The sequence below is a fragment of the Macaca nemestrina genome, chromosome 11 (genome assembly GCF_043159975.1).
Source record: "Macaca nemestrina isolate mMacNem1 chromosome 11, mMacNem.hap1, whole genome shotgun sequence".
In the NCBI taxonomy this organism is placed as follows: Eukaryota; Metazoa; Chordata; class Mammalia; order Primates; family Cercopithecidae; genus Macaca; species Macaca nemestrina.
Genome location: NC_092135.1, coordinates 109176727 through 109248815, shown reverse-complemented (window position 1 = coordinate 109248815; position 72089 = coordinate 109176727). Strand labels below are relative to the sequence as shown.

The following is a 72089-nucleotide window of genomic DNA, read 5'->3' as shown; positions in this document are numbered from 1 at the left end:
TGCCAGGCTCTTTCTAACACCCGGCTCCCATAAGAACTAATGGAGCAAGAATTCACTCATTACAGCAAGGATGGCACCAAACCATTCATGAGGGATTTTTTCCTCTGTCCCAAACACCTCCCATTAGGCCCCACCTTCAACACTGGGAATCAAATTTCAGCATGAGGTTTGAAAGGGTTAAATATCCAAACTATAGCACTGCCTGATTTATCACTATGATTTTGATCAAGGGTCCCTTGTCTAGATACTGCTTAGATCTCAAACAATTCTCCCCTGTAAAGTTTTCTCTGTTCTCTCTCCCTGTCCACATTGTGCTCTTTGGAAGGAAGTTGCTGTGCAGAGGCCACACTTGAGGAGTGAGGAGTTATGCTACCTTTCTCGAGGACAGAGTATCGACATATATTATTTGGAATTCTTCTGAATAGATTGTTTCTTTTCTTCCTTCCCTCCCCTACCATTTATTAGTATATTTAATCATTTCCTCATATAAGTAAATGTCCACACTGAGTGAAGATAATGGATATTTATTTTCTACTTTATAAAACTTTTTATTTTGTTACTGAAGTTATTTCAGCATTGGTCATTGGGAGATCTTTCAGTTGGCTTCTGTGGTCTATTGATACACAATCCTCTTCATTGTGTGTCTTTTTCTTAGCGTTTCTTTATTTTCTGGCACTACAAGATTCTTTAGGCTCATCCTCTATAGTTCCTGTCTCAGTTCTAGAATCAGCCATTTCTCTGAGGAGGCTTGGTTGTTTCTTGCAGAATGGTATTAGAAACCAAAATCTGGGTGCTAAAAATAAAACCCCCCCCCTTTTTTTTTTTAACATAGAGTATTCTGTGTGTATTTGAAGAATAGCTCTGCTTAAATCACTCCTAAGCTTTGTGTAATGGACTGAATTGTCTCCATAAAATTTATATGTTGATGAGCCATAACCTGCAGTGTGATTGTATTTGGAGATAGCACGCTTAGGGATGGAAGGTTAGATGAGGTCATTAGGGTGGGAATGTAAGCCTACAGGACTAGTGTATTTATGTATGTATGTATGTATGTATGTATGTATGTATGTATGTATGTATATATGTATGTATTTACTTACTTAGAGACGGAGTCTCGCTCTGTCACCCAGGCTGGAGTGCAATGGCATGATTTCATCTCACTGCAACCTCTGCCTCCCTGGTTCAAGCAGTTCTGTGCCTCAGCCTCCTGAGTAGTTGGGGTTACAGGTGCCCACCACCACGCCCAGCTGATTTTTTGTATTTTTAGTAGAGATGGAGTTTCACCATGTTGGCCAGGATGGTCTTGAACTCCTGACCTTGTGATCCACCTGCCTCAGCCTCCCAGAATTCTGGGATTACAGGAGTGAGCCACTGCGGACAGCTAAGACTGGTGTTTTTATAAGAAGAGGAAAAGACATCAGAGATCTCTCTGTCACCTACCAAGTGAAGACAAGGTGAGAAGAAAACTATCTACAAGCCACAAAGAGAGGCATTGCAAGAAACCAACCCTAATGGTACCTTGCTTGATCTTAGACTTTAGCCTCCAGAACTAGGAGAAAATACATTTTTGTTGTATTACAAAAACAGTCTGTAGTATTTTGTACGGCTGACTAATATATCTTGTGCTATGGCATCCAATGTCATGAAAACTGCAGTCTGACTTCCTTCCTGCCTTCAGCTGCCTCATTGTGTAGATGAGACACATTTACTATTTCCAAAGCCCCGATGCAGGAGAAATACAAATGAGGATAAGTAATAGTTGAGCAATTCCTCAGCCTTTGACAGAAAAGGGTATCTACTATTATGCAGTTTACAAAGAAGTTTACATGAATTTACTTCCTTCAGAGTGATATTTGTAAAGCTGGAATATTACTATAATAATCTAATGGTTTAATGAAAATATTGCCATTTCTAATCATTTAGCAGTGTATTAACACTAGATGCTTTAAAAGGCAATAACACCATCACCAACAATAACAACAATAAACCAAATGTGCTACAACTTAAAATACAGCAGTAAAAGAGAGTAAAATGGAGTATGTAAAAGTCATACATACTGCATTTCTCTGACTTTCATTTGAACTCAAGTTCATGAGAAGTATGGTGAAGCCCTATTGAGAGAGATAGAAGATACGTCTAAACTAAATTATACAAAATATCTGACTCTGGTTTAAGGCTTGGGGAGCTCAGTAAACCAGAGTTTTACACAGAGCACATAAAATTGTGAGAACTGAGGATGTCATATCTAGCTGGAGTCCCCAGACTGGAAAGCCAGTCTGGGGACAAAACCAACATAGAGAAGACTCGAGAAGTCAGGGCATTGCAGGTAAATGGCACTACAGCCCTGTGATAAAAATGCTTAAACCTCCTCTACCTTGAAATGTGTCAGTTACACAAAGCAATATATCCTCTTTATAGGTTATGGTTTAAGACAATTTGAGTTATTTTTTTCTGTTCCTTGCAACTAGATACAATCTTATACATGCCTAAGAGGTTCTGGAAAGCATATTATGTAGAAAGAAAACTATGATTACAATTTTATTTTTAATTATATCATAAAATTTTGAGGAACAAATAAGTATCATAGAAATTAAATTAAAATTCACATACAAAATTACTCTAGCAGAGTAATGAGTGATAATCAATAATCAAGTTCTACCACTATGTTTATTCAATTCATTAGCAATTTGCTAATTGGGAGGGACTGCTGTCTGTTAAGAATGGGTCTTAGGTCTTGATATTTGGGTCTTGTTATTCAGTTAGACCTAAGAATCTTCTCATTACAGGAAAAAAATTAGGTAATTAAGGCTCTGGGGCATATTGGGAAATAAAAGGCAGTGATTAAGTTGGTAATTTTATGCAAATAAAAATCAAAGCACCAGAAGAGAAAGAATAAGAAAAGGGTAAGACTTTCAGAAAGTGCCAAGCTGTCTCCTGTGATCTTTTTACATAACAAATACAACTTTTTTACTTAATCAACAATGTAGAGAGTAAGTACAAGGATGGCTATACATGAGCTGAACATCTTAGAAAATATTGTAGGGGGAAAAAGAGAGAACTTGCTGATAATACAATACTTGCAAAACAAGCTTTTGCTATTTCCCTCTTGACACCACGTCTGTTGTCTACCAGGGCAATCATATCCAACAGTAATTGTCTAACAATTGTTCTGCACTGAGAAAATTCTTCTGATTACAGACATTAACACGTTTAGGCATTAAACCTCCTCACTGTAATTACCCTTGAGCTTATTCTCACAAATGAATTAATATGCTGATCGCTTGGACTAATACAACCAGCAAAAGGGTGATGAATTGCTTCCAAATCAGATAAAATGAAGCATGACATCATTTAATTAATTTCATGGAAGTGGGGGGTTGAAACAGAAAGAAAACATTTCCACTGGGGCTATCTTCCCCGAATGGGACGTGAAGTAGGGGCAAGAAGTAGGGAAAGGAAGATGAAACCTAGTGTTACTGAAAACATCTGAGCTTTTGAGCAACAGGTTTGTACATTCCAAGACACCATTTGAAACCGTGATGCTTTTGTAGCTAAATGCATGGAGCACAGCTGATGTGCTAATGGACCCTGCTATGAGTGCCCCAGTGGAAGGTGTGAGAAGGCAAATATGCCTGTCTCTCCTTTCTGATGATGAGAATAATTTGCCTTGTTAAATGACTAGCTGGAATTAAAAGGGTGCAAATGTCAGAAACTTATTTAGTTCTGAAATTAAAAAAAAAAATCAAGCAAGCAAACAAAAAGCAAGGGCCCATGAATTAAAAGATGTGCTAACAGGGTATGATTAGAATACAAAATGAATTTTTCCACTCTCACACCTATCCAGATAAATAACAAAGTGACTGGGTATATAGAACATGAATGTTCCTGATTTGGATCAAAAAGTGACTTACTTGTGTAACCATAAGGATACTAATTCATCTTCCTGACTTGTGCCCATGTTTTTTAATCACCCAACTAAAAAAGCTTTCGCAGAGCTACTAGCAAATCAATAGTACTTTATTTAGATCATGGCTTGATTTCCTCCACTATCTCCTATCCATTTTTACCTTTTCAAGAATCACCTAGCTAGGAATTTGTAAGGGTGACACCTGGTAGATTTACCTGGCTTCCTTAATTACCTCTACGTAGAATTTTGAAGCTATCTTGGAGACACAGGACTGAAGTATACCTGTTAAAAGTCCCATGGATAATAGGAGGAAAGAAAAAGCTAAGGGCTTTGAGTTATAATTGTTGTCTCATTGGGGAAAACTATGCAGGCCATTACTGAATATAAAGAAAAATATCATCCAAAACTTGACCCCTCCTGGTCAGAAACAAGCCCTCTTGTTAACCCCGGGGGACTGGGTATATTTAAAAACTTTACCTCCAAACAGAAAACTCCTTCAGGCTTTCTGGACTAGACCCCTTCAAGTCCTCCCAACCTCTCCCACAGCTGTGAAATTATAGGGAATCTCTCCTGGGATCTATCTTTCTGCATAAAGTCTTCACCAACACCAGCCCACTCACACTTGTGAGCCCTCAGAAGATCTATGATTCTTGTTTCGCAAACAACCAGGTAAAACTAACCATTTTTTTCAGAAACCCTTTGCTGTCTTCATTATCTACTTTCCTTCACCTCCCTTTTCACTTACTTATGTGCTCCAGAAGAGCTTAATGGAAACCCTTGTCAAAAGTATTCAATTTAGCAATATCCTTCAATTTTATATTATCCTCAATTCACTTACTCTTTATCCAACTATCATTACTTAAAACTCACATACAATTGTTCAACTTGCCGTAGATTTTTATTTGCAAGGCAATTTTTCCCAATACCATTCATGTATGTGACTGTAATGATATAACCAATGTGGAAAATAATGATTGTGCCACTTATTTTATATTCTACTCATTGCTCATGCACCTCTCTAGTTTTAAACCTCTCCCACTGGGACATAAACATAACGTTTCCTCCTGTATGAGGCCTCTCAAAAATTGTCAAAAGACCCCCCTTCTCTTTTTCCCAATATTTAAATCAAACTAATCACATTGTATTACCTACCCCTTCTAGGTTTTTATGGCTTTGCAGTACTGCTGATAATTATTTAAACCCTTTTCAAGCTTTGGCCCTATCCTACCTTGATAATTGTCTTCATTATGGTGATTGTTTTTTGGGTACAATAGATTCTGCTCAATTCACTATCTTGAACATAGCTTCCAATATAAAATCCCATTCTAAAAGAAAAAGGGCCCCAGGACTTATTGTGACTGCAGTTGTGGGAACTGTCACAACTCTCAACTTTTGGGGAGGTTTTACTTACCATGAAATCACACTACAGGAACTTACTGCCTCCTTTGAAATAGCCTTAGCAAAAACTGGCTCAGGTCCATCAGTGCTAGAAAGTCTTTAAACTCACTAGCAGGAATGGTTTTAGATGATACACAAGCTCTAGATTACCTCCTAGCTAAATAAGTGGGAGTCTGTTCTGTCATCAACAAAACCTGTTTTGCCTACCTTAATGTTTCTGGAGAAGTGGAAACTAGTGTCTAAGATATTTTCAAACAAGCCAAATGGCTACACATACTTTCCCAAAGTAACCAAGACTGGACCCAAACCCTAACTGATTGGTTTCCAAAAATCACTTTGTTCCTCCCATTCCTTGGACATTTATTCCCTAATCATTCTTCTTTTAATATATGGTCCCTACCTTTTTAATGTGCTAATTACATTTATATCTTCGAGATAACAACAATTCCACCTACAGATGACTATACAATCCCAATACCAGCTAGCAACAGGAACTGCCACTTACACGGGGCCTATTGAAGGAATCTAGTCTTCCCACTTTGAACAAGTTTTTCATGACCCTTCATTCCCTTCATGACAGAGAACAAAAAAGGGGAATACAAAACATATCCCCTTCCACAGCCCCTTTAATCAGGAAGCAGCCAGACAGACCCAATGATCGTCTTCACTATGCTATTTTACCTTTCTTGAGACCCTGGTAGGCGGCAGGTAGACAAGAGCATAGGGGATTATAAAGGGTCAAAGATTAGACCAAGATACTTGTCAGGGGGAAAATGAGCAGAGCACAGTCCACCAGGTGGCTATCAAGCAGACCCTCCAGAGGCAAAACTCCTTATCTGAAGGATTTAGAAGTAATCGGACTTCCCTATTATCTACAGTGGGCATTTGATTTCACATTTTGTTTCCAAAAATTTATAAGTACGTAGAATTTCTATACATCTCTGGAATGCATGTATGTCAAAATTCATTGTGCAACTCTTGCTGACATTAAGACACCAAAATGTCCACAAATGTAACCATTTACCATGACCTATGTGACTAATGTGATCCACATTACCCTTAAGCCCCTGCTTTAAGGTTCATAAATACCTCTAAGGAAAATCCACTGCAGCACACTCAGTCCTCTTGCCTAAGTGCCCTGCTGCACTCTGCTGCAGCATTCTTTTTATCTAATAAAACTTTCCTTTTCAAACCTATACTATTGTTGATAAATTATTCTTACTACCCATGAGCCAACCACTCTCTGCTGACAGGACTCTGACACCTTGCCTGGAAATCGTTTTTTAATTCTTTTATTTTTACAGAAAAAAAAAAATCATGTTCATGTTTTTATCACATACCAGTAAACAAAAGCCTATTATAAGATTTTTTCCATTTTCATTTGTTTTCCTTGAGAAACAGTGTATGACTTTGCATGCAGTAGGTTCTCAACAATTCTTGTTAATAAATTAAATTTACATATATGACAGTACCAGTTTAGTAATCCTACAGTCTGGTTTGTATCTCAGCTAATTGCTGTGTGACTTTAGCCAAACTGTCTGAGTTAAATTTTTTTAACTGTAAAATGAGTTCATTCTACCTTTCTGGTGGTGATGACCTACCCATGAGAACATGCCTCTTGCAAAACATCTCTTTCATTCCTCTCCAGAAGAGGAGAAGAGGAAACCCAAGAAGAAATGCCTGGTGCAGAGCCCCAGTTCCTACTTCAGGGGTGTGAAATGCCCGGGATGCTATAAAATCACCATGGTCTTTTGCTATGCACAAACAGTAGTTTTGTATGTTGACTGCTCCACTGTCCTCTGCTTGCCTGCAGGAGGAAAGCAAGGTTTACAGAAGGATGTTCCTTCAGGAGGAAGCAGCGCTAAAAGCACTCTGAATCAAGATGAGTGGGAAATCATCTCAATAACCACATTTTGGATTAAAAAAATGAGCTCATTCTAACACACTTATAAGCTTGTGTAAATTTGATGGAGAAAACATAAGGCAGCTTGCACTCAATAAATATTGATTTTTTTTTGTCACCAATTGTTGAAATTGCCAACATTTATTGTTAGCATGGTTTTATCAATTTGACATGTTGATCTTGCATCAATTTAACAAACACCCACTCCAACACCCGGATACTTCCCTCCTCCCCTCTGGTCCTTGACCTGTCGCTCTTACCTATCTTCAAGCATTTTTTTGTTTATTCATTTGTTTGCATAGCAGTGAGAATAATCATTTTAAAATTTGAATAGGATTTATCATGCCCCCTACTTAATGTCCTTTGGTAATCTGACTTTATACTTGATGAATTCCAGACTTCTTTCCATGGCTATATTCTTTTACTCTGTGGAAGACCAGAATATACCACACCAAAATAAGATACACCTCTTTGGTATAAGGATTTTGTTGAGCTGGAGGCACTTAAGAAGCAGATGCAGAAAAGCTCTCTGCCCTTCCTCTCCTGCCTAAAAGCAGGACACAGATTTTCAAGGAAAAATGATATCTCCCTACCTGTTCCTTCTAGCAGGGATAACGCAGGTTAACTACTGAAGACTACTTTAGACCCATTTTGGGCCTGGAGATAGCACTAGGGGAGTTTACAGTTAGCAAGTTTTACTAACCAGCCTTTATCTGCCATTTGTTTGACTTCTCACAAGTGGCCACCCTTAGAGAATCAAAGTCCTTTTTTTCTGACTTGTCACTTTTCCAAAAATATACTGTTCTTTACTAAAGATGCTATGTAATTTAAAGTCATCTCTTCGAGAAATTACTCATAGTCTGGGTATCTCCCATGTATACATGAAGTATGCATGTTGATAAACTTCTATCTGCTTTTCTCTTGTTAATCAGTCTTTTGTTACAGGGACCATTCCAACTAAAAACTTCTGAGGGTTGAGAAAATAATGATTTTTTTCTTCCTCTACCTTCCCAATTCATCTATACTGCTTTTCACCTAACTCCTATTCAAAGATAAAAACAATGGATAAAAGCAAAAAGAATGAGCACAATGTGGAAAAATGTTCCTGTCCAGTAAGGAACACATGTTAGAATAGAGTCTCAGCTCTGGGTGAGAAGGTTGGACAAGAGAAGTGGGTCTTTTAAGGCCAAAAAATAAAAATTAAAAAAAGATCAGGGGCAGGGGCATCTCTAGTTGATTTGAGGAGAGCAAAGTCTCTGGTGCTGCAGGTTACATCTAAGCTGGTTGGTTTAGGTGCACGCTGGGATGGGCTGAGGTGGCTTATGCTGAGCATGTGAAGACCGCATTCAGGATGGCAGCATCCAGCTGCCTCTGCTAATGAGGGTGCCATGTCAGAATCAAAATGATGGTGCCCAAAATGATGATCAGGTCTGCACCATGGCTCACAGCCCAGATGGCCAGGTCAGGGTTTGTCGTAGTCACACTGGCCTCCTTTCAGTTAAACATACGTGCCTCAAGACTTCTGCATATGCTCTTCCCTCTGGATGTGGACCATTCTTTTGCTCTTCACATAACTATTTCTTCAGGTTTCACCTCAAATTTCAGACCTTCAAAATTTACCTAACCACTTTTTTTTTTTTTTTTTTTTTTTTTTTTTTTTTAAAGAGGTTTTCTTAAGAGGTCCAGCCAAGGCTGGAGTGCAGTAGCATGATCTTGGATCATTGCACTCTTGACTTCTGGGCCTCAAGCGATCCTCTCACTTCAGCCTCCCAAGTAGCTGGGACCACAAGGGATCTCACTATGTTGCCCTCCTGGGCTCAAGCAGTCCTCCTGCCTCAACCTCTCAAAGCGCTGAGATTACAAGCCTAAGCCACTGTATCCGATCCCCAACTACTTCTTAATCCCCTAGTATCATTCTCTATCTCTGCATGTTTTTCTTCATCACAATTTGAAGACTTTGTAATTATTCTACTTATATACTTTGCACGTATGTACATATGTACATATGTATGTATGTATCTATCAGTTCTGTATCCTATTAGACTGTAAGCCACATATACAGGCTTTAGTAAAAGACAGAGTTGCTTATTCACCTAATTTCCTTTAATCCAACAGGCAAAGGGAAATTTATGATGCTTGAATTGCTGTCAAGCAATCTAGTTATATTGGATTCATAAGTTTTAAAGATGTCACTCACATTTTTCAGGGAGTATTAACAGCAGATCAACATGAATGTTCCTTTAGGAAAAAAATGAAAACTTCATTTTTGTATGCATAGTGTTACTATTCATATATTTGTATGCAGTGCCTTTGGAGCAAGCAAATGTCCTCTAACTGCAATTTCAGCCTGGTCAAGGTAACAGACCTTTTTCATTAAGTACTTCCAAATTTCAAATCTATCCATGAACATGAAAAATCTGTGCTAATTAAAGCCTGTCATATAGGTCAATAGTGCAGGGAGGACTTGGGAGGTTCCCAGGACTTAAAGGAGCAGACTCTGCATTAAATATAACTAGGATTTTCTATACCACACAAGGCAAGATGTCACTTCATTCTGGTTTTGTTACATGAGTTAGGGACAGCTGTTCAATTGTTCAATGGGATTTTCACCTTGTAAATGTTGATCAATTTTTGTGACTAGAAAAACGGAAACTACCCAATGTAGAGAATATTTGTAGAACAAACTTAGTGGGTAAAAATCCCCATTTCTTTTACATCATCCTGTCATGTGCTTTAAAGATTTCAAACTCAAATGTCTTCAGTGGTCTGGCAGAGTGTTACTTTTTATTAACAGGGAGCGTTGTGCAAAATAGAGAGCTTAGGTCTAGCTACAGAGGGCAGCCACTGCCAGTTCAGGCAAATTCTTGCTATGCAAGAAAAAATGTAATTTTGTCAAATTTTCTAACGTTTCAAGAGGAGCCAGTTACCAACATTTTTCAAAAATTAAATATATATATTAAATACTTGTAACTAATTACAAATAATTAAAAATGTTATATGGATGACATATAGGCTAAATGATCTCTACCAGTTTGTGATTTCTGTAGTAAGCTTTGATTTTACCTTCTAGTGCTGCTGTTTATTAAAGATGTGGCCGGGCGCGGTGGCTCAAGCCTGTAATCCCAGCACTTTGGGAGGCCGAGGTGGGCGGATCACAAGGTCAGGAGATCGAGACCACAGTGAAACCCCGTCTCTACTAAAAATACAAAAAAAAAAAAAAAATTAGCCGGGCGCGGTGGCGGGCGCCTGTAGTCCCAGCTACTCAGGAGGCTGAGGCAGGAGAATGGCGTGAACCCAGGAGGCGGAGCTTGCAGTGAGCCGAGATCGCGCCACTGCCCTCCAGCCTGGGCAACAGCGTGAGACTCCGTCTCAAAAAAAAAAAAAAAAAAAAAAAAAAAGATGTAATGTGATTCACATGTGTATTTTAAAATTGTTTAGTAGATACATTTTTTAAAGTTTAAAAAGGTGAAATCAATATAAGTAATGGATATTAAGCCAATATATCCAAAAATATTATAATTTCAACATGTAATCAGTATAAAAATTGAGGACATATTTTACATTTTTTTGTTATACTACATCTTTGAAATTTGATGTGTATTTTACACTTATATCTCAATTTGGACACTGAGTTTTCATTGGAAATATTAGATCTATATTTAGATTTTATAAAATGTACAGTCAAAAAATAGATTTGTATGTCCAAGTTTTCCCAAACAGCCCTAAGAGTTTTCTAATAATTGAATTGAGTACTAGTTTTAAAAACTAAATTAAATTAAGTAAAACTAAAAATTTAGTTTCTCAGTCACATTAAGCCACATTTAAGGTGCTCAATATAGCTAAATGGTGCTATTGACTACCATAGGGAACAGTGTAGCTCTAAGGCTCTAATTGTGTGCTTCAGAATTTTCTAAAGAAGGGGAGAAATGTTAAATACTAAGGGAGAGGGAAGATACTAATAACTCCATTTAAATACAAGAAACCAACTCTCTAGGGCCTAAGTCAATTCCCTTTTGGTATTTCAGACTGGAAATTAAACATTGATGAGCAACTCTGAATGAGATTCTCTTTTGCCTCTGGAAACACAGCTTTGAAAGTCTGAATGATCCTATTTCAGTTTGTCTGAGATGTCACCAAATTCATTTTTGAATTATTCATATTCTAGCTTCTTAAAAATTACCAAATGCCTGTTTACTATTCAAACATATACTGATAAATGCAATGTTTCAAAAGTTGAGTACCACACCATCCAAATACCCAACTCAACTACAAGAGATAATTTATATATATATTTTGTGTGCATCCTCTCCTAGCTTACACACACAGTTATTTATGTGTTTCAGTGAATACCTATATCTAGCTCAATAGGAAGCATTCAAATTTGCCTTTAAAAGCTTACTGTGTTTTATGTTGGATACCCTCGGAGTTCAGCAGAATTTTCTCTTAGGGAGAGAATGGCTTTTTTGATTAGGCAAAACTTTGTTGGAATGCTTTTTAATTGCAAAATGTTAGTATTGTAGATATAGTCTGAAAGGAAAGAGTCATTACAAAAAAAGTTAAATTGATTTGCCCAATATAACAGATGAATATTAAAATTTTGAATCCTTTCCTGGAAAGCTGTGGTTTGGGATCAGGAACTGATACAATAGTGAGGTACAGAAAGCAATCCCTGAAGAGAGAAAGCCTAACCAGGCAACAGGACAGAAAAAAAAAACTGTCAGGAGAGAAATTGATCTACAGGTAGGTCTAGGTTACCTACATGTGGTAGAGATACCCTAGGGATTTAGAGCTAGAAAGTCTTATATTAAGTATTAATTTGTTGCCTCTCTGTGCCATGTTATAACCTTCTTTACATACTCAAAAGCAGTTGTCTTGGGAATACACAATAGCTGTGTATAATTTTTTTTCTGGACAATGAAGGAAGAGACTGTCTATTTTTTGCCTTCAGCAACATGGATTATAATAATGAGCCAACTCAGAATGTAAGACCAGAATAGGAATCAAGAAGCCTGTAGAAGGAGGGTAAAAAGAATCAACATCTTGATAATCCTTGGGGTATTGGGTAGAGAACTTGACTACCCACAGTATTTGAGATGGGGCTCCATAAGTTTATTTAAATTAAAAAATACCTTAGAGGACTGTGTAACATTAAAGTAGCAGATGTTTAGATGACATATTTATTTAAACATGTTTTGTTTGTAAATGTTTGAAGTATATGTGTCTTAAAAACAGTTTCAAGTTGTACAAAATGCTTAGTCATATTCTCCCTATTTTATTTTTAATGACTAAATATTTCACTGCATTAATAAACTATACTTTAATCAGGTTGTTGGATATTTAGGCTATTTCCATTTTTATTAAAATAAATTATATGTCATGACCATCCTTGTATAGAGTTTTTCTACGGATAAATTTCTAGACATTTAATTTCTGAATTAAAATGGCTAAATAAATTAATTTAAAAAGCAAATGTCATAGGTTATGCCAATTTATATTCTGACTCACATCTCATGAGAAAATCCCTTTTTATGTTATGACCATTATCTACCTTCATAACATGACTAATCTGAGAGAGGAAAATTAATGCCTCATGATTTTAATTTTTATTTCTTTTACTACAGAGAATTTGAATATTTTCATTTGAATATTTATTAACCAAATGAATTTCTTCTTGTCAAGATGGTATAATTAATCTCATTTTGATGCATATCCTCTAAAACTATAGCAATGCCAGATAAAACACAAATATAGAAACACAGGAAATAGTTGAGTTAAATACACATTTATCAAGATAAATATGATTGGAAAATTTTCCTTTGCTCATTTTTATCTTGTATTAATGTTTCCAATATTGATTTGTCAGAACCATTTACATGCTAAAGTATAATTTACTGTGTATTTTTAATTTACTGTGTATATTACAAATTATGAATTTCAATGTAATCTTTTGATCTTTTTTTGATCATATGCATGTTTTCTTTTTCATGTTATTAAATATTTTTTAGTCATTTCCACTAGGGTTTCTTTTTTTGTTTCATAGTTAGAAGTTCTTCAACATTATTTAAATTTTTTGTTTTGTTTTGTTTTGTTTGTTTTGAGCAGAGTCTTGCTCTGTCGCCCAGGCTGGAGTGCAGTGGCATTAGTTCACTGCAAGCTTCGTCTCCCTGGTTCACTCCATTCTCCTGCCTCAGTCTCCTGAGTAGCTGGGACTACACGTCCCGCCACCACGCCCAGCTAATTTTTTTGCATTTTCAGAAAAGATGGGGTTTCACCGTGTTAGCCAGGATGGTCTCCATCTCCTGACCTCGTGATCTGCCCGCCTCAGCCTCCCAAAGTACTGGGATTACAGGTATGAGCCACCATGCCTAGCCAAAAGTCCAATATTCTTAATTACTGTGCTTGTATCATAACTTCTCAATAACTTTTATATAAAGACTTAAGTCAGTGCTAATAATTAGGAATTGCAAAGTTTACTGCCATTTGCAATTCCCCCCCACTCATAGAGTATTTGACATTAGATCCAACAATCAGTATTATTTTTTAAAAAACCACAGCCCTGTTTTCTATATTAGCAAAATAAGTCAATATTCAAAAGTCAAACGCTATTATGAAAAATTTCCAACATTTTTTATGATAGTTCATAAAATCAACATTTCTTTTGCTTTTTTGCAAAATTAATCATAGGCAGCAAGGATATGTAAAAAATGGAAGCACAAATGTCATCTTGGCTGAAATTAAGAGAAAAAATATGTGTAAATTGTGTCCTAAGGAGTGAAGGTTGAGCAGGGATATGGGCAAAAGTAGAAAGAAGATAGCCTTGATTGCTGCCTTCAAAAAGAACCAGTAAAGTGCAATTCTCCAAAGTGAACTATATATTCTGAGGTGAAAAATAGAGAATTCTACTTGAAGAAGCAGGACCTAGATCTACTTGTGGAAGCAAGACTTAGATGCATTGAACTTCTCTATACCCACTGAGTTCTGAAAAGCAGGAATGTTGAGCAGAACAAAGAATTTTTTAAATGAACAAACAAAAACATGGGCAATGTTTCAGGTAGTAACTGTGCCTATTTTGAAGGTTAGGGAAATAGAGAGGAAATTTCTTTTAGAGTTTGACAGCTCTCAGCCTTTTTCTATGACTAAGGAGAAGTAAAGAATAAAATAACTCCTAAAAAAGTTTTGTTAGCCAAGACACAACTCCAAGCTATTCCCTACAATTGTCTGCAAATAGCTGGAAAATTTACTTTATTGAAAGACAGGTTATTATAGAGAAATTAACAGAAGATCAAGACAAACATACCACAAAACATGATGAAAACAAATGGAAAACAAATGACAGCTGAAGAATACTCAAAAGGAAAATGTTGTCATAAAGCAGATGAAAACATTACATTTCCTCATGCATTAAAAACGTAAGCAATCATATCTATGCAACAAGAATATAAAGCATATATTCAAATACTCAGGAATAGATGATGATAAAACAGAATGGAATATAGTAAGTCCCAAGTAAGTTCTCAAAGATAACACGAGCATGAAATAATAACAGGTTATAATACTTTGAATAAAATAAGAACCAGAGTCTATACTGATAGTAAATACTACCTAAATAAATATAAAGTTATTTGTTATAGTAAAATGCCTCACCCCTCTCAGTGCATGTGGGTAAAACATAAGTAACAATATATATTACCTAAATAATAAGGTGTATCTAGTAGATGTTCCTTAGTTACCAAGGTGTCTCTAATAGATGTATATCAAACTTTATTGTTGCGGGAAGTCAGGGACCCTGAACGGCAGGACTGGCTGAAGCCATGGCAGAAGAACATAAATTGTGAAGATTTCATGGACATTTATTAGTTCCCCAAAATTAATACTTTTATAATTTCTTACGCCTATCTTTACTGGAATCTCTGAATATAAATAGTGAAGATTTCATGGACACTTATCACTTCCCCAATCAATACCCTTGTGATTTCCTATACTTGTCTTTACTTTAATCTCTTAATCCCATCATCTTTGTAAGCTGAGGAGGATGAATGTCACCTCAGGACCCTGTGATGATTTCGTTAACTGCACAAATTGTAGAGCATGTGTGTTTGAACAATTTGAAATCTGGGCATCTTGAAAAAAGAACAGGATAACAGCAATCTTCAGAGAACAAGGGAGATAAGACTTGGAGCCTGACTGCACCGGTGAGCCAGGCGGAACAGAGCTACATTTCCCTTCTTTCAAAAGCAAATAGGAAAAATATCGCTGAATTCTTTTTCTCAGCAAGGAACATCCCTGAGAAAGAGAATGTGCCCTGACGTTAGGTCTATAGACAGCCCCCTTAAGGTGGCCGACTTTTATGCTGGAAGCCAAAGGGATGAAATAAGCCCCAGTCTCCTGCAGCACTCCTAGGCTTATTAGGATGAGGAAATACCCACCTAATAAATTTTGGTCAGACAGGTTGTCTGCTCTCAAACCCTGTTTCCTGATAAGATGTTATCAATGACAATGCGTGCCCGAAACTTCATTAGCAATTTTAATTTTGCCCTATCCGGTGGTCCTGTGATCTCACCCTTCCTCCATTTGCTTTGTGATATTTTATTACCTTGCGAAGTATGTGATCTCTGTGACCCACACCCTATTCGTGCACTCCCTCCCCTTTTGAAAATCACTAATAAAAACTTGCTGGTTTTACATCTACGGGAGCATCACAGAACCTACTGACGTGTGATGTCTCCCCCAGACACCCAGCTTTAAAATTTCTCTCTCTTGTACTCTTTCCCTTTATTTCTCAAACCAGTCGAGATGCTTAGGAAATAGAAAAGAACCCACGATAAATATCGGGGGTGGGGTTTTCCCCTGAGACTTTATGTTCTAAAATCAGAGGATACATCATCTTTTCATGGGCCCTGAAATTGACCTTATGTTATCACCTCAAAACTTCCATACATTGTTCAAAAGTAGAAATGTATATTAACTGATGTAAATGCTATGAAACTATATGTTTTTAAAAATTCAGATAAGAAGAAAACATAGCTTCAGGGGTGGGAAGAAGGGGACACTTTTAACTTGATTCAAAAGCAAAAAGTAAAAATGCTAGACTATTATGATAATGAAGACACCTAGGGACATAGTCAATGTAACACTCAGTGGGAAATTATTTATATTTAGAAATATTTTAATGCATTTACATTAACAAATGAGAATTAATATTAATGTGAGAATTAAATTTCACCAAATCAACAAGTTTGGAAAAGACTACAAAGCAATTAAAGAGAAGGATGAAATTAAAGATATGAAAAGATGCCCCGTCTCACTCATAGTTAAATACTGTATGTCAGAACACTGTTATCCTGTTTCAGTCAACCAAATTTATAAGAGTTGAAAAGTTGATAACCTTGTTGGCAAGGGTATACAGATACTGGCACTCTCTTGCTTGTGGGTGAAAATATAAATGGGTATACACTTTTAGGAGTGTATTTTGACTAATGCCTGGCACAAATAACTAACATATCCCTTCACATAGAGGAAATTCACCTCTAGGTATTTGTACTACAAGTACACTTGCATATGTGAGAAAGACTCACATGATATTGTTGTTTGTTGAAGTATTGTTTGTGGTATAACAGTTTAGCAACAACCTAAAAGTATATCAATAAAGAACTCATTAAATAAAGTATATGGTATATCAACCCAAGCAATGGAATACTACACAACCAAATGAATGAATAAGGAAGTACTTTTGGTAGTAACAGTATTAATACCCAATGTATATACCATCAAATATAAAAATAATATGTAGAAGAGATTATAAAATAAACTACCATATGCTTTAAAAAGCAAAAGAAAAACATGTATATTTTTATTTTATAGATGCATAGAATATTTCTAAAATTATTTCTTAAGAAATTGATTATGATCATTGTCTCCAGGAAAGGAATTTTAATAAGTATATTCTGTATATACTTTAATAATAATTTAATTTTATATTTAAATAGGATTAAGTTATTTTCAAAAAGGAATGTAAAACAACAACAAATAAAGAAGAAAATATATTGTTTTATTATATCTTATGTTCAAGCACTGGAGTGTTATCTCTAGCACCTGGGAAATGCACTAAAAATAATAGAGTTAATTAAAATGCCCTCTATATGCTAAAAAGTGAGTAAACAAGCCCAGTGGGTCCATTTTCTTTTTAAAACTCCATTATTATATACTTGAATAAATGGTAATTAATCCCTTAGAATCAGGTTTATCCCTGAAATGTCATCACCTGTTTCTTACTGTTTATACAGTATTTTAGTGATAAAAGAATATAATATGATGCATTAGTTTGGCCCATGGCTTATTTCTATTGCTGCTCTTTATAACTGGTAGACTTTTAATATTTAAGGACAGATCTCTCAATAACTAGAATTTTTCATTAAAAACTGAAATTTCTTTCTATCTAAATTCTAAATGACCATGATTTAATTTAAATTAGAAATAGCACTCTCTCATCATCCTAGAATGTTTGAAACTAATAAGAATCAATAATGAAGATTTTGTTTTAAATTCATATGTGTGCATTTATATGCATATTTATTTTAATGTGTATGTAATACTATGGAAACATATTACTTTCTATGATAGGTAAAGCTGGACTCTATGGAAAGTCCCCACTTTCTAGAAACTTTATCGCCTATTTGAAGCCTCAATATAAGCTTTGATACAAGACAGAATAGAAATAGTATTGAAAGTAAATATTGGAAATGTGAATACTGGACGTAAGAAACCTAGGTAAGAGAGAATTCACTTATGCTTATTGCTGAAAATCTCTCTGACCACATTCTGGAAGCTTCTTAGAAGATGTAGAATTTGAGTTGAATGGGATGGGAGAGTACAGGTTAAGAAACAAGAGAATATCTTCCTATTTTAACTAATTTAATGGCTGTACCATTTATTAATATGCCTTCAATTAAGAATTTTGTTCTTATAAGTAGTTTATGTGAATCCAGTATTATAATACAATTGTTAAGAGGTAAGTAGCCTGGAGTTCAAATAAGCTCAACCACTGATTAGCTGTGTAACTCTTGAGCAAATTTCTTGCTATTGGAAACCCAGTTTCCTCATCTATTAATTGTTTATAATAACACCTACTAATGAGGTTGAGAAGATTGAATGAGAAAAATTACATAAATGCTCAAAGTAATGCTAAAATGCTAGCTATTAACACATTGTGTTATAGAAATGATTAACCTATTTTGAATTAATCCATTCTAATTTATTTTAATCTTCAGATTTGTTCATGAGTGTTAGATTACTCATTAAGTCTGTGGTCACTTAGTTAGGTTCTTGATGGCATACCAATTAATATTAGATACATAAAACAGCTTTTTGTTTGCTTAAATGGTGAATCTTATTCTATGTTCTTAGGGAAATTCAGCTTTTTAATCTATTCCAAAGATAGGAAACCACTATTTGATTCTTCAGCTTGAACTTTAATATTCAGACATGATAGCTTCCAAATAAACTTCAGAAATGATACTCATGTGGGGGAAATAGAATGTCAGAATGCTTCAGATGGGCCATAGGACTGTAATTCTAATTATTTAGGGTGTTAAATTCGGATAAATAGCTGTCTTGACTGACTCAGTGTTTATAAGCACTTTTGATCCAATTTCCCTAAGGTGGTGCTCCAAAGGAAGAAAAAAACCCTCCAAATGTTAATATAAACATGTTTAATTATTGCTTGACAGTCAACCAGCAGCACTGTGCAAGGAAAAGTGAATTGGAAAAAAAAATAAATTCAGGAGTAAGTGCGATTAGGTGTATAGCACCAGATATATCAGCAATGGTGCTGCTTTTCCCCATTCATTCTCCTGAGAAGTGGAATTAACAAGTCCAAATATGGATTCCAAAAGGGTACAGGGTACAGTGAAATTAAGTGGCATCACATTAGTACTATTATCCAAAGCAATCCATGATGACAGGGATGGATAGGAACACAGTAATGTTTCTGAGTAGCATATAGTACATCACTACAAAAGTTGCCCAATTTTTTAAACCTGCACAATTTTCAATGTAGCTTTGTAGTTCCTCCCATGAAAAGGTAGCATCTATCTCCCTATTTTTGACCTGGGCTAGCATTTCGACTTGTTTTGCTACAAAGAATGTGGTAGAAGTGACGGTGTGTCAGTACCGAGTCCAGCCCTCAAAAGGCCTTGAAGTTTTCTCTCTCTTGAACTTCTGCTTTCTCCATTAGAACAAGCCCAGGTCAAACTGCTGAAGAAGAATTTAGGTACAGTCACCCAGGAAACTAAACGGCACTTGATTGCAGATGTGTGACCAGCTGAGAACTAAACATTTTCCCAGCTGAGCCCAGTTTAAATTGTTCAACTCCAGAATTGTGAAGTAAATAAAAGGGGTTGTATTAAGACACTATACTTATAAAATTGCCAAGAGTTACAGTTAGGTAAAGAGTTTCTTAACAGTCCTGGATAATCTATCTGGTTTGGACCTAGGTCTTAGCCAACACTGAAGAGCATAAAGTGGGATCTTGTTTCAACAGTAAAGGGAAAATTGGTAAAAGCTTGAAAATTTTCAGAACTCAATCTAGCAGACTAAGAGTAAAGGCCAGGGTTAGGTTTCAAGCTTAGCAGGGAACTGGAGTGAAATCAGTAACCTATACCTGAGATGTGGTCACCCAAACAGAAAAAAAAAAAAAAAAAATTCCCACTGAAATTCAGTGAAAAGTAGGGAGTTCAGAGCTCACAATAGTTGACAGTTTGATCAATTCTAGGTCCCTCCCACTGGCTGTCTTGAGGCTGACAGCAGCCTTACTAAGAACTGGACAAAGCTAAGCTTGCAGGTGGCAGTCTTCAGTCACCGAAGCTGATAGAGAAAGGTATGAATGAGCAGGGAGACAAGAAGACAATGAGAAAGTTTAGTGCTATGCAGAGGTGGTAAGAAGAAACTTAGATATCGTCTGTCTGCCTCTGCCTTCTCATTATCACTTCCCTCCTCCTTTACTTTCACCACGTTGAGTCTATTTTTCTATTTTTTTTAATCCTACTTCCTTAAATTTAAAAAAATAATTTCAACATTTATTTTAGAATCAGGTGCACGTGCAGATTTGTTACGGGCATATATTGCAACTTGTTGAGGTTTGGAATACGAATGATCCCATCAGCAATATAGTGAGTATAGTACCCAACAGTTAGTTTTTCAACCCTTTCCACCCTCCTACCTAGTCCCCAGTGTCTATTGTTGCCATCTTTATGTCCATGAGTACCCAATGTTTAGCTCCCATTTGTACGTGAGAATGTGTGGTTTTTAGTTTTCTGTTCCTGAGTTAATTCACTTGGGTAATATCTTCTAGCTGCACCCATGTTGCTGCAAAGGACATGATTTTGCTGTTTTTTATGGCTGCACATACTGAGTAAACTTTATCTTACGTTATTAAAAATGTATGGATATAAGGCAAGGTATTGTCATCAGGTAAGTCTATACATGGCTATTGTGTTATTATAACAGATAAAGAAGAGACATAAGTAATGGATAATACCAAAGAGTTAATACAATTATCTGACAACTTTGTCTTCGAGACTAAATACAGAATGGAATCTTTAGAATGTTCACAGAAACCAACAAGGAGGCCCAACAATTTGGGTGAATAGCATCAAGTTAACAGACACTGGAGAGGATGCTCTGGATACATCCTCATCTGGAGTAATTATCTTATATTCTGGACAAGTTTTTAAAAAGATCAATAGCACCTGGGACAAATGAATAAAAGGGTGTTCAGATTTTGAAAGGTCTGGCAATCCTGATTGTGGGAAAGAATTTGTGAGTATGTATAATTTTTAATATAAAAAATAGGAGGCACAAAGTGAAATGGCATGGTCTTTGAATATGTAAAGGTCAGGAGTGTGACTATAGGTTTATTCTGTGTGTCTCCATGGCAAAAATACAGACAGGACAGAGAAGCAGATATCAGACTGCAAAGGATACAAGCTGAAGAAGGGAGAGAAACTTAAACTTTAAAACAAAAATGCAGTTTATTGGAAAATTATTTACTAAGTGAGATGATGTTGTGTGACTTGAAGTTTTATTGCATAAAACGTGAAAAGTCAAAGGGCTTCTTGGAGTAGTCATCCAAAGTCAAGGGAAGCACCAACCAACGCAGTAAGCTTAAAGAGACAGGGAGAGAGAAAAATAAGGATGCTTCCTGACTATTGCATAAAATATTTTTCTCATGCAATGATTGTATAAGGTTTCATGTTTTGTAAAATAATGCTTTATTTTCTTACATTTATTATCTTTTGAATTCAGTTAATCAAAGCGAATGGCAAGGTAAGAGATATTGCTCATGTAGTGGACCCTAAACTTCCCCCCGTTCTGGGTTCTGATCTACCAACAGATGTGGACAGCATAAGTTCTAAACCAGTGAAACAGCCGTATCATTCAAATCACACACATTGTTTGTTTGTTTATTTATTTATTTTAGAGACGGAGTCTCGCTCTCGCGCCCAGGCTGGAGTGCAGTGGCACGATCTCGGCTCACTGCAAGCTCCGCCTCCTGGGTTCATGCCATTCTCCTGCCTCAGCCTTCCGAGTAGCTAGGACTACAGGCGCTTGCCACCATTCCTGGCTCATTTTTCTATTTTTAGTAGACATAGGGTTTCACCATGCTAGCCAGGATGGTCTCTATCTCCTGACCTCGAAATCACACACATTGTTAAAATCAATTGTCTTACCAAGACACCATAACTATTTGAAAAATAATCATTAAAGCTAATTTGTACATCATTTTGACTAAAATGCACTATAATTTTCTGATATTTTTCTTTAAACTCATTGGGCATTACTTAGGATATATCTATTTGAATTGAAATATAAGAGTTTATTATCACTAATAAGGTAAGGGCCCCAAATGCAAAAGAAACACAGGTCCAGATGAGCTATTACAGTCATTTGGTTACATTCTGGAAAATAAATGAAACTTGTATACGCTGTCATGTGTTGATGTCCATTGAAAGACGCTAGGTATTACTGAGGTTGAATTTTGATTGTGAAGAAATAGAATCTGTATAGCATGAAAGCATACCCAACTGGAATGCTGGCTCAAACAAAGAGAAAAAAGCAGCCCATTATGTAGTTTTAAAAATAATAATAACATTTCAAAAGGACTTCTTTTTTAGTTAGTTCTTAAGCACACTTGAGGTCACTTCTCTGGGCAGGGAAGCGACTGGTAGTATTAGCAACCCTTCTCTCTTTTTGTCAGGATGTTTTCATGAGTATTTTTCACAGTTGATGAGTACTTTGATTCATTTTCTTTGAGGAGCATTATCTTCACCAGAGAACAAAAACAGCCTATATTGGGAAATTAATTTACTTTTCTAAAAGTCCGTAAAAAGTTGGAAAGAATTACCATGAGTCCCTTGAGGAATAAACAGCCCTCAATCTTGAATATAATATACCCATTGCTCTTTCAGGATTTACCTATTTACAATGCCAATCGAGGTCATAGAACTTTATGTTTTAGTTGCTTAGAATATTCATGGAATAAAAATAAGCTGTATTTCTTTTATTCTACTTGAAGTTATTTATTCTGCCTCAGGAATCACTTCCTAAGACAGAAAAAATCTTATTTTCTCTATACTTTTTAAGTCTTTCTGAGGTGGAATACACCTTTGGGGTGGAAGAGCATTATTTCAGCTATAAGAGATGAAAGAAAAAAAAAAGACAATAATTATTAGCATCACCCTTTTCACTCCTTGGGCAGCTAGTTCATCACAAAGATCCATGCTGTATTTAAAGTTTTCAAATTACTGCCAAGGAATTTGCAAATCATACATGTTTTTCAGGGAAATTGTCTATATTCTTTTCTCTTAAAATTAGGAAAAATATTTTCAAAATTTCGTTCATACCATCCACAACTATTATGTAATGTTTGGATAAAACTGATTTTTCTTTACAAAATCTAATGCTATTTTCTTTACAGTTACCCTTTCTTTACAGATACACACACATACACACACATGCATGCATGCGTGCACACACACACACACACACACACACACAGACTGTTTTCATTTGAATTACACACAGATAAATAGCAAATTAATTTCATTCAATCAAACATCCAGAGTCTCGCTTGACTCACTGCTCCCCTAAAAATATAATTATTACATAAAAAAAGATTTTCAAGATCTAGAAGATTCATTTCTTTCTTGAGTAAATCAAAGTTTCCTTCAGTTTTATATTCAGTAATTACAATGCTGATATGGTCTGTAAAATACTTTATTTTTCTGATTATTGTTGTGATATTTAAAAATACTTTTGATTTGAGATCCCTCTGTCTCTCTTACTCCATCTCTCCTTCTCTCTCCTCTTTAATTTTTTGCTAAGAGCATGCATTACAGGTCTTACCTAGAAGAAAATGCAGGAGATACCTACTAATTGTCATCAGGCTAATTTGTGATTCAGAAATTGCTGGAATGCAAATGTCAATCTGACTTCCTGCTTAAAATAAGTCTTTTTAAAATGTCTAAATTACATTGAGACTAAGGAGCAATTTCTCTTATTGAGCCATTGTACTTGTACAAAATGATCAGTGATGCATTACATTTGTAGAAGGAAAATCAGAGGATGTGAGAGAGAACATAAAGTAATCATCTCAACAGTAAGGATCTTAAAAATGCCTAGTAAAGAATAATTCACAAGCAACATTTCCATTACGGTAAACGAAATTTTCATTAACTCTGCTTAGCCATAAAATGTGTTAATTTTTCAGGGATAGTTTGGTTATCAGAATCAGTCACAATTTCTCCTGGATTTTTTAGATAGGTAGATAAATAGATGTGTGTGTGTGCGTGTGTGTAGCTACAAAGATAAAGCTTGAATTCCCATTTTAAAATATAAATGGACAAACTGTTTTTTGAAAATGTTTGAAACTGAGGCACAGAAAGTAGAGGTAATCATACTTTACTGATTAATTGGTTTATTGATTCATTTTTACACCCCTTCCTTCCCTGTTCCCATTTCTGTTCCTTCATCAACATCAGCTGCCTTGGTGTGTCAGGTATGCACATTTTAAAAATACATGGTACTATTTTGTAATATATATTGAGCTATAGGCCTCTTCTTTTCTTATTATATTCACTCAGCTTGTTTATATGACAACCACCCATGGCTCTCCGTTTATGTATAGTCTGTCACTTCTAAAAGCTGCAAAGTTTTCCATAGTGTCATAGATTAGGCAAGAATATTGATTTTAAAAGATGGCTATATTCATTTCTATTGCTGCTGTGATGAATAACCACCAACTTAGTGACTTAACACGTATTTATTCTTCCACGCTTCTGGAGTTCAGAATCCAAAATGAGTTGGCAGGACTGTGTTCCTCCTGGAGTCTCTAGGAGAACCCATTTCTTTACCCTCTGTAGTTTCAAGAGGTCAACTGCATCCTTTGGCTTTTGACTCCTTCCATCTTTAAATGTCTCTCTGTATTTAAAGATGCAATGTAGCATGTTTAAATGTCTCTCTCTGATGCCAGTTTCTGTTATCACATCGCCTTCTCTGACTCTGATGCTCCTTTCTTCCTCTTAAAACATCATTTGTGATTATGTTGGGCCCACCTAGAAAATCCATGATAATTGCTCCATTTTAAAATCCTTAATCAATCATAGCTGCAAAGTTCCTCTTGCCATGTAAGGTGACATATTCATAGCTTCTGGGGATTAGGATGTGGCATCTGTAGAAAGCCATTATACCGCCTACCATAATGCCAGAAAAAATGGAGATGGGTCCAGATTTGATCCTTGACTGTTACCATCTTTCCTGTTACTCCTTTGGGCAGGTTGTGCTATTTCAAGAGGGTACAGAGATTCTCCAGAGAGCAGTGTACCTCACTGACTGCAGACTTCTCATGAACCCATTGGAAATCTTGTCAAGGCTTCAACATGTGTTCCAAAAGCCTCCTTCTTGTTATCATTCCATTACCAGTGATGCCGCACACCAGTATATAATGTGTTTCTAACACATAACCTTCTCAAATGTCATCATCTTCCTATTTTAGCAAGCTAACCATTTTTGTCTGGTTTTGCTACTCCTGGCTTCTCCAAGCCTTCATTTCCTTCCTGCTCACAGGTTACCCAGCTCCGTTGCTTAAATGACCCTGATCTTTCCTGAACAGAAGACTGGGTGGTATTGTCTGGTGTATTCTTCTTTGGGTGTTGTTTTTTGAAATAAACATAAGAACTCCTTATAGTTAAGAACATGAAGATTTATTTACCTTCTTAAGATGGTCAGGCACACTGCTACATCGGTGAGGGGAAAAAAAATCACACCAATTACAAAATTAGATTTCCCTACCAAATAAGCTGACATACTTTATTGTTTAATAGTTTTGTTGATTATTTTGGTTATACTAGCTTTGTGGGATTAAGGACAGTAGCCTATGAGGGTACTCAAATCACGGGTGAACACTGAAAAATCCTGCCAATTCAGATAGGCATGTGTAATGTATATTAACATACTTACATGTACTGATTGATTATCAGCTTTTTCTGCACCTTGTGCCAATTGACCAGCTTTTTCTTCTTTTTGCTATGCTGGTGGAATGCAAGTGATTCAAATGCTTTTTCTTTCAATTTTTAACTTCACTTCTGATTGGCTTGTGGCCCCTGCTGATTGACAAGCAAGTCTACAGCTGTGGGTTCTCTTTTGAAGCTATTTTATCTTTTCTCTTTGACTTTCCTTTAATTTGATTGGATTCACTCTTGGAGCACCCTGTGGAAAGAACCCTGATTACTCTCTATTCCCCTGCAAGTTGGTAGACGGCAAAGCACACTCAGAGGTCTTATCCCTCCTTTGTTAGGATGGGCCGCCTGCAAAAGCCCTGGGAATGCTTATCTGTGCTGGCAGATAACTGCTCCCAGGTTTAAACTTCAAAGGCAAAACCCAGGCAGCCCCAAAGAAGGAAACTTCAGTCAGCTTCAAGGGGTGAGTGAGCTGGTCCTGTGGCTACTTTTGGAAATATGAAAGGCACACTGAGAAATCAGGCTAGTCTTAAGATCTTGAGGTCACTTTTTTACATTTGTGTGGTAACTGCAGGGTCCTGGGTAGTGGGGGGACCAGCTCCTTCTTTACAGCAAAGACAATGACACTCTCCGCTGGAGGACTGACATTGGGTACAGGTACTGACTTTGTGACCAAAGAGTCAGAGGGTGCAGTGAGAAGGTGGGCTCCCACAGGACCACTCATTAACTGCAACCTGACCAGGAGGTTTCTGTTGAACAGGAGTGATTTATGGCTGAAACTGAAAAATCACTTGCATATAGCAACTATGGCTCAAGGTTCTATGGGAAATTGTCACCAAATATATATATTTTTTTACCCCAAGCATGGATATCTGTTAATGTCTGTAGTATATTTTTCTAACCCTAAAGTTTAGATGGCTAGAATGTCAAAGAAACAAATAGTCTCAAGTTCAGCCTCTCCCTGCCACCAAAGATCATAATGACCATTTCTTTTCCATTTTCTCTTCCCTTCTCTCTCACATATATATCTTCCGTATATTTATAGATGTAGACATATAAAGCAACTGGACTCACTCATGGAACATACAGTAAAAGGATCGATTATTCCCTTTTTCACTGCCAGTATGTATATACGAAAGAAAAAGAATAGAGCAAGCCCCTCATTCTCACTGCCACGAGCCTCAACTTACTTTATGATAGTCTTTATCCCATCGTCAGTTTCTTAACTTTGCTAAGCATTATTTAGTCTCATCAAAAAAATAAGTGTCATAGTAGTAGTATCAACCTTGCATGGTTATTGTAAGAAGCTAATGAGAGAATATGATTGAAGTATTCAGCAGATGTAATTGGTTATATTTATTGTCACCCCCTTCCTGATTATTATAAGAAAGGCTCTGGCTCATTGTGTTTGTATGTGTGGGAGCTGAGATTGAATAAAAAAAGAGGGGGAAGGAGGTTAATCTAGTTCCCACACTCACAGCTGCTGTCCATGCCTTATGATTAGATCTCTCTGCCTTGCTGTCTTTTCTCGTCACTTTCCTTTTGATCCTTTGAGCTTTGTCCTCCTACTTGGTTGCTGTCCACTCATTGTCAATTTCCAGACCACAGATCTTCATGATGCCTGGGGGTGGCCATCAGTGCTACTGCTGTGCCTGCCAAACTCCAGTCTCTGGGGCTTTTCTTGCTTGACTAACAGAGAATGCCTTTCATGTCTCATAGGGGGTTCCCCTACCAGATACTGTAGGCTCCAAATGCCAGCTTTCTTCTTCATGATAAGCATTATGAGTGGAAAGAGAGTAGAATAGAGGATCAGGTTGGTAGATGGTCAGAGAGAAAGAGTCTCACATGACACCTGGAATCACTGACCTCTTTTACATACGGGCTATTATTGCCCAGTGTACCCACTCTACTTGTCTTTTAGATGAATAATGAATATGTAAAGGGCTCGTTTTATGTTCTACCAGTCCAGCTATCTGTAGGAAAGGCTACTATATCTGAATATTAGTTGTGAAAGAAGTTACATTTTTCCACAGGGTTTCTGACACTAACATTTGTGTTATTATTAAAAACACTCTCAGGCTTGATGTTGTCAAATCACAGTGAACAAGCTCTCTATGTCCAGGGGTTTACCAACAAGGATGCTAAGACTTGCATAAGTACATTGCAGTCCTAATTCAGTGCCTGGAAGACAAATGTTACCTTCATATTAGGAGCAGAATACCCAGCAATATGTTTTTTATTTCCTGTTTTAGAATATTAGCTATTTACAAATAATGTGTGATGAACCGAGAGTTTGTGTTAATTCTGTTTACCTGAGGTCCAATAAAATAATAATCAAATAAAATATTAGAAGAGGGAAGTCTGTTATTTCTCTTTATACAAAGCCACTGCTGACACATTGAGATTTAATCACAGAGACTTTATATGTGACTGAGTTCATTCTGTTTTCTTCTAGAACACTCTCCCCCTCTTCCTCCTTATCCCACCATTCAAGCACCTCCCAAACTCCCTTCTGCATACACAGATATGCACACATCTATGGAGCTCAGCTTTTGCTCTGTGTTATCTGCAGGCCCATAATGTGGACCATATTTGCAGATATAGTTTAGCACAGCCATAGTATCTTTCTATGATACCCTTGGCTGTTATCTCACCTTTTTGGCCAGGGACTACTGAAGCACATTAGTTGTCTTCAGACAATCTGCCTTCTTGAATCATAATTGTGGATCTCAAGTATAAGTGCTGAACATCATTCAACAATCAAAGTAAAATCTTAAAATCTACAGTTAAAATATATTGGTCTTGGTTGGAGGAAGTGCAATGAGTTGCAATTTGGTGATGGGTGAAGTGGAGCTGACTCTATGATATGGCTTGGTTGTGTCTTCACCCAAATCTCATTTTGAATTGTAGTTCACATAAGCCCGAGGTGTCATGGGAGGGACCTGGTGGGAGGTAATTGAATTATGAGGCTGTTACTCCCATGCTGTTCTCATGATAGTGAGCTCTCACAAGATCTGATGGTTTTATAAGGGTCTTTTTCCTCTTTGCTCAGCACTTCTCCTTTCTGCCACCATGTGAAGAAACATATGTTTGCTCCCCCTTATGCCATGATTGTAAATTTTCTGAGGCCTCCCCAGCCATGCTGAGCTGTGATTCAATTAAACTTCTTTCTTTTATAAACTACCCAGTCTCAGGTATGTCCTTATAGCAGCAGGGACTAGTGAGGCACATTAGTTGTCTTCAGACAGTCTGCCTTCTCAAATCATAATTGTGGATCTCAAGAATGGACTAATACACTCTATTTTTCCTAAAGGATATCATGCAATCAAGAAACAGTCATTTGGTGCATATGGCATGCCAGGATCTGGTATAAGGAGTGGAGATGCAACCTTGAATAAGACGGAAAAGTCTCTGCCTTTCTAGAGTTTACCATGTAGTCAGGAATACAGGCAAATGAACACATTGTATTTACAATATACTAGAGTGTGTTAAGCGTTCTGATATAAAAAGTGCAGAGTTCTAAAGGATCACATATGATAAAAGCCTAAGTTTCCTGGATGATTGTATGTTCAGCAGTGGTTAAGAAAAGATGTTTGAAGAAAATGCCACCAAAGCAGAGATCTAAATGATAAGGAGGAGTTAACCAAGACATCAAAAGTGGGGAGCATGTTCCAAGCAAAGAAGCAGTATGTAAAGGCAAGAGAATGTGACTCATTCAGGGAAGTGAAAAGCATTAAATACAGGTAAAGTAGAAGGCACAATTGCAGAAGAAGTGATCAGAGAGGAAACTGGGGATTTGAATAAGCTCAGATCATGTATAGCCTTCAAATTCATATTAAATAATTTGAACATCATTCTAAAGGCTTGGAGATAAGAAGTATATATGGTTAGATCATTCTGGCTGCAGTGTACTGAAAGGATTCGGAGGGGAGTAGAATGGAAGCATGATGACCAGTTAAAAGACTCCTGCAGACATTCAATACACGGCTGATAGTGGCCAGAACCACGACTATAGGTAATACGGTAGGTCAAATGATAACCCCTCAAAGATGTCCACCTCCTGATACCTGGAACCTGTGAATATGTCATGTTACATGGCAAAAGCAATTGCAGTTACAGGTGAACTTTAAAATAATCAGCTGACTTTAAAAGAAGAACATTATTCTGGATTATATGAGTAGGCCTAGCATAATCACAAGGGCTCTTTAAAGTAGAAGTGAGGCAGAGGAGGAAGTTTGAGTCAGAAATTTGAAGATGCCATACTACTTGCTTTGAAGATGTAGAAAAGGGGCTATAAGCAGAGAAATTTAGGAAGACTTCAGAAGCTGAAAAAGGTAAGGAAATTATTTCTCCCTTAGAAACTTCAGAAGAAATGCAGCCATGTTGATACCTTGATTTTGGTCTAGTGAATCCCATTTTGGATCTCTGACCTCCAGAACTGGAAAGAATGAGAATGTATTGCTTTAAAGCACTAAGCTTGTAGTAATTTCTATAGCAGCAGTAGGAAACTAACAAGGGATGGAAAGAAGTAGAGAATGCTGAGAGACATTTAGGTGGTAGGAATGAGAGGGCTTAGTGTTCAATTTAACATGCAAGAGGAAAGTGAGCTAAGAGGGGTCATCTTTTCAAAACTGGTTTTTTGTTATATTAATCAAAAGTAGAGAAGTCTTCATACCAATGTAACCTATAACAATACATTCAACTACTATATTTGACTCAAAATAACAGTAAATAATATTATAGATATTAAAGGCAGAGATGGATAAAATTTATACAATGATCAGTGACTTGTTTCTCTGGGTATTTGATATCAATACTTCTCCATTAGACTGATAAAGGATTCATATAGTTCAGATGTTGATATTCAGCCAAATGTCACTTATAAGTAAATAAAATGAAATGTTGAACTTTGGGCACGTTATATAAATAACTGCTGCCACAAAGTTGTAACATGTTACATGTTCTAGAAAAGCCCAATATGCCTCTTAAGAGTGATGGACATAATTTAAATACTAAAATAAAGTAAAACTTTTAGAGAAACTTGGTGAGATTTAATTACTAAATTGAAAAGAAAACAGAAAACAGAATATGAAAAGCAATGATTAGTATTATTTTAGAATTAGATAAGCATGACTGGCAGCTACACAACCCCAGAGTGTTGTCAGATCAATGGTCTTCTCTTCAAGTCTTTCATGCCCATCTTTTCTCTTTCCTCCCAGAATTATTCTTTGCCTTCTCTGTGGTTCAATGACATGCACCTCTATTATATCAGGTTTCATATTCTTCACTAGATTACAGCTATTTATACATGTGTCCTTTCTTTCCACAAGATTTCAAACACTTGAAGACAGGCAATCTTTTATTTTTGTTTCTTCATCTAGCACAATGCCTTCTATGAAGACCCTAGTGAGTGATGAAGAAGATAGATTCAGTAGCAGGAGAACTGGGTCAAGGATTTAACTTCATGCTTCACTAATTATTGATGTAAGCTTGGGAAACATCATTTCACATCTTGATGCCTTAGTTTTCTATTTCAAAACTTCATGACTCAAAATATAAGGCAGAACATTTCAAATGACCAAATTGTTCAGATGAACTGAGTTACGTTACAACTGTGCTTAAAGTATTGCCATTCAGCTAATTACGAATGTTGATGTGCTAAGTGGTAGATACTATTGAACTGCTGAAAAGATGTTGTATAGGTTGTGGTAAGAAAGAAAAAAGAAAGGAGGAGAAAGATGAAAAGACTAGAGGGAAGAGAAACATTTTGGGGGAAAACTGATATATCTAAAGGAAATTGGATTAAATTTCTTACATGGGTTATGCTATGTAAATTTCTTCTCTGTCTCTCCATGCAGTTTCAGTTAAGTATTATTTTTCTTTTAATGCTTTGTGGAGTTGGATCTATCTTTAGAACACCTCAGAGCTCTGACTGTGACCTAGAGGCAGGCCCTGGGCAAGAGTAAATGACAGCAGAAAACTGCTGTACACAGCCTAAAGAGCCAATAAATATACGAAACAATTGCCCATTAATTATTCTTGCATTTTTTAAAAATAAAATTTTATAACATCCTCCATTGTTTTAATGCTAGTCAAGACATCGTACTCCTAAGCATTATTTCAGGCAAATTGTGTACTCATGTCTTCAGAGTTTCCTACAGGGGAAAGCTACAAGGATCTGAATTTTAAACAGTGACACAATGAGGAGAGGTATTTGACACACAGACATTGTGATCTGGATTTTACTTAACTCTGTTGATATGTAAGGTAAACACCAACTGTCTTGTTGTAAATATAATTCCAACTTTCTATTTTAGTAAACTGGGCACATTTTTACAATGTGAGCACACATATGTTCTCACAATCCAGATCAAGAGAAAGACATTAGTAGCATCTCAGATACCTAGCTAACGACCTCTCTCAGGTATTACCTGCCTTCCTCCTCAAAGGTAACCATTATTCTGACTTCTAGCCTCACCTAATTAGTTTTGCTTGTTTTTGAGCATTGCATGAAATAACTCATTCCTATGAACTCTGGTGTTTGGCACACTTTGTCCCTGAGATTTGTCCAGGGTTTGCAGGTAACAGTAAGCCATTCATTTTCATTGTATATTATCTTCTGTGATACAAATAGGCCATAATATATGTATGCATTCTACTTCCTATGGCCATTTGGATTGTTATATATTTTAAAGCCACCTAGTTAGGTGTATATAATTTTCAAATCTATGTTTCTATTGAATTGCCTTTTATTAATCTGAGAATATTCCCCTGTATCTTTAATATGTTTTTCACTTCAATGATACTTGTCCATAAGTAGAATCTTTTCCCCTGGTATATCTTTTTCATTCCTTCACTTTCATTTCTTTATGTTTACTTATTTAAAATTATTTCTTATAAATGGTATATGGTTGGTATAGGGAAGGAAAAGATAAGTTTTCCTCTACCTTTCCAAGTTCTCGGCTAGGGACCTTATAATAAAAGACAGATTAATAAGATAAAAACAAACAGAAGTTTATTAACATGTATATTGCATAGATACTCGAGAGATACCTATGAGGAAATCTCAAAGAGGTGGCTTAAAAATTCAGCTTATATAGATAGCATCTTCAACAAAAAACAATAAATTTTTAGAGAAGTGACAAGACAAAGGGAAAAGGCCTTGGGTCTCTATGGGTGGCAAAATGTGGGAAGGCAAATATAGAAATAAACTAATGATAGATAAAGGCTAATTAGGACAGTTATGTTATGTAGATTTCTGTGGTACCCCCTCCAGGCAGATAAGGGTGTCTGGTGATTAATTTTTGTCCTTTCTGGTATAAGAGGGGAGGAGGGATACCTTTGTAAATTTATGTTCTGCTTTTTGGCAAACAGGGAGCAGGCAGAGGACTTTTCTTACACCTGCTTCCTTTCAATTGCTTTCAACTTAAAATGATCTTATGCCAAAGTGGCATATTTTGGTGTACCGTATTCTGTTGTAATGGGCTATTATTTTATTGTCTAATTTTCTAATTGGAGTTCTTAGTTCATTTATGGTCATTATTAAGTGTAACTGTAAAATCTTTTTATTTATTTTCTATTTGTTCCATCTTTTTTTCTTTATTCCTCCTCTTTGCTCTGTCTTCTATTGATAAGTTGTTTTATTATTATACATATTCTCCTCTTATTAGGATTTTAGTTATAATTTTACAATTTTTGTATTTCTCTTTTTCTTCTTCTTCTTCCTCTTCCTCCTTCTCCTTCTCCTTCTCCTTCTCCTTCTCCTTCTCCTTCTCCTTCTCCTTCCTTCTCCTTCTCCTCCTTCTCCTTCTCCTTCTCCTTCTCCTTCTCCTTCTCCTTCTTCTTCTTCTCTCGAGACAGTGTCTAAGTGTCTAACTCTGTCACCTAGGCTGGAGTGCAATGGCATGATCATGGCTCACTGCAACCTTCACCTCCCAGGCTCAACAATCCTTCCACCTTAGAATCTCCCTAAAATTAGTACTTTTACCATTTTCTAGCTGATATAAAAATTTACAACAGTTTAACTCATTCAACACCTTATTATTTTGATATTTGTACAACTACATGTTACCAATCGCACACGATATTTTTATTGTTATCAAGTCATTAATAATTTATATTTGATCATTAAATTTACCATATCTGGTGCTCTTTATTTCTTCTTTGAAGCTCTGGGCTTCCATCTGGGATCATTTTCCTGTAAGCTTTACTATATATAGAAGGATAAGTCTTTTGATAACAAATTCTTTTAGCTTTTTTCTTTGAAAACATCTTTACTTTATCTTCATTTCTGAAAAGTATTTTGCTAGGTATAGAACTATCACTCTTTTTTTCCCCTAAGGAATGCTCTGATTTTCACTGTGGATTTTAGATATATTTACTATCATCTGTTCATTCATCTCAACTATAAAATCAAACAAACGAAAAGGAAGGCAGTTTCTGTTAGCCCCACTAACTGAAACATCCTTGAAGTAAGAGACTAAAAGAGAGCTAGTTATTTTTGATGAAACAAGAATAGGAAATAAAATGGAGAAAGCACAAATTTATTATCAGAAAAGCATGACAATATCACAGTTTCAAATTTGGATGTGTGAAATTAAGGAAGTATAATACAGAATAGCCAGGAAAATGTCTCTGAACTAAGAGGCAAGTTATCTGCTTGAGAAATAGGAAAATAGTGGTGGAATAGAGAGTATCAAGTTATTAGTTTGGTTTAAAAATGGCAAATATGAAAAATTAGAGCGAGAACAGAACCAGGACTTGAAAAAGAACTGCTTAGCTATGCTGAAAACCCATCTGGAGACCAAAGAGTTGGCACTAATTCACACAATTGCTTTATTTTTTCTAACAGAACTCAGAAGTCTGGGTACAGCAAATAATAAGATGGATGGTCAGACAGATATAAGACAGATGATCTGAAAAACATTCATGATTTTTAGGTGCAGGAATGAGAGTGTTAGAATGGCAAGAAAGTTTTTGAAATGAACTATCAAGGTGTCAAGCAAAGGGAGAAAATAAAATAAAGCTATGAGAGGGGTTATGTGCTGTGAGTAATTGGAGGAAAAGAGAATCCAAAATTCTCCATCAATAAAAGGAACTGGAGTAGAAGACCCAAAAGAGCAGAAGATTTGGTAGGATGATGAAATTTTAAATTTCAAAATTTCAGGCAAAAGAATTTGAGTGATGACTGTTTCAGTATTTCTGTGTCAGTAGTTTGGAAGATTGAAATGAGATCAGAATGTTGATATTAAAGTCAAGTCACTTTGAGGCTATTTGCTGGAAAGGTCATCTACACACTGAAATGGCCCAATTGGTGATGGTTGATTTCACTGTAGGAGTAAAGAAGACTAAGAGTCATGTTTCAAAGTCCACAGTAAATAAATGTGAGCAGTCAAGATTACAGACGATGACATAAATAAAGAGCAGTACATAATGGCATACCCAGTTACGAATCTTAATGAAAGTGTGATTTTTGCTTTAGGATTAAAAAAAAAATGTAGGACCTAAGAAAGTGCTAATGCTACCTCTAGGCCATCAGATTCTTTAGGGTGAAAAAATAAAAGGCTTTCTTTCAATTAGAATATAAGGAAAGAGGTACTTTCAGGGAAGATCCATGTTTCAAATGAATAAGTAGCAGAAGTTTTCTGTCAAGAGATTAAGAATATAGGGCAGTGTGGTAAAAGTATGTGGTGTTCTAGCAGCCACTGAAAAAAGAAATTGAGAAAGCCAATCGTGAATGGAGGAGTCAAGAGGATAATTACGCAATGTGATGCTGAGAAAATAATTGACCAAAGGCTTTGAATCTGAGTTCGTGGCTAACCAAGAGATGTATAGTTGAAGTTATTATCATCTAAGTTACTGCTCTAATAAAAATAGTAGGCAGCAGCCTTTGTTGTATATTCATATAGATTGACACTGGGCAGTTAGATTTGAAAGGAATTTTCTCTGGACATACAGAAAGGAAAAACGGTAGCAAAAATGTAATCTAGAAGTATTCCTAAAGCAGTATTGTCAGGTGTAGGAAATGGCTTTCAAGAGAGATCTCCCTAAGATATTTCAGAGGAATATAGATTGTATTTACCAGAGCTCACACTATAATTGAGTTTGGAGCTAATTCTTACTAATTAGTCTATTTTTACTGCATCAACATGGGACATGTTGGTTGAGGGTAGGAGGCCTCCTTTGAGTTCAATATTCTACTAGCAATGTGGAGGAGTATATGTATTAATATCCTTACATTCTCATATTCACCTCTTAAAGGGTCTTGTAGAATCAGAGTGACAAGAATTTCTGTCGTTGAATTGGGCTGAAGAGTTTCTAAATGTCCACTCAATCTGTTCTAGAAAGAGAAGCCAAGGAATTTTTTTTCACCCCAAACAATGCATTCATCTCCCTGCATTAGTCATGTCCAGTATGTAGCCTTTTAGGAAAATAAAAGTGCAATATTTTACTAAATTAGTTCGTAGGTAGTCAAACATGAGCAGGGCAGGAGATGGCCCTTCCTGCACCAGGAATGTCAGGCGACCATCAGGTAATGACCAGGTGGTTGTTACACTGTCTATCTAAAATAATAATTGGTCACAGCCAGTGCCAGGGAAAGGCAGTCACCCAATAAATAAAAACACCTGAAACTGGTAATCAGTAACTTCCCAATAAGATCTCAGGAGCTGGATGAGGAGGCTCACATATGTGCATTGAGAGGCAAAATGGTGGCATTTAACTGGTATATTACCTTCCTCTAGAAACACTCAACTGGTAAGGGAAAAATGCCTCAAGTGAGCATGCATATAACTCCAGTAAGCACACTGCACATGTGGCCCTTTCCAAGTGTTGGCAAGCGACTGCACCTACAGAATATCAGCATATAAAAACCCAAGTCAAAGGTTAAACCATGTACTAGATCTCTCAAGTTGCTCATTTGGCCATCTTCCAAGTGTACTTTACTTCCTTTCATTCCTGCTCTAAAGCTTTTTAATACACATTTACTCCTGTTCTAAAATATACCTTTGTCTCTCACCCTGCCTTATGCCCCTCGGTTGAATTATTTCTTCCGAGCAGGCAAGAATTGAGGCTGCTATAGACCCACAAGGATTCACCACTGGTAACATACTTTGGTGCCACGACTGGGATGTGTTCCCTAGTGGTAATAATTTGGCGAATGCAGCCCATGATATCAAAATTTGGAGTCAAAATGTAATGACTCAATGGATTCTTCTTGCCTGCTCTTCAGATAGAGCTGAATTATCAAGACAGGGGAATTGCAGTAGAGAAAGTTTAATGCACACAAAGCCAGCTAAATGGGAGACTGGAGTTTTCCAGCTCAATTCAGTCTTGCAGAAAATTTGGCGACTGGAGTTTTTCAAGGATTATTTGGCAGGTAGGGGATAAGGGAGAGGGAAGTACTGATTGGTCATGTCAGATATAAAATTGTAGGGGGTTGAAGTGGGTTCTTATTGCTGTCTTCTCTTCCTTGGTAGAATCACAACTAGTTGAGGCAGATTACCAGTCTAGGTGACACCAGCTAGTCCATTAGAATGCAGGGTCTGGGCCGGGCGCGGTGGCTCAAGCCTGTAATCCCAGCACTTTGGGAGGCCGAGACGGGTGGATCACGAGGTCAGGAGATCGAGACCATCCTGGCTAACACGGTGAAACCCCATCTCTACTAAAAAATAGAAAAAACTAGCCGGGCGAGGTGGCGGGCGCCTGTAGTCCCAGCTACTCAGGAGGCTGAGGCAGGAGAATGGCGTAAACCCGGGAGGTGGAGCTTGCAGTGAGCTGAGATCCGGCCACTGCACCCCAGCCTGGGCGACAGAGCAAGACTCCGTCTCAAAAAAAAAACAAATAAATAAATAAAAAAAGAATGCAGGGTCTGAAAAATATCTTGAACACCAATCAGGTTTTACAATAGTGATGTTATCTATAGAGGTAATTGGGGAGGTTAGAAATCTTGTGACCTCTACTGGACTCCTAACCCATAATTTCTAATTTTGTAGCTAATTTGTTAACTTTACAATGGTGGTCTAGTCACCAAGCAAGGAGAAGGCTTGTTTCAGGAAACGGATGTTACCATCTTTGTTTCAAAGTTAAACTATAAACTAAACTCCTCCTCTAGTTAGTTTGTCCTACATCCAGGAATGAACAAGGGCAGTTTGGAGGTTAAAGGCACATTGGAGTTGGTTAGGTCAGATCTCTTTCAGTGTCATAATTTTCTCACTGTTACAATTTTTGCAAAGGCAGTTTCAAAAACTAATTCTTCCCTTCTCAACCTCTTTAACTAGCATGCCTATCTAATCAAGTTTCCCCAAAGCAATAGAAAGACAACGCAGTATATATAATAATTAATTTTTCCCAGCATGACTTTGTTACCAAACTCAGAATCAAGTTTTGCAGTCAGTTTTGAGCTGATATAACAAACTGGGTAATTTATAACAAATAGAAATCTATTCACTCACAGCTCTAGAGACTAGGAAGTCCAGTATCAAGGTGCTGGCATCTAGTGAGGGACTTCTTGCTGTATCATAGCACAATAGAAAACATCACATGGCAGCAGGCAAAGAGAGAAGGCAAAAGGGGGGTAAACTCAACCTTTTATAATGAAGGAAATCAAAATATTTTACCCCAAAATATATTTCTTTGACATGTCTTGAAATAGCTACAACAGGACCAACAAACTGAGGTGGGGGAAATTTGCCTCTATTGAGAATCTCCGTTAAGTAAGCCAGGCCTTCCCTTTCTAGGCCTTTACAAGATCTAGGAGAGATTAAGTGAATCTGACACCTTTAAAGGTCTGAAAAGAGATATTTAGGGTCTATTCTGAGGACTGCTATGTATGAGGCTTCATCTACATAACATGGTCACCTTTGTTGGTCAGGTCTCTTCCTTTCTCCCCCTCATGTCCTCTCTTGCCACTAAACCTGATTTATCAACATAATCTGTTTTTGGCCATCCTCTGAGCCTGCATTCTTTCTACAACCACAAGATGGTATCTAAGTTTCTGTACCTCACTGACAGACTGGGTCCTCTTCTGAAGGCTCCTGTGTATACATGATAAATAAATTTGGATGCCTCTTCTCTGTCTTTTGTAAGTTGATTTTTCAGTGAACCTTCAGAGGGCCAATAAGGAGCCTAATACAACCCATGGGGCTAGAGCCCTTATAGCCTAATCACCTCTTAAGGGACCCATCTCTTATTACTGCTATAATGACAATAAAATTTTAACATGAATTTTAGAGGGACAAACATTCAAGTCATAGCACAAATTAAATCAATCAAGAACACAATGACTTTAAATAAGAACAGATTCTTTCTACTTTTCAAAAAATCAGAGAATTCCTCAAACAGGCATGCAGTGTAGCACAAAGGCCATTTTATTAAAAGGTATAAATGAAAATAAAAATAGATTAGAGACATGCACTTCACTATTAAGTATAAAGCCCATATTTGATACTACATTAAAGATCAGGAAAAAACAAACCATAGAAGACTATGTTTGGATTATTAATGAAGTCCTGGAAGATTAAAAAAATTATGTTTTTACACATTGCTAACACATTTTATCAATTTGCACATTTAATTATTTGCCCTACTTTCTTAGAAAGATGAAGATATATTTATTATTTTAGACTGTGAAGACCATGTTTAAATCCCATGAGGAAAAATGCAAATACAATCAGATTAGCAATGGTATTTGAAAGGGGGATACAACTAAATAGACCATGGACTGTGTACAACTATGACTGTGTGAAACATGAATGTCACTTCATTTAAAAGGGAGAGAAATGTAAAATACCTTTGTTTTTTAATTAAAATCAAATAATCTAAAACCAAATAATTCCCCTTTTTCTTCTGTTGACAAAATAAAAGATTGTGTGTATTTCAAAGGTCTTTCTTAAAACTCAAAGGAAAAAGCACAAGGGGAGTCACATGTATTACATCTAAGAAATAATCTGATCATTTAGAAGAGAAAAAAGGCAAGTTGAGAAGACTCCAAATAAAGCAAAAAATTAGAAGGAGATCATGAGTTTATCACACGCGTCCATGTGAAGAGACCATCAAATAGGCTTTGTGTGAGCAATAAAGCTGTTTATTTCACATGGGTGCAGGTGGGCTGAGTCTGAAAAATGAGTCAGCAAAGGGAGATATGGGTGGAGCAGTTTTATAGGATTTGGGTAAGTAGTGGAAAATTATAGTCAAAGTGGGTTGTTCTCTTGTGGGCAGGGGCAGGGGTCACAGGGTGCTTGGTGGGGAGCTCTGGAGACTTATTGTCCAGGAGAAGGAATGTCACAAAGTAATGTCATCAGTTAAGGCAGGAACTGGCCATTTTCACTTCTTTTGTGATTCTTCACTTGCTTCAGGCCATCTGGATGTATATGTGCAGGTTTGGGCTCAGAGGCCTGACATTCCTGTCTTCTTATATTAATAAGAAAAATAAAACAAAATAGCGTTGAAGTGTTGGGGTGGTGAAAATTTTGGGGGCTGGTATGGAGAGATAAGGGGTGATGTTTCTCAGGGCTGCTTCAAGCGGGATTAAGGACAGTGTGAGAACCTAGCATGGGAGAGATTAAGCTGAAGGTAGATTTTGTGGTAAGGGGTGATATTGTGGGGTTGTTCAAAGGAATATTTGTTGTATAGAACGATTGGTGATGGCCTGGTTATGGTTTTGTATGAATGGAGAAATTAAATGGAAGACACAAAGTCCGATTAAGAGAAGGAGAAAAACAGGTATTAAAGAACTAAGAATTGGGAGGACCCAGGACATCCAATCAGAGTGCCTAAGAGAGTTCAGTATGATTATTTGCTTGGTTGGCAAGTTTTGGGGCTCTATCCTTGAGTTTTTTTCATGTTGTCATATACCAGGCCAGACTGATTTAGGTGAAAACAACACTCTTCATTTAAAAATGTACAGAGTTCTCTTTTTGTAGCAGTGAGTAAGTCGAGGCCTCGGGGATTTTGGAAGAAAGAGAAATGCAAAGCCAGCAATTGTTTGTTAAAGAAGGATTAGAAATGGCTAGGAGAGAGTGAGTGAGATTGATAGTGTGGTGGAGATAGCTGGGGAGAGGTAGAGGGTGGCATAAGAATGGGAACAAGAATAAGAGTGAGTATAAAAGTAAAGAATAGGACTTCATCAGGGTGAAAGTATTGGAATGTGCCTTGCCACTGAAGATCTTCTATCCACTTCAAGAGAGACTTAAGGGTGGTGATTTGAGGTAAAACCAGGAGTCACCAAATAGGAAGAGCCTGAGAAACTTCTTGGGTGATTTGATGAGTAAAGGTCGGTCCATTATCAGACTGTATAGAGGTGGGAAGGCCAAACCAAGGAATTATGTCTGACAGAAGAGAAAAAATGACCATGGTGGCCTTCACATCCTGTGGGAAAGGCCTCTACCCACCCAGTGAAAGTGTTTACCCAGACCAAGAGGTATTATAGTTTCCTGACTCAAGGCACGTGAGTAAAGTTAATTTGACAGTCCTGGTCAGGGGCAAATCCCCGAGCTTGATGTGTAGGGAAGGGAGGGGGCCTGAACAATCCCTGAGGAGTAGTAGAATAGCAGATGGAACACTAAGAAGTGATTTCCTTGAGGACAGATTTCCATGAGGGAAAGGAAATGAGAGGTTCTAAGAGGCAGGCTAGCAGCTTGTAACCTACATGGAAGAGGTTATGAAATGACGACAGAATAGAATGGGCCTGTGAGGCTGGAAGGAAATATTTTCCTTGGTCTGAGAATCATTTGCCTTGTGTGGGAAGAGAGTGATAGGTGGAAGTTTCAGTGGGGGAGTAGGTGGGAGTGACCGATGAGAAGAAGAAAAACTGCTGTGAGGGACAGAAGTTGGAATGCTAGCTGCTTTTTTAGCTACGTTATCAGCATAAGTGTTGCCCTGAGTGATGGGATCTGATGCCTTTTGATGGCCCTTGTAGTGAATGACTCCAGCTTCCTTTGGAAGTAAAGCAGCCTTGAGAAAAGTTTTTAATGAAGAGTCATTAATGATGGAGGACCCTTGTGTAGTGAGGAAACCTTTCAGCCCATATGACAGCGTGGTGGTGCAGGATATGGAAGGCATATTTAGAGTCAGTATAAATATAGATGGGTAGTCCCTTTGCAAAAGTGAGGGCCTGTATTGTGGCAAGGAATTTGGCTTGCTGAGAGGTAGTGGAGGGGGGCAGAGTGGTAGCCTCACTGATAGATGTGGAAGATACTATAGCATAGTCTGCCTTTGCTGGTGAGTGGCAATTAGGCCTGGTGGAACTGCCATCAATAAGCCAAGTGTGATCAGGGTGAGGAACAGCAAAGAAGGAAATGTGGGGAAATGGAGTGAATGTCGGGTGGATCAGAGAGATACTGTCATGTGGGTGGGGGCCAGCCTAAAACAGTAACATCAAGTTGTTTTGACAGAAAGGCTACAGGGCGAGGTCCTGCCTCTTGTGTAAGAATTTTGACCACACAGCCCTGTACTTTGGATGTGTGTAATGAAAAGGATTGGGATAAATTAGGGAGATCTAGTGAGGGAGCAGCTTCCCCGGAGTGGCAACAGGTGTGGTGAAAGGATTTAGGATCTATGGGGTCAGCTAAGTTTGCTTTTGTGAGTTTATACTGGTTTAGTCAGGATGGTAAAACTAGGTATCCAAAGGCAGAAATACCTAACCATGCCTAGGTAGGAAAGGATTCGTTGTTTTGTAGAAGGGATTGGGGTTTGGAAGATTAGCCAGTGACAATCATCAGGGAGAACACATGTGTTTTCATGAAGAATTATGCCAAGATATGTAATGGATGAGGAAGAAATTTGGGCTTGACTGAAGTAAGGGGGGCTGTCCCTGAAACCTTGCAGCAGTGTAGCCCAGGTAAGTTGCTGAGGCTGATGGGTGTCAGGGTCAGTCCAAGTGAAAGCAAAGAGAGGCTGGGATGAGGGGTGCAAAGTAATAGTAAAGAAAGCATGTTTGAAATCCAGAACAGAATAATGGGTTGTGGAGGGATTGTGGAAAGAGGTATTGAGGATAGGAGAGTATATGGGTTTGGCACCATGGGGTGGATAAGGCAAGACAACTTGGCTGATAAGGCACAGATCCTGAACTAACCTGTAAGACTTGTCCAGTTTTCAGACAGGTAAAATGGGGGAATTGTAAGGAGAATTCAGATGCTTTAAAAGGCCATGCTGTAACAGGCAAGTGATAACAGACTTTAATCCTTTTAAAGTGTGCTGTGGGATGGAATATTGGCATTGAGCGGGGTAAGGGTGATTAGATTTTAATGGGATGGTAAGGGGTGCATGATCGGTCACCAAAGAGGGAGTAAAGGTGCCCTATACTTGTGGATTAAGGTGGGAAGATACAAGGGGAGGATGTGAAGGAGGCTTTGAACTGGGGAAAAGGGCAGCAATGAAGTATGGCTGTAGCCTAGAAATAGTTAGGGTAGCAGATAATTTAATTAAAATGTCTCGACCTAATAAGGGAGCTGGGCAGCTGGGGATAACTAAAAAGAAGTGCATTAAAGAATATTGTCCAAGTTGGCATCAGAGTTGGGGAGTTTTAAGAGGTTTAGAAGCCTGGCCATCAATACCCACAACATTTATGGAGACAAGGGACACACACCCTTGAAAAGAAGGTAATGTGGAGTGGGTAGCCTCTGTATTGATTAAGAAGGGGATGGACTTATCCTCCACTGTTAGAGTTACCCAAAGTGTCTGTGATGGTCCAGGAGGCTTCCAAGGCTATCAGATAGCGTTGGTCTTCAGTTGCTAAGCTGAGAAGATCTGGGAAGCAGTCAGACAGCCTTGGGCCAGAGTTCCAGGGGCTCTGGGAGTGGCTGCCGGGCAAGTTGGACAGTCCGATTTCCAGTGGGGTCCTGCACAGATGGGACACAGCTTAGGAGGAATCCCAGGCTGTGGGCATCCTTGGCCAGTGGCCAGATTTCTGGCACTTGAAGCAAGATCCTGGGGGAGGAGATCCTGAAGGAATGCCTGACCGCTGTGGCTTAGGCGTTTTGAAGTTCTTGTGTGCTGGAGATGTGGCTGGGGTTTCTCTCACAGCAGAGGCAAGTAATTGCAACTCTCCTCTATTATTGTACACCTTGAAGGTAAGGTTAATTAAGTCCTGTTGTGGTGTTTGAGGACCAGAATCTAATTTTTGGAGCTTTTTCTAATGTCAGGGGCAGACTGGGTAATAAAATGCATATTGAGAATAAGACAGCCTTCTGACCCCTCTGGGTCTAGGGTGGTAAAGTATCTAAGGGTTGTTGCCAAATGAGCCATGAATGGATCTGGGTTTTTATATTTGATGAAAAAGAGCCTAAATGCTAACTGATTTGGGAGAGATTGGATAAAGAAAAAAGGAGCATTAACCTTGACTGTGCCTTTAGCTACAGCCACCTCTTTAAGAGGAAATTGTTGGGCAGGTGGAGGAGGGCTAGTTACAGAACGAAAACTGTAAGCCAGACTGGGTGGAAGGAGGGGAGGTGATAGAATGATTATAGGGTGCGGGAGCAGGGGCTGAGGAAGAATTGGGATCAGGCTTGGCCTGGTGAGGAGAAGCCTGGGAAGGAGAGGAGAGGTTAGATGGGTCTGTAGAAAAGGATTCACAGGACTCAGAGCTCGGGGTAGACACTGAAGGAACAGACAGGAGAGAAAGAAGAAAGATTTGGGACGAGTCGCATTGGGAGCAGAGATTAGGAAGGGACCGATGTGTAAAAGAATGCCTGGATGTCAGGCACCTCAGACCATTTGCCCATTTTATGACAAGAATTATCTAGATCTTATAGGATAGAGAAATCAAAAGTGCCGTTTTCTGATTATTTGGAACCATTGTTGAGTTTGTATTGGGGTCAAGCGATATTGCGTAAGAAAATAAGGCATTTAGGTTCTAGGTCAGGTGTGAGTTGAAGAGGTTTTAAGTTCTTGAGAACACAGGCCAAAGGAGAAGAAGGAGGAATGGAGGGTGGAAGTTTGCCCATAGTGAAGGAGGCAAGCCCAAAGAAAAGGGAGGGTAGAGACACGGAGAAGGTGGGTAGTGGGTAGTGAGCAGCTGTGGGCTGCAATGTGGGTGAGCAGTCAAAGCAGGCGTCCCCACAATTGACTTGTCACCAAGGGAATGTGGGTGAATGACAAAGTCAGGCATCCCTACGGTGATCAGACACCAATAGAGTGTGGGTGAATAATCAGGCAGGAGTCCCCACAGTGATTAAACACCAAGGGAAGACTGTCTTCCCGAGTCCATGACCGGCACTGGAGTTTTGGGTCCACGGATAAAATGTGTCTCCTTTTTTTCTACTAGAGAAGAAAAAGAACTAGAATTGGAAGGGAGATGGAAGGGTAGCGAGAGAGGTTGGAGAAGAGAGTGAAAAGATGGCTTACCCGATTTGAAACTGGTGAGATGTTCCTTGGACTGCTTGGTCTGAGGACCTGAGGTTGTTGGTGGCTCTCCTCATGGAGTGAGGGCAAGGACAGGGGGCTGATCTCCTGAAGGAGTCCTGTCCTGGGTCTTCGGCACCAAATGTCACATGCATCCATGTGAAGAGACCACCAAACCGGCTTTGTGTGAGTGATAAAGCTTTTTAATCACCTGAGTGCAGGTGGACTGAGACCGAAAAGAGAGTCAACAAAGGGAGTTTGGGGTGGGGCAAATTTATAGGATTTGGGTAGGTAGTGGAAAATTACAGTCAAAGGGGGTTGTTCTCTTGTGGGCAGGGGCGGGGGTCACAAGGCGCTTGGTGGGAAGCTCCGGAGACTTATTGTCCAGGAGAAGGTATGTCACAAGGTAATGTCATCAGTTAAGGCAGGAATTGGCCATTTTCACTTTGTGATTCTTCACTTGCTTCAGGCTATCTGGATGTATATGTGCAGGATTGGGCTCAGAGGCCTGACAGAGTTGATTCATTTTAGTTAATTGAAATCCCATGGCATTGCACAGGATTTCAAATAATTATTAGAAAATATTGCTGACGTGTGGAAATTACTATGTAAATATTATAACTAGTCTTATAAAGATATATCATGAAGAATAAAAAACAACATTTCAAGACCGGGTACAGTGGCTCATGCCTGTAATCCCAGCACTTTGGGAGGCTGAGGAGGGCAGATCACAAAATCAGGAGATCAAGACCAGCCTGGCCTACATGGTGAAACCTGTATCTACTAAAGATACAAAAAAATTATCTGGGCGTGGTGGCATGTGCCTATAGTCTCAGCTACTTGGGAGGCTGAGGCAGGAGAATCACTTGAACCTGGGAGATGCAGTTTGCAGTGAGCCAAGACAGAGCAAAAGAGTGAGACTCCTTCTCAAAAAAAAAAAAAAAATTCTTGTTTAGAAACTTTTCTTATTTGGTACCCCTAAGAGAAGAAACAACAAAAGCAAAGAGGGAATATAGTATAATGTAAAAATACCGAGTAACAGAGTAATGCAAGTGGCTTTGAATGGGATGTGTGTGAATTGATAACTTAACAGTGAAATGGCTTTAATACTTAATTTCTTTTCTTTTCAATTGGGTATCAAGATTATTAGCTATTATTAAACTAAAGCATAGACATTTTTCTTACATTTATTTCGTTAGTTATATGAATTCACAACACAAACCAATGGAAAAAACAAATTCCTCAGACTACTTATGAACCGAGAGATTAAAAATAATTCACAGCGTTAAGAAAGCAGGCAAGAAAATATCACAGATACTTAATCTCTAACAATTTATGTCATCTTTCTTAGTTACCTTTACCTATAAAATGGGGAGAATCGAACTGACCTTTCTGGGTAACATGGGAAAACATAGGCAAATCACTTTACTTGTCTGCCTAGTACAGAGCTAACTCTTAACACTATATCTTGCCCCTTTTATGCTCCAATTCTATTTTCCCTCATGAAATCTGGGAAGAAGAAGGAGGTATGTAAATACCTGGAGGGCCTCACTGAAGGCCATTCATAAATTCACGGAAGTGAGGAAGAGATAGAAGACCGCACTGACTAGGAAACAAGTCAGGGCATAGGATGAATGAGTCACTGTGGAGCGTCCAACCAAGGAGAGAAGATAAACTTGCTAAAAGATAAGCAGAAAGATGTAGAGATATGAGAGTACCATTCCAGAAGGAGGAAGCAAGGTGATAGAGAATCCAATCTCAAACAGATGTTTTTTCATTTCGGCAAAAACAAATCTTGCCGGGCTTGAGGCAGACCTTTAGAAAAGATAAATTATAGCAAACTAAATGACCATTGAACCTTTAGTCTAGAATGGGAACAGAGTTTTAAAGCATTCTACCTGTTAAGTCTTGATGACTGCGGCTTGAAATTCTTGCCTTGGGGTCACTTGGTACTGTCAACAGTGGACTAAAGTGTGAATTCCGTCTAGCAATCCGTGACCCAGGAAGTCACGTTTCTGGTCATATCTTATGGGAAAGCATAATGATTCTAGATTCTAGCTTTGACCATTTCAAGCAGTTCACTTTTAACAATGTTCAAATACCATTAAAAATCTTTTTATTTTTTTAAGACTGTAGAAATTTTCAGTAAAATGGAAACAAATTGCTATAAGTAAACCATTTGTCACAGTCTGATTACTTTGCAGCCACTCTGGGAACACCAATTTGTCATGCTAGATCAAGATAACCACAGCCTGACTAGAGGAAATGGCTTTTTGCCTACTAGTTGTGATTTTTTTAAAAACGTTCACCCAGAGAGACGTGCTCCATGGAGTCTTCATGTTCCACTCCAGCTGTGTGACCGAAGAGAAAAGCTAAGGCAGTCAGAACAAATTGCACCATCTAAAGGCATTTAAAGGCAAAATAATTAACTATGGTTAAATATAAAACACAGGGTTGGAAGAGAATATGCATGTAAAGTATGATATTTTATTGTATATGTTTAAGTTATTTAAATGAGAAAAAGTTAAGGAACTATTAGTTGGAAAAAGAAAGATGAAGAATAATCAAATGTTTTCAGCTACATTAATTTCTTAGCATCAAGTAGGCACTTAAGAAATGCTTGATAATTTGTAGTTGCTTGATATGAAAGAAATCACCAGTTTGTCCTCCTATTTTTACTACATATTAAGGTTGAGAATATTTTGAAATAGATTGTTTAATCACCTATATTTCTGAGATGGTTTAAGTATAATTTAGCCTCAAAGAGAGGTCACTTATTCAAAATCCTCCCAGCCCATTTTTCCTTACATAACCACTCAGAACATAATAAAAATGACACTAGGTGACTAACACCTACCACTTTCTGAAATAGCTGGCATAGGTCAGAAAGGTGTATTATAGCCTATCCCTAACATGACTTTTGCAAACTAAAAATGGAAAACTCTTATAATCTCTAACAGTCTTCACCATGACAATTGTCACGTTTTCCCAAGAACATTGCTAGTTTACCAATCATATTATTATTGATCGCAGTTAACTTTAGAATAGTAAATGTACTCATTGCTTTGTTAATCTTGTAAAAGATCAAACTGTTAACAAAGAAAGCCATCTTTTTGCAGTATGTCATTTGTCATTGATATTTTATGACACAGATATGCCACTGGATATCTCCACTGCATCTTACCACTTTCCATATATATTTTAAAAGCATTTTTATAGGTGCAACCTGAATGAGTGGTCTATAATGTAAGTATTAATATTTTTTAATCCACTTACTCTTACACAAATTTTCTTTCTTTCTTTTCCTTTCTTTTCCTTTCCTTTCTTTTCCTTTTTTTAATTTTTTCCCCCAGACTCTCACAGGCTGGAGTGCAGTGGTGTGATCACACCTCACTGCAGGCTTTACCACCTGTGCTCAAGTGATCCTCCTGCCTCAGCCTCCTGAGTAGCCAGGACTACAGGCATGCACCACTATATCCAGCTAATATTTTTGATTATTATTATTATTTTTTGGTAGGAATGGAGTCTCACTATGTCCAGGCTGGTCTCAAACTCCTGGCTTCAAGCAATTCTCCTGCCTCAGCCTCTGAAATTACTGTGATAACAGGCATGAGTCACCATGCCCAGTCTCAGATTCTTCATAAGACTTTTACTACATTTTAATTCAGAAACATGTCTTTTTGACATAGGGCGTACTTTCAAATTGTTTGATCTTTTGCTATTAAACTCAAATATGATCATTTTCTAAGAAAACATACATTTTATTTCATCAAATCTTAAGAATCAGTCTTTCTGAGAATCATCATAGGAGTTAACTTCCAAACCCAAATGTCCTCTAAGCCTTACCAGTTTATGCACCTTTAGTCTTGGGTCTTGGAATGCCATAGGAATCCAGTGGATAGAGGGTGGTAATGGAAGGAGAGAGAGAAATTGCTTTACATAAGAATTACTGCTATTAGCTTTGCAAACCTTCTTCTCTAGTGTCCACTATGTCATTCTGCATATCATAGAAATACAGTCCATTCTACAAAATACAGGTGGAACTGAGGAAGCCTCTATGGCTAGAAGCTCTTTGCTGTCATTGTCAATAGCCTAGAAAATAAATATATTATTTGATATTATAGTTTACTTTGATATTTCTCTGATATCAGGTATCTAATATCTATCTAGCTATCTAATATTTATCTACCAATCTGTCTATCATTTATCTATTTTAACTATAATTAATTTTAAGAACATTATCTAAGTATTATGAATATAGGAGTATTTATAGGGTTTTCATAAAGATTTAAAAAGTTAATGTGTCCAGAGTGCTTAGAATTGTGCTTAATATGTAGTAACTCTTCAGAAAATGTTAGACATGATGTTGATAATGATGATGATGAAAATGTAGTAACTAACAATGTGCTAAATATTTTAGATACTAATTCATGCAATTTTTTGAACCTTCAATAAAGGGCTTACACATATCAACAGAAATGGATTTCAGACTTATTCTTACACTATTGGTGCTTCCAGTGGGAAAAAATCAGTGATCAGTAAATTTTCACAAGGTTTTAAAAGTTCTCTAGGTCTTTGTTGTATTATCTCAGGATACACCATATTTTCTAGTGAATGTGTTAAAACTGCTTGTTGTTAATCCTTTTCACCTTAAAAGGGAGTCGCCAAGAAAGACTAAATTTATTTTTCTTCTGGAAACTTCTCCAACATACCAGTACCTATTAATACTCACTGATCTGTAGAGTCTTTATACATATAAGCAAGCAGAGGCTTGAGGGATTAGCAAAAGTTTTAGGTATAAATTTCAAAGACAACCCTTCCAGTCACCCCAGTTAAATAGAACTTGATTGATGTACAGGGGACGGTTTAGGCAAACTTTTAAAACAGGACCTCTTTTCCTCCCTAGTCCACTAAAAAATGAGCAAAAACAAAAACACCTATCTTTCAAGCATATACACAGAAGAAAACCAATTCAGATCTTCAGTGTTTTAGGCCCTGAGGGATGTGCCAGAGGTCTTGTTAATAAAGATTCTTAATTTTTAACAATGAAAGATGAAAATACATGGAAATTGCTCCCAGTTAGAAGATGTGGAATAATAATAACAACTTCTGAAATGTAAATGGGTTTGGAAGTATTTGTTGAGAACAGTCAAGATAATTGACCTAGAATGTTATGGGTACTTTAAGGAACACCTATGAATTTTTAGCTTGACATTCGAAAAAACTCTTAAATTATTTGATGTCTTCCTCAGTCTGAATGCTAGGCTGGATGGAAAATGGTACTTACTCAGAATGATATTCTCTCTGTTCTCATGCTATTTAAAATACTTTCAGTTTCTTAAATATCCTATTCTAATGTTCTTGATTTGTCAACAATCTAGAAAATTGACATTTCCCAATAGAATAGAATCTTAATAGTGATGCTACTTGAATAAAACACCTAAATACAAGCAAAGCAAAAAAAAAAAAAAATCTATCTACCAATTTTTATAAAATAATATTACTTCAATCCTTTGGAAATTAAGTCATGCTTTATTTTCCTTAAAGGAGATAACATACTGAATCCCCTAAATTAATGAAGATACTAAATGAGTAGGAATGCCCAAGGAGAAAAGATACATCAAAAAGATTCGAGAAATTCTCAGATTCAGTCCATTTCTACCTGACGCTAACTATTCCCTTGAAAAATATTTCTGTGATAGATTATCAGTCTCTCAGAATTACTGACATTTATTTAATGTTTTAAAAGTCTTTTTAACACACTAAATATCAACTTAAAAACAAAATTTTCAGTTGAAAATCAGATAGAAAGTCATCATGGAGAAAAAAGGAGTTGATGATGAGATAAAGTGTAATTAGAATTATATTATAATGTGAAAGAGGAGAATTGCATTCCATACATATATACTTGCATATATTGGTGTGATAAAATACAATAACTGAAAAAAAATTGTGTTCTTTATTTTAAGAGAAGATCAGTTTAGGCATAGGCATGATACATTTTGCCAAAGGTTTAACAAAGATAATTTAAATACTATTCTTATAATGCCGGTGTTTAATCTAATACAAAGTTGACTATAACAAGATTTTTAATTGGTGCTGTTTTAAAGTATTACTATGTATGATCATTCCTCTAAAACTAAAAGCAAAAAAACTGAATATTGGTTTAATTTATACTTTATTAAAAATAAAGGAAATAGTTATGCATAAAAAAGTAGATACCTACTTTTGTCCTTTTTGATGTTAAGTTTGGGATAAATTCCCCAGACTTTTCATTTTTCTTGGAATTCTCAGTTATACTTCAAGCTCAAGAAGAACTTTGCTATATCTGAGATCATATGAAATATTTCCCATTTTGAACACTGCACGAGGCTGGCAAAAATGATGAAGTATTCTGAAATAGCATTTGGCTTTGAGTCTACTACATTTGGCTTTGCACAATATTGATCAGCGTACTTGCTGGGTTAGCAACAAAACTTAGGATCATTATTCAGCACTATTTAAATGTAGAAGAAGCAGCTCATTTTATTTCTTTTCCTGTTTTCTCTTTTCTTCCCTGATGAATTGCATTAGACTACTTTTAAATTAGATAGGACAGCAGGCAGGGCATTATAACACATCCATCTGCATTTTAAACTATATAACTTGGGTCACAGGTGCCTTCTGGAAAAAAAAAAACTGTAATTCTTTCAATCTACCTGTTGAAAGTTGAATTTTCAGAATATCACTGTAACACTTTGTCTTTATAGTTATGAGCTTATCTCACTCATAGCATTCCTGATAATAATTTGATAGACTCAGCATCTGAATGCCCTCAGTTTGAGATAACATCTATTTTATTTCTTTGGAGTCTGATTGCCAACTATGCAAAAATTATTACTGATAAGCCTATTCAAATCTTTCCTATAAAATGCTATCTTCCTTAATAGTTTCTTTAATTAACAATACTATCACCACTCTCTGCTCCCTCCAAAACCAAAAATCAGTGCAATTTAGGAATGTCTCCAACTAAAAGTTATCTACTGTCGATTCTTTTGTAAAGACCATTTTAGACTAAGGAAGAAAACAGTGCATACAGTTTTTCTCAAACCTAAAATTTGATATCTATTCATATTTGACCTTTGGCCAAAACTGAGAATCACATCTTTATAACTTGAAGTAGAACTGTAAATTAAATCTTGAAAACTCCCTATCTGTCTTAGAATACTTCTTGTGCCCCCTCTCACATCTCCTGAGTCCAGCGTTTGCTCCTGCCACTGCCGTGGCACCCTGCTTAGTGCAGGTACAACTGGAGAGCTCCTCAATTCAATTGTACCGGGGATCTCTAGTTTTTCCACCTGGGTCTTCTCTGGTGCATGAGATTCTTGCAAGCACCTGCTGAGCATCAGACATGTACAACCTGGGAGTGGGATGAAGTTAACAACCCTCCACCCATAGGGAAGGAGCCCATAGGTTGATATTTTCTGTGGATAATCCTATAATGCATCAAGAGAGGTTGTGGTAGAATTTAGTTCGTATCCAACTTGATAATGCATATTTGTTTTGACTTTTCTTCTATTTTTCTAATACCCTTCCTCCTTTTCCTTAAAGCCACATCCTAAATAGACCACCAGCCTGAAAGTCATTGCCTCAGAGCCTCAGAGCCTCAGACTCTGCTTTGGCAGTGAACTAAAACTAACACAGCATCCAAATTTTATTTCAGGAAACACAAGTCTTAAATTTAAAAATCTTGAGATTGTGTTCTTTCTTGATACAAAAATACAGACAAAGAATTATCTACTCAGCATATGGGAAACTGATGTTGGAATCTTCTTGGACCTATCAGTTCTACTGAGCTTTAAATCAAGCATTAATTTTTCAAAGAACTTTAACATTAAACAAGTTACTAGGTCTAAAGAAATACTCGCCAAAACATAGATAAACACTCCTTGCTTTCATAAATTTCAGAAGCTTTTCCAGGTCCCGCCAGCCTGAGGACTTTCAATCAAGGAGTACTAACCAAAGAAAAGGCAACACAACAAAACCCTGTCACTCAAATGTCCATCAGTGGACACACTGGACCCCTAGCCTCCTCCAGGTGTCAGGCTCAAGAACTCCTGCTCTTGTTGTCCAAATCTTTTATCCTGGACTCCTGGGCAGAACTAGTAGGGCCTTCAGTCACGACCATAGGGCATGTTTCTTCCCTCTCAGCATTATTTCTACCTCCTGTAGTGGCCACTTTCACTGGAGCTATGGTCACAATATGCTAAATTCCTCTAAGCCCCACACTACTTTCTGCGTATGGCCCCTTCCAACCACCAAGGTCTCCAGCTCCCAGAAATCCTGTGCTTGCTACCCATGGGCTTCATACGTAGGCTGTACCTAACAAAGACAGGCTAGCTCAGAAATAAGCTGCTGTATAGAGTCACATACAGCCTGCTGTTGAGTAAAGGTTTCTTTCCTGGTGGTTTTCCCATGAGTTCTCTTTTAAAATCCAGGTAAGCCATGTGAAAGGCTCATCAGGCCTCTACTCCCATGAGAAGGGTCAGGCTCTTCTACCCACACAGGCCCTTTCTCAGACTCTAGGAAGCTAATGTTTTTCCCGTGAAAAACAAAAAGAGGCTGAATATTTTTCTGACCATGTTTCAGTTCTTCCTGTACTTGTAGGGTCATGACAGATGAAACATTTTCAACTCTGGAATTTTCATGCCTTGGTTTAGATGCCAAGTTTAGGATGTAAGTGAACTAAACAGTGCTGTACACTGTCCCTATTTTGTCTGTAGCTGTGCTGTTTACAAGTGCTTAAGTCTGCTCATTTACTTTAATTGCTTCACAGCCTTTTATTGTACCTACTGTGCAAATATTTATATATGCCAACATGAATAACTCTTGCACATATGAATTGAATGAAAAATAAAAATTTAAAAGATAAACACAGACAGATGCCATTTAAGTAAAAACACACCAAGCCACCAAGAACTCAACACTATGTGCTATCATGGATGCAAACAGACATAGCTAAAGTGTACAATAAAAACATACACAGAAAGAATATCTACAGGTAATTGATTGCCCCTGGGCAGGAAAGGTACATATTAGGATGGGCAAGAAGACACTCTAACTACAAGATTAGAAAACAAATGAAACAAACATAAATCCTAAGAAAGAAAAAATATCTGAAGTTAATAGGACCAGGTATTGTTAAATCTGAGTGGTGGTACCTGCATATTATCTATTTCCTTATTAATGTTAGAGTATGTTTGAAGTCCTCGATATTTATTTCATAAAGGATTAACATAAAGAAAATAATCAAATATTGTAGATATAATGTCAAAATTTTTCAAAAGCCTTCTTTACTAGCAGGCAATATTTTAACCTCAGAATTGTACTTACTATAGATACCTGTTGAGAAATCTATAAATTGAAAGGCATTGCATATTCTCAAAAGAGCTAATTATACAATTTTTAAAAATCTAGTTTACTTCTCATTTGAGCTTTGGTGGAATGAAAAAAGCTAATGATATATTCTATATAATAATCCAGTATAATCCACAGTTTCTCCTTCACCTCCTGCCTAAATTAATGATTATAGTAACTTTAAGCCAGGGATCATGAACTAGGAGATATTTCATTTCCCCAAAGAATGTTTGGCAATGTCTTGAGATACTATAGATTATTATAACTGGGGAAGTGGGGGTGCTATTGGAAACTAGTAAGGAGAAGCCACAGATGCTGCCAAGTATTTATAATTCATAGCTTCCAAAACAATTATCCAGTCTAAAATGTCAATAAGGCTGAGGTTGAGAAACCCTGTCTTAAGCTCTCTTATTTTCCAAATATTAAGGCATTAAAATCTGCATTCTTAATTATTCTCCAGTTCTCCATCTCTCAAAAACTGATCATGGCCTTCTAATCTAATAAGAATCTAGGCCAAGCGCGGTGGCTCACACCTGTAATCCCACCACTTTGGGAAGTTATGGTGGATGGATCACTTGTGGCCAGAAGTTTGAGACCATCCTGGCCAATATGATAAAATCTCATCTGTACTAAAAATACAAAAATTAGCGGGGTGTGGTGGCACATGCCTGTAATTCCAGCTACTGAGGAGGCTGAGGCACAAGAATCTCTTGAACCCAGGAGGCAGAAGTTGCACTGAGCCAAGATCGTGTCACCACACTCCAGCCGGGGTGGCAGAGCAAGACACTATCTCAAAAAAAAAAAAAAAAAAAAAAAAAAAAAAGAAAGAAAAAAGAAAAAACAGAATCTAGCCTGCCATTTGGAAGGAAATCCTTTCTATCTTATTTCTTCTCATTTTATTTATCTTCCAGTGCTGGCCACGCTTTTTCAAAGTTGTCAAACTAGTTTGTTTGCTTGGGTTCTTCTGGATACCAGTGTGATCCTGGCCTTAGGGCCATTTATCTTCTCGCTAATATTTATTTGTTCATTTTTCACTTATCAAATAATAAATAAGAATCTGTCATTAACTTTTTCCTTTCTGATATTTTTTCTCCCTTTTTTTTTTTTTTTTTGACGGCGTTTCACTCTTGTTGCCCAGGCTGGAATGCAATGGGGCGATCTCTACTCACTGCAACGTCTACCTTCCAGGTTCAAGCAATTCTCCTGTCTCAGCCTCCCTATTAGCTAGTATTACAAGCATGCGCCACCACGCCCAGCTAATTTTGTATTTTTAGTAGAGACGGGGTTTCTCCATGTTGGTCAGGATGGTCTCGAACCTCCGATCTCAGGTGATCCGCCCACCTCGACCTCCCAAAGTGTTGGGATTACAGGCATTAGCCACCGTGCCTGGACTCTGATATTTTTATCAAAGTCATAACATTGTCTTCATATTCATTCTTCTATTTTTTAGCATCATCAAGCCTGTTAAGAAGTCATTCAACATTCTATATTTTAATTGTAAACCTTGCTGTATAGGTTTATCCTTTCCTTAATACATTGGTTGTTTATACCAACTAAAAAATGTTGTGTTTGATTATAATGAAAAACAAATAGAAATGTAAATGGTTGTTTCCGCAGCAGTCTGTGCTATCCAGTAGGGTCCTTTAGCTACGTTCATTGAAATGCAGAGGGCAGTTACTAAGTTTCTGAAGTAAAGTATCAGATTCAGCAAGAGGTTTACCCAGAAGATGTTTACTTTTTACAGCATCTTAAGGAAAAGTTGGAAGAGTCATGAAGTATCCTCATCAAGGAAAGGATCACTGAACCACACTTGTAAAAATATACTCTGCTTGTGTGTGCATGTGTGTGGTGTGTGTGTGTGTGTGTGTGTGTGTGTGTGTGTGTGTGTGTGAAATTCCACTTTCTATACATGGAAGGTAAAGCAGTGGAATCACTTAAAAATATTTTAAAGGAGTGATAGCTACATTTAGGGAGGTATCACCAAGTTTTATATAGGACCTCTGATACAAAAACATTATTTAACCACATAACACATATCAAATCAGGCACAGTTTGCTCACAGAGCAAAGGCTGAAGGCAGCACATTCCTGTGTGAAACAAAACCAACAGGCTTTGGTCTGACCAATTTGGTGAACATGGAATCCAATTTGATATTAAATTTTTAAAAATGGGATGCTCCCTTTGAGCCTTGGCATAAGGCAATGCTTAAAGCATTATTAGCAAAAATGACATCTAAACCAAACTCTCCTGTGTTAGGTTCAAGTATGCCTGTTACATACTTACCTATATAATCATATCTACTCTACTAAAGAAACATTTTATTTTCATTTTATTTATTTGTTGTAGAGACAGGGTGTCACTATGTTGTCCATGCTGGTTTTGCACTCCTGGATTCAAGTGATCCTTCCACCTCAGACTCCCAAAATGCTGAGATTACAGACTTAAGCCACCACGCCCAGCCAAGAAGTACTTTTAAATTTTTTTCTTATATAAAAATATCATAGAACTCTTAGTTTGTACCAAAGGCCCTAAAATTTAGTGTGAGTGCATGTGTGTGTATAAATGTGTCTATGTATGTTATGTGTCAGCCTCAAGGTATAAAGTGGGAGACAGGGAATGGAAGTAGTTTGACAAACATATTTTATTTTATTTTATTTATTTTATTTTTTATTTTATTTTATAGTTCTGGGATACATGTGCAGAAAGTGCAGGTTTGTTACATAGGTATACATGTGCCATGGTGGTTTGCTGCACCTGCCAACCCATCACCTAGGTTTTAAGCCCCACGTGCATTAGGTATTTGTCCTAATGCTCTCTCTCCCCCACCCCCTGACAGACCCTGGTGTGTGATGTTCCCCTCCCTGTGTCCATGTGTTCTCATTGTTCAACTCCCACTTATGAGTGAAAACATATTGTGTTTGGTTTTCTGTTCCTGTTACTGTTTGCTGAGAATGATGGTTTCCACTTTTATCTGTGTCCCTGCAATGGACATGAACTCATTCTTTTTTATGTCTGCATAGTATTCCATTGTATATATGTGCCACATTTTCTTTATCCAGTCTATCATTGATGGGCATTTGGGTTGGTTCCAAGTCTTTGCTATTGTGAATAGTGCTGCAATAAACATATGTGTGCATGTGTCTTTATAGTAGAATGATTTATAATCCTTTGGGTATATATCCAATAATGGGATTGCTGGGTCAAATGGTATTTCTAGTTCTAGATCCTTGAGGAATCGCCACACTGTCTTCCACAATGGTTGAACTAATTTACACTCTCACCAACAGTGTAAAAGCATTCCTATTTCTCCACATCCTCTCCAGCATCTGTTGTTTCCTGAATTTTTTAGAAACATCTTTAGTACTTTAAAACAAATATTTAATTGAAAAACATATAAACTGAATAGAAGTGTAACCTTGAGTGAATTATGTAGGCTCCTTGCACTTAAATGTTACCTTCTATAAAATGAGAATAATAGTGTTACTTACATCACAGATTTTTGGAAAATTTAATACATATAAAATACCCAACAAAATCCCAATATTTTGAAGGTAAGCAAACCATGTTAACTATTATTATTAAAAAGAGTTCTCAAACATGGAGTCTCAATGGAATGATATTTCAACAACAATATCTTAAAAGTAATAATTAAAGTACACTGAATTTTCTTAATTTTTAAATAAAATAAATTAGAGTGAGTTTAAAGTGCTCACTAAAACAACACCCATTTAACTCATTGGCATTTTAATAAGATATCTGAGAGACGTAAAGGTGATGTTATGAGTCGTGTTCTGTAAATTGCGCTCTCTGTCTGTGTCAGAGGTGGTGCTTACAGAAATGTGCCATGCCCATGAATATCAACTGTCATGCATGTTGTTGGAGAAAAGTAAGTTGAAAGTCTCTTATGTATATTGTTTGTAAGATGTGAGGAAAGATCAGTGAGAGATGAATGAGACAGGTTGTGTAGCCAGTTGAAAAAGACCTTGAGGTCATGGTAATGAATTTGAATTATATTCCATAAGAAATGTGAAACCACTGATTTTTTTTTTTTTAAGCCATGAAGAACAATCCTTTATCCATTCACTTAACAAACACTGATGGCTGGGCATGGTGACTCACACCTGTAATTCTAGTACTTTGTGAGGCCAAGGCAGGAGGATCACTTGAGGCCAGGAGATCGAGACCAGCTTGGGCAACATAGTGAGATCATGTATCAATAAGAGAATAAAAAATTATTAAACAAAAACCCAAACACTATTGCCTTTAGAAGCTCAGGCAGTGCTACCTGCTGAGGATTGAACTATCAGCCATGATCACTGCCAACCTAACCAGTAGGGACTTAGGACAATTAGTAAGTAGCAGCACTGTGCCGAAGTAGGTTACAAAAGGGAAACATCAAGTCAGAAAAGTTTACTGTGAGGATAATAAAATGGAGAAATAAAGTAAATGCAAAGAACCAGAGTATAATCAACAGAACAACAACTATAGATAGATAGATAGATAGATAGATAGATAGATAGATAGATAGATAGATAGACAGACAGACAGACAGACAGACAGACAGACAGACAGACTGACTGATTGATTATACTCTGGTTCTGTGTGTGTGTGTGTGTGTGTATGATTGCTGGTTCACATCATTGGAGATTATAAGGGATTCATTGTTATTGGTCATTACACATACATATTACACACGTTATATGACAAAACTTATGAAAATAAGGGTAACTGGTAGACATGCCGAACAGAATGAAAATGACTTCTATAACGTGCATGTTCAAAGTCTTGGACAGAATAACTACATAATTCCAGGATATCAAATAACTTTTTCAGAACTAATCTTTTGTTAAGATAATACCAACTATTATGATTGCTTAAGAGTCTTATATTTAGCTGAATATGTTGCTAAAATATTAAACTCTTACAACTGGCATACAGAGAAAAAAACAAAAGCAAACTATGAAAGATGTTGTACCAGCTGTAGTTGTCTTGACATTAATTGGTTGGAAAAATAAAGAAACAAAATACGGGAAATGAAATCAACCCTGTCCCATTCAAAACATGAAGAACTGCCTCGATGGAAGTCCATTCTTATTCAAACACTTTTTTTTTTTTTTGAGACGGAGTCTTGCTCTGTCGCCCAGGCTGGAGTGCAGTGGCATGATCTCGGCTCACTGCAAGCTCCAACTCCTGAGTTCAGGCCTTTCTTCTGCCTCAGCCTCCCGAGTAGCTGGTACTACAGGTGCCCACCACCACGCCTGGCTAATTTTTTGTATTTTTAGTAGAGACGGAGTTTCACCATGTTAGCCAGGATGGTCTCTCAAACACTTTTTAATATGTGAGAATAAATTCCACTGTTATGTGAGCAATTCCCATTTTAATATAACAAAGTTAGTACAAGTAACTAAATTCACTTGATTTCACCAATTTCTTTTTTTATAATAAAAGTACCTTCAGTGTAAATCATTAACAGCTAAACACTTTTAGAACCTATGCCCAAATCTTATCCATTTATTTCAAAATCTTTTCTCTTCCACAGTTGGTTGAAGTTATTGAAATTCATTTTACTAACCCAGAGGAGAACAATATTAATATTAATTTTCATTCTGAACACTGTATAAAAGGAGATTTTCGCCATTATTAAAAAAGAAAAAACTGTTTAGCATATCTCAATGAAGAACATACAGTTTGTAACAGAGTACAATAGTAATCATGAAAAGCTACAAAATGGTATTATTCTCTTAAGACTTCCATCAAACCAGCCATAGAAAGTAAAATATGAAATCTAAGCAAAAGTGTTCAGACAGCCATGCATAGATGCATATTGTAAATCCTTCTATTCAGCTTATTAAATGTTCCTGTATTGTGTATCTGTAATTTGCAGTTGTTTCATCAGCAGAGAGCATTGTCTTTAAGCTATAGTGAGCATCACTTCTAAGAGTTGAAGGAAATGGAGAGTGTGAAAAGGCTATGAAAGCAAGCAGACTAATTTGTGGTAATATTGAACTGAATAAAGGGCTGATTTCATCAAAAGCAGATGGAAAGATATTTCTGGTTTTTCAAATGTTAATGAATAAATAGCATTTAATTTCATAAATTTTCAAACTTATTCTGAAGATAATTATTTCATAAAATTTTCTCATTTCCAATGCATGCAAGCAGCTGCATTGAAGACGTGTGCATGCAGTTCTGGGCAGGAGGTAATAATTCATTAGCATAATTCAGAGGCTACTTCTACATACTATGAAAGTTACCAAGGAAGAAGGCGTACTGATGAGAGCATATAATAATTTACTGCAGCAAAATTTAACCTGTTCTGCCAAAGGAATCTGTCACCCCAAAGAAACAACCCTAACTCTTCCTGAGCTGGAATTAACCAATACAAATGATCTGATCTTGGACTGTGCATGAGAACATTCTTCCCCTGTAGCACACTGGCTCCTACATCCAGGAACAAATCAGAAAAAAAGAATATCAAATGGTATGAAAACACCTGATAGTTCAGTTCTACAAAAGGAAGTAACAAAAAGCAGTTACATTAAGTGTTCAGGACGCTGAATATAACCTTGACTTATGAATGAGAGAGTTTTTTTAATCCCTCCATCTTTGTCTCTCTTTTGTTTACTCCCTAATTCTCCAATTGGAGAATTATTTTTTCTACTATGCATTACATTTATTCTACTACATTTGGAATGCTTTCCCTTGGCATTCAATATATGTTGGGTTAATAGATATCTCTACAATCATAAAAAACAGTTGAAATGGATATTTAAAAATTAATTAGATGTGAAGCTATGATCCAAATAGATCAAGGGCCTTGTCCAATGTTACTTGGCTAATTCGTGATTGAGATCAAATACGTACACACATCTCTGGATTATTTAGACTGTATCTGTGCTTTTTAGTGGAAAACCTAAGACCACAAGACTTAGAGTAAGTGGAGGAGACACTAAAGATACAGATGCCTAGATCTTTTCCTATATCAGTGAATTGGAATCTCTGGGGTATGGTCTAGCAATTTATATTATTAAAAGGATCCCAGATGCAAGGCTGGTTCAACATATGCAAATCAATAAACGTAATCCAGCATATAAACAGAACCAAAGACAAAAACCACATGATTATCTCAATAGATGCAGAAAAGGCCTTTGACAAAATTTAACAGCCCTTCATGCTAAAAGCGCTCAATAAATTCGGTATTGGTGGAACGGATCTCAAAATAACAAGAGCTATTTATGACAAACTCACAGCCAATATCATACTGAATGGGCAAAAACTGGAAAAATTCCCTTTGAAAACTAGCACAAGACAGGGATGCCCTCTCTTACCCCTCCTATTCAACATAGTATTGGAAGTTCTGGCTAGGGCAATCAGGCAAGAGAAAGAAATCAAGGGTATTCAGTTAGGAAAAGAAGAAGTCAAACTGTCCCTGTTTGCAGATGACATGATTGTATATTTAGAAAACCCCATTGTCTCAGCCCAAAATCCCCTTAAGCTGATAAGCAACTTCAGCAGTCTCAGGATACAAAATTAATGTGCAAAAATCAAAAGCATTCTTATACATCAGTAACAGACAAACAGAGAGCCAAATCAGGAATGAACTTCCATTCACAATTGCTTCAAAGAGAATGAAATACCTAGGAATCCAACTTACAAGGGATGTAAAGGACCTCTTCAAGAACTACAAACCACTGCTCAGTGAAATAAAAGAGGACACAAACAAATGGAAGAACATACCATGCTCATGGATAGGAAGAATCAATATCGTGAAAATGGTCATACTGCCCAAGGTAATTTATAGATTCAATGCCATCCCCATCAAGCTACCAATGACTTTCTTCACAGAATTGGAAAAAACTGTTTTAAAGTTCATATGGAACTAAAAAAGAGCCCGCATTTCCAAGACAATCCTAAGTCAAAAGAACAAAGCTGGGGGCATCATGCTACCTGACTTCAAACTATACTACAAGGCTACAGTAACCAAAACAGCATGGTACTGGTACCAAAACAGAGATATAGACCAATGGAACAGAACAGAGCCCTCAGAAATAATACCACACATCTACAGCCATCTGATCTTTGACAAACCTGAGAGAAACAAGAAATGGGGAAAGGATTCCCTGTTTAATAAATGGTGCTGGGAAAATTGGCTAGCCATAAGTAGAAAGCTGAAACTGGATCCTTTCCTTACTCCTTATACCAAAATTAATTCAAGATGGATTAGAGACTTAAATGTTAGACCTAATGCCATAAAAACCCTAGAAGAAAACCTAGGTAATACCATTCAGGACATAGGCATGGGCAAGGGCTTCATGTCTAAAACACCAAAGCAACGGCAACAAAAGCCAAAATTGACAAATGGGATCTAATTAAACTAAAGAGCTTCTGCACAGCAAAAGAAACTATCATCAGAGTGAACAGGCAACCTACAGAATGGGAGAAAATTTTTGCAATCTACTCATCTGACAAAGGGCTAATATCCAGAACCTACAAAGAAATCAAACAAATTTACAAGCAAAAACAAACAACCCCATCAAAAAGTGGGCAAAGCATATGAACAGACAGTTCTCAAAAGAAGACATTCATACAGCCAACAGACACATGAAAAAATGCTCATCATCACTGGCCATCAGAGAAATGCAAATCAAAACCACAATGAGATACCATCTCACACCAGTTAGAATGGCAATCATTAAAAAGTCAGGAAACAACAGGTGCTGGAGAGGATGTGGAGAAATAGGAACACTTTTACACTGTTGGTGGGATTGTAAACTAGTTCAACCATTATGGAAAACAGTATGGCGATTCCTCAAGGATCTAGAACTACAAGTACCATATGACCCAGCCATCCCATTACTGGGTATATACCCAAAGGATTATAAATCATGCTGCTCTAAAGACACATGCACATGTCAATAGCAAAGACTTGGAATCAACCCAAATGTCCATCAGTGACAGACTGGATTAAGAAAATGTGGCACATATACACCATGGAATACTATGCAGCCATAAAAAAGGATGAGTTCGTGTCCTTTGTAGGGACATGGATGCAGCTGGAAACCATCATTCTCAGCAAACTCTCGCAAGAACAGAAAACCAAACACCGCATGTTCTCACTCATAGGTGGGAAGTGAACAATGCGATCACTTGAACTCGGGAAGGGGAATATCATACACCGGGGCCTATCATGGGGACGGGGGAGGGGGGAGGGATTGCATTGGGAGTTATACCTGATGTAAATGATGAGTTGATGGGTGCAGCATGCCAACATGGCACAAGTATTCATATGTAACAAACCTGCACGTTATGCACATGTACCTTAGAACTTAAAGTATAATTAAAAAAAAAAAAAAAGGATCCCAGGTGATTCTTATGAATGTTAAAATTTTAGAAGAATTGTGGTGTGCCATAGTGACCCTCTTATATTCAATGGGATATTGTCAAATTTTTCTTTGGGCCTTAGAATGCTCTGTTTCAGTTTCTGCCCTTGTTTTAGTTTGGTATGGACAGATCTAATGTTGTTTAAAAAGAGAGATGAATTCAAGGAGCAGATATTTGAGTAAGAAAAGAGAATGACAAACATTATAACTGGAAGATACAAAACATGATTATTAAAATGTCTTTGGTGTGGCATCATAGGTTCATATTTTGGAGGAGAAATATATTGCCTTCTTTATCAGAAATATGGAGGTTCAATGACTAGGATAGAAAATGTTACATGTATGGAGAGCTGGTATAGATGATATTTTTATGATAATGATTTTTATCTTGTTGTCTACTATGAACCTGGGCTGATGAATCAAGAAGGCAGGAAGAATGGGTTGGGTCAGGACCTGAATAATAGGTTATAATGGTTGACCCTGAGGCACGTGCAGTCTACTGGGAGGGCAGGAAATTGCGGACGGTAGTATGAACCTCTGTTGGTTGTGGGGTGCATTGTCATCTAAAGTCCTCTGTGTCTATTCCACAACCTAAGTCTCTTCTGATCCATAGAGTGCCTTCTGAGCTTAGATTTGTAAGTTAAATCTCTATTATTTTTGTCTCTTTCTGTGAAGATTTTAATTAAAAAATTAGCTTTCAAGACTCAAGTTTCGAGTCAAAGAAACATCCTTAGGAATTGGAGGTGTAAGACTCTATTCACTATACAAAGAAAAGAAAGCTCTCTACACTCTATTTTCAGAGACATGAACAGGGAATGATCTACCTCCTTGCCACTTAACTCTTGCAGGTCAGCAGCAAAAGCATTACATCAGCTGTGAGGTTGTTGGGAATTTAGAATTTCAGCCCTCATCAGAGACCTGCTGATTCAAATCTGCATTTTTAACTACATCTTCAGGTAAATCATACGAACGTTAGTTAACATTTGAGAAGCAACTAACTTGGGTTGGATGAAGATGAATTTGGACTCCAGTTTCCTCTTTTCTAGTTTATACTATTCAAGAGTCCCAGGTTAAATTTTCAATTTAAAATTATTTTCATGTCATATTTCAGATTAAAGAAAAATCTCTTTCAGAGGCCCAGGTGGGTACATCACTTGAGGTCAGGAGTTCAAGAGGAGCCTGACCAACATGGTGAAACCCCGTCACTACGAAAAATACAAAAAATTAGCTGGACATGGTGGTTCATGCCTACAATCTCAGCTACACAGGAGGCTGAGGCAGGACAATCACTTGGATCCGGGAGGCAGAGGTTGCAGTGAGCTGAGATTATACCACTGCACTCCAGACTGAGTGACAGAGCAAGACTCCTTCTCAAGAAAAAATAAAATAAAAAAAAAGAAAGAAAAGAAAAGAAAAAAAAATCTTCCAGCGATTTTTGTTAGATTAGAACTTACATTCTAAAACATTCTATGTTCTCCACAGTCTGGTTTTATTCTGCTGATTATATCTTCTCCCATTCTTTAGTCTTTACCAAAATTTTAGTAAAGTTACACTGATTGTTGTTTTGCAAATATATTGACAGTTTCTGGCCTCATCTGTCCTACTCTTACTGTTCCCTAAAATTTCAATGCTCACGTTCCTTCTCTCCCTATAGCAATGAATCCTGCAATGGTCAATTTAACTATCACCTCTTCCATGAAGGCTTCTCCAATGTCTCCATCTTCATCTTTTGAGAGTCACAAAGCATCCTGTTCATACCTCTTTTGTTATCTTTATTTTCTTCTCCTTAATGTATTTATTACTAACTGTCAATTTGGGTGAGTCATATCACCTCTTCCAGCCGCTGTTTACTCATCTGTAAAAGAAGGATTTTTTTTTTTTTTTTGAGATGGAGTCTCACTCTGTCACCCAGGCAGGAGTGCAGTGGTATGATCTGGACTCACTGCAAGCTCCACTTCCTGGGTTCAGGCCTTTCTTCTGCCTCAGCCTCCCGAGTAGCTGGAACTACAGGCGCCCACCACCATGCCCGCCTAATTTTTCGTATTTTTAGTAGAGACGGAGTTTCACCATGTTAGCCAGGATGGTCTCAATCTCCTGACCTTGTGATCCACCCGCCTCAGCCTCCCAAAGTGCTGGGAAAAGGAAGGATTTTTATATAGCTATTAAACAAACTTAATGTGAAATAATTTATGAAACATCTCTGAAAAATATGTAGTTTCATGCAAGTTCATGCAAGTATAAGACATTCATAGCGTTTATAGTCTCTTCCCTGAAGTATAAAGTGACCCCTCATTATCCCTCGAGGGTAGGGATCATGTTCTATACTCTCCACAGATTATGTAAAGTAAAAGCACACAATAAATTTCACACAGAGAAATGTACACTTAGGTACACACCGTATTTCCATTTTCCTATGTTTTATATATGTTAACAAATTATATGCAGTTATATTATTTCATTTGTTTTCCAAGGACCTATGTATTTATGTATCTCCACAAAAGCTTCAGTTTTTATGTCTGGGTTTCTTTTATTTCTTTAAGCATTGTGTCTCTTCAAATACAATCTCAATCACCACATCGGTTAAGTTCAATCATAGGTTACACTGCTTCCATTCCTACTACAATTTCCTCAGAGTTGGAAGTCTTTTAGTTTCTACCATTTCTACCTTCTCAACTGGAAAGTTATTAAAAATGCTATATCATTAATCTAAACTGAGTCATCTTAGAACATTAGTTTACTCTTTCTGTGTCTCAGATACCTTGCTTTTAAAAGAAAAGTATTAAAACTCAATTTGTGGTGTTGTTGAGGAATTAAATATGTTAACTCATGTAAACTGCTTAAAACAAGGCTAGTCACATAGTAAGCCTACACTGATATTAGTTATGATTATGAAAATTACGAAGATGATGATAATATGTGTGCTATTGTCTGAAAAATCTTTATAGCTTAGAAAAAACTGCACCAGTTTTAGAAATTTATAGTATTGCTCAACCCAGAATAGATTTCTCTTATAGGTAAATGAAAAGATTTACGTGAATTTATTTATGAGTTGAATTTTAAAGAAATCTATATTCCTTTCAACTAACAAATGTATGGATTTTATGCATTTTACATAATGTCAACAAATATAATTGTTCTAATTTCCAATAAAGAGAAAATGCACGAGAGACTTTTATGGGCACTGAAAGTCCATTTTTCATTCAATTATGAATTGGGTGATACTGTTGTCAATGTACACAGTACTGGTGGCACTATTGATAAAGTTACAGAATCAGCCATGATTCTGATTAATTTATGTATTAATAAGGGACAGTGATATGGAAAGTATAGGATGAATTATTTTCCTCTCCAATTTACACCAATGTTTCCAAATAAATGTGTTTTTTAGTAGAAGACTATATTTAGTCCTTATAATAAAATTAGCATGGAAACATTGGAATTAGCTAAATGTATCAATAATTTGGAATTTATTTCAAAAACAAAACATTATATATAGTACTATATTTCTGACATATGGAGATACTATCATGCACCTACTTTTTCCTGTTGTGAGAAAGAACTTGGAATTCAATGAAAAAGACGTATAAGGCAGAGATGTGGCATTTAAGATGTAGGCAGATCCAGTTACACATTTAAACAAAAAAAATCAGTTTTGTTTTGTTTTGTTTTTTAATAAAAGTTCTGGCTGCAAAAGGCAGCTACCATTTGAAATAAGATTTGTGCATTCTGGGAGGTGACTCTTGAGAATGGTGTAACTGTTTGAGACAATAACATGAAATCTATAAGAAAAGAAAGTAGACCAAGTGCACAGTCCCCAAGCATAACTGATTACTTTCCTTTGTTCTGAAATAACTGGACCTAATTCAGTGAGTACTCTAGTTTCACAACTGTCCCTCCAGCATTTGAAAACTTAGCTGCCTTAGCAAAATGGTGGTGGTTTTCTTGTTTTTGTTGTTGTTGTTGTTTTGTTTTGTTTTTTCTTCACATGTTCTACTCACATTGTGATTTCCAAAGAGAACGTGTCATTCAACTGCTACCCTTTGAGGAAGTTTAAGGTGTAATAGGTGAGAAGTCAAAAATAATCAAGGGAAGAAATAGTCTCCCAGAAGACAAGGTAAATATTTTTGTAAATAACTCCCATCAGACTTCCTAGAAATATTACATTTGCAGCATTGTGTGGTAGCATTCAACTTTCACTTTTTTAGTGACAAAAAAAATTAAAAGTGAAGTAATTTTCTTGGCTTGATTTCTTAGTAAAATACACAGGATTTCTGTGAATAGTACTGGAAGTGCTTCTTTTTTCCCCGCATAACAAGAATGACACTAGAATTTAAAGAACAAACCCGCTTAAGATAGAATTAAATAAAAGGCATTCTCTGCAGTCAACACAAAGCAAACTAATAATTTTAGGGCTCCATTTCCTTAAAAGATGAAATAATTTTAGGTTAATGTATAACAGCTTCCCTATAATGATTTAACTTGCAATTTCCCTATGGGGAAGTATTCATCAGCTCTAACTGGTTTCTCAACAGAGAAATGTACTAGAAAAGCAGACAAATGATACACTATGGCAAAGCAGGAGAAAGCATGTTTAATAACAGAGAAAGGTAACAATGCATATTGTAAACTCAATGTATTTTCTATTATAATCTATTCAGTTTGAGTTTCTCAGAAGACAGAGTATATGTGAATATTGGCAAGTACAATACAATGATATTAGCCCATCATAGTTTGTCACATGGCCATCAGCTGCCACCATGTTTTAATAAGAGAAGCAGTTGCCACTACCCAGACCTCATACGTAGCTGCGGAGAATCACTACTTTAACTTTAACTCTAAGTAAGCCTTTGCCTCTGTCCTTCTGGCTCTGCAGAGTTGAATCTAAGGATGACACTCACATTCCAGTTTTGCTCCGCCTTAGTTACTGAGGCAAACATAATATGCTTCCATTCAACATTGCATGCTTACATTGTGCTAGACACCACACTGGGGTATAAAGCAGAGTGAGCAAAGCAGATAGGAGCTCATAACTTAGCCAGAATAAACAAGTAATGATTGAATAAAGATACAAACATAATATTTAAAACTGTTATATAAAATATGAAGGACAAATAAGCAAAGTAAAGAGAGCATTCTTCTTGAAAACTTATCTAGTCTGTGAGACTCAGGGAAGCTTGTCTAACAAAGGGAAATGAGAAGAAATTTACAGAAAAAGGAGTTAGCCAAGCAAAGGGGAAGTTGGGTGGGATAAAAAAAACATGCAAAGGCAGGAAGAAGAATATTGAAAGAAACTGAAAGAAAAATAGTGTGGCTGGAAACCAAGGCTCAAGAAGGAAAGTGATACGAAACGAGGTTGGCATAAAAAAGGCACGGACCAGATCATACATTCATACAGGGACTTGTAGATAGGATGAACAGATGACCCTCTTTACTTGTGGGTAGTCCTGGGTTATAGTTATTGTCCTGGTATGAGTAATAATTGTGCCCCTTTAACTCGTAAAGTGTCCTGCTTTGAGTGATAAATTATATAATCTACTTACAGATAATATTATGCTTTTGGTTATTTTTATAAAAATAAATCACGAGTCACTAGATGGTTTAACCAAAGGAGTGATATAATCAAATTTGGATTTTGTAAAAACATTTCTCTAACTGCAATGGGGAAAACACATTGAGAAGTAAAACTCATAGCAGAAGACTTAGCTCCAAGGCTTGGGACAGAATCGTCTGCTCATCTCTCTGCAGCCTGGCAAGGGAACCCAGATTCATGTCATTTCCCAGTGAAATAATTTAGGATACCCTTCTTGCCTAGTGTTTTTACAGATGTTCTGATTTAAAAGTCTTTCCGCAATCCATGGTTGACTTGGTTAGCCTATATAATAAGAAAAGCTGATATTTGATGTACAAGGAATAGTTCTGAGAACTGTACATGTAATCACTTACATAACTCTCACAATACCCCTGTGAGGTAAGTACTATCATTATTCATGTTTTGAAAATTAAAAAAAAAAAAACTAGCTTGACTAAGGTAACTCACATAACAAGTGACTGAGTAAGAATTTGAACGATGAAATCTTATTCTAGATACTGGATACTTAACCACTATCCTATAATATATGTGGCTCCTCCTTTTAACCACTAAGTAGGCATCATTTTCTGAACTCCAGCCATCTCATTACAACTAAAAATACTGCTTGACTTTTACCTCCTGTTTCCAATATTTTCCAATCATTGCTAGAGGCTTACTTTGAATGACAAATCAAAAATCACAGCCCCGCTCTGACTCCATGCTCACAGGCTGTCTCCAGGGACACAGGGGAATAATTCAAAGTGAAAGCAGGATATTCCAGGAGAATGGGTTTCCCTATGCCTATGTGTTGTCTTTATGAACTCAAGCTAAACATGATTTATCATAGGATACTCTATTCTGGACTATCTAGCTACACTTACTGGATACCATTCATTAGGAACAAGTTGAATTCACCTAATTGTATTCATATGAGCTATTCCTTTTCCCTTTAAATCCACTGTTCACAATTGCATAATCCTATGTGGCCTCAGCAAACTAGGTCCTGGATTGCGCCTAAGGAAATTGAAAACTGACTTCTTCCCTTGAAAAATATTAAGAACACCACTCTAGGGACCGTATTAACAGAACATTAGTTGGATGTCTTCAGTGTCTCCAGTTTTATCCTTATATCCCTTTTCCTAACAGGTGAAAACCTTTTATTCCCCCTACCAATCTCTACACTAAGTGTTTACGAGGGGACTTCCTATTCATTCATTGGGGTTTATCTTTCGGGGCGCATCTTTCTTGTCCTACTTATTTTCTCCCAATGTTAATTAACACTTATTGACCTTCCTACAATAAATCTGGTTTTCACTGGAATTAGGATTGCTTTTATGCATTCCCTAGTTACACAAAAGAGATCTGATTACTAGATCTTCTGGCTTGTGAAGAAGGTCCGCCATCCACCAGTATCTACCACAGGAAAAAACTCTAAACACCTTGCCAATATCAAGTAGGGGCATCAGTCAACTTGCATGAGTTGGGTGAGACAGAATGCTCACGCAACAAGTTAGGTGAAGCATCTTTATTACTTACAGATAGGCAGCAAGGGACAATGAAAACCTAGGATTTGTGGAGAGCTGGCTCCCAAAGGCTCATGAAAGCTGCCCAGGGCAGAGGGAATTTCATCTGTGCATGTTTCTTGTGGTACTGGAGCTGAGGGACCCTGAGAGCCGATTGCACTGGGTTTATACCCAGGGGCACCATGATTTGCTGAGCTAAAGTCTTATAGCACATCTTTTTCTAGGAGAGACAGAAACAGAGCTTCCTAGACTATCCCTGACAGTTTCCCCTTATCTCAGGTTGTTATATTTCCAGCTCATTCTACAGTTATTCTGAGCACTATAAGTAGGAAGACAGAGGAAGGCCTGAGTTGGCCAAGGCCATCTGCAAACCATCCAGCAAGGTTTACGTAACTCTTATTCTGCATTGCCTAACAGTTACATAGTATCACTGTAAAAATCAACGCTTCACTTTGTCTTAATATATGCTATGTATGCTACTTTCTCTCTTCAATACCCCTCCCCTCAAATCCCTCAAATAAAATGTGGTATCATTTGATTTTAGTGTTTTTATGATCTATTGCAGTGGAAATGGGTGAAATAACCAATAATACTTTTTGTACCTACCTTCATACTTCTACTGGTGCTCATGGGCACCAAGTATATAACATGAAAAGATAAAATGAGGCCTTTCAGGACAATTATCCAAACTGTGATGGATCAAACAGCACATTAGCAGTCAGGACTCTGGTCTCTCCTACTCATGCCCCTTGCTGTTTGTCATGAGATGCTGATTGCTATAGTGATATGAGAAGAGACATGCATTGGAAGGGACGTATGATGTGGTTTAGTTTCATAAAAGAGCTGAGTTCAGATTCTAGAGTCAGAGTGCCTGGTTCAATCACTGGTTCCATCTCTTATTAGCTGTAAGACCTTGAGCAACTTAAGTTCTGGGGCCTAAATTTCTACATGTATAAGATGGGAATGATAATGCTACCTCATTGGGATTGTTGTGGAGCTTAAATAAAATAATTTGTCAGAAAAAAGAAATACTCTGTAAGCACTAGCTATTGTAGTTATTACAACTGTTCAATTTTTAAATGTATACAGATTTTGCTCTAATTTTACCCATCTGAGCTAGGGTTGAAATTTCCATCACCTGTTGCAATATGGCTTATGGTCAC

The 72089-nt window shown here is 37.1% G+C and overlaps 1 long non-coding RNA gene and 1 pseudogene across 1 annotated transcript; one reads left to right on the top strand and one right to left on the bottom strand.

Annotated features, from left to right (window-relative positions):
- Positions 1–6916: 6916 nt before the first annotated feature.
- On the top strand, positions 6917–7170 carry LOC112426553 (small ribosomal subunit protein eS27-like; annotated as a pseudogene).
- A 14060-nt stretch (positions 7171–21230) lies between these two features.
- Positions 21231–71729, bottom strand: LOC139357004 (uncharacterized). Its single transcript, XR_011609609.1, has 3 exons — positions 71533–71729; positions 25722–25970; positions 21231–21367 (listed from the first exon to the last, which is right to left on the bottom strand). It is a non-coding gene; the product is annotated as an uncharacterized lncRNA (long non-coding RNA).
- Positions 71730–72089: the final 360 nt, after the last annotated feature.